General features: G+C 32.6%; 1 protein-coding gene across 1 annotated transcript; it reads right to left on the bottom strand.

Moving 5' to 3' along the window:
- Positions 1-4,997: 4,997 nt before the first annotated feature.
- Positions 4,998-50,574, bottom strand: LOC147063804 (epoxide hydrolase 1-like). Its single transcript, XM_085958912.1, has 6 exons — positions 50,330-50,574; positions 47,512-47,636; positions 40,352-40,464; positions 35,699-35,870; positions 21,523-21,680; positions 4,998-5,809 (listed from the first exon to the last, which is right to left on the bottom strand). The coding sequence occupies exons 1-6, from the start codon at positions 50,519-50,521 to the stop codon at positions 5,553-5,555; spliced, it is 1,017 nt and encodes a 338-aa protein (XP_085815038.1). The 5' UTR covers positions 50,522-50,574; the 3' UTR covers positions 4,998-5,552.
- Positions 50,575-58,412: the final 7,838 nt, after the last annotated feature.

Here is a 58,412-nt window from a genome sequence, read left to right as displayed (position 1 = left end):
TCAGTAGGTCCAGATGGCATTCCTCCATGGCTATTAAAAGGATGCAAAAAACTTTTAAGCGATCCTTTGTTGTATATTTTCAATCTATGTTTAAGTAAATCTACCTTCCCTGAATGTTGGAGCTTAACTCGTATACGACCGGTGTATAAAAATGGCTCGGTATCTGACATAACTAACTTCCGACCAGTGGCTGTTCTCTCTGCACCGGTCAAACTATTTGAGTCCATTTTACATAAATATATATATACACATGTGGATGGTCAGCTGACTGACGCTCAACATGGTTTTCGATCTACTCGATCAACAGTTACCAACCTCATGGAGTACACTGAATACATATCTCGTTCATTAGACAATCATTGTCAAGTTGATGCAATTTATACGGATATGTCAAAGGCTTTCGATCGAGTTGATCATGATATTCTTTTAACTAAACTGAGTGCAGTAGGCGGATCTATTAATTTTGTAAATTTTTTCAAATCTTATTTTTCGCATCGTTGTCAATATGTCGAGTACGCTGGGTGTGCATCTGAAGTCTTTCAAACTCTTTCAGGTGTTCCCCAAGGATCAAATCTTGGACCAATTATGTTCCTCATATTTGTCAATGATATAGTTAAAGCCATGGATGGAGTAGAATTTTTACCTTTTGCGGATGATTTGAAATTATATGCACCAATTCGCAATGAGTTGGACTGTTGCATGTTACAGAGAAATCTCTGTTCAATTGAAAGTTGGTCAAAAAAGAATAAACTAGAATTTAATACTGACAAATGCTTTTGTATTACTTTTTCTAGGTCAAGAACTCCGATTAAATACAATTATATTATGTCAAAAAATTCTTTAAAACGTCAATCTGAGGCGAAAGATCTTGGGATAATTTTTGATTCTTCATTATCCTTTCACTCGCATATAACTTCCACGGCTCTACGTGCGAGTAAGCTTCTAGGATTCATCATGCGACAATCCAAATCATTCAAGAATCCTAATGTATTACGTACACTCTACGTCTCATTAGTGCGTAGCATTCTTGAATATGGGTCGATTATCTGGTGTCCTTATGAGGTTTCCTATAAGCTTATTTTAGAACGCGTCCAGAAGAAATTTCTTCGATGTCTTTATTTTAAAACATTTAACTATTTTCCTTTCGATAATTCGTCAGATGATTATTTTCCGACTGCCTTTCTACAAGGCATGCTTACTTTTCACTCTCTTGAATCTCGTCGGTCTCTTCTGCTGTTGAAACACTTTTGCCTGTTATCGCGAGGGATGGTTTCCAATCCTGGTGTCCTAATGAATTTGAATTTCCATGCGCCTGTCAATTACCTACGTGGTCGCAGTCATGATTTATTCTGGATTGGAGCCGTTTCCTCGCGTCAAGCCTATCAGGCACCATTAGCGACGGGTGCAAGACTAGTAAATGCGCTCCCTAAAGACATAGACATTTTCAATGATATACTTTGCATTTTATTTTTGAAACTGTATTTTTCTGTATAAAATTGTATATTTTCCGTTCTCAAAAATTATATTTTTCTGTATTAAATTATACTTAAGTATGTTTTGATTATTTATTTTTTTTGTTATTATTATTGTTATTATATATATATTTCTTTTTCTATATTCTCTTCTCTCTTTTGATGGTAATGTTTGACTTATAATGTAAATCTCATGTTGTGTACGTCTTGAATTTAGATTTGTTATGTCCACAATGTTTTGTATTCTTAAATAAATAAATAATTTGTCATAAAAATTTAACATGCGTCCATTTAATGTTATGTTTAAAAATAATAATAATAATAATACGTTCATTGACATGTTTTCTTTTTCAAGTAAATGCGTAACGTTTTTTAGTCATCTTTACACGATTCAAGAATATATTCCTCCGATGCCATCACAAAACCAATTGACGTGCTTACAGCTACACTATTGCTCTCCGATTGGCAACGAGTGCGAAATTACGTCCCACCTATTGTTGAAAATTATTTGCTGTTCAACTGATGTATGCTCTTAACGATAATTTATAATATATCTATATAGACTAGTAGACTACAATAATACCATCACGATTCCTGCGTTAACGGCAACGTAGTCCAGCATTATGCACTGGAATATCCTCCGGGGGCTCCGGGCTCAATTTCTGTCGAGGTCACAATAATATATTTATGTGATTTTCTCAAAACCTGGGTATTTTATGCGAATGCTTCACTTCGAATACGAATAGATTTTCAACAAATGGGAAGTATACAATGTGATGTAATTTTTACATGGGGTAAGGGTAAATGATTTTGTGATGATGAGAGGGAGGGGAGGCGGTCATAAATAAAGAAAATCTTGTAACTTCATTTATGGACGATTGTTAAATATGGTACCGTTGATAACCGCCGATAGCCGCCTTGTGTATAGATTAGACTCACTGGTAGCTTTTGTTGAAATACGTAAATCAAGTTTTTTTAGTAAGATCTTATACATTTAACAAATTAAATTCCTGAAACTAAAAAAAATAGTTTAGACATAATTCCCATATTCCCGTTTGGACTCAGTATTGTAACTACTCCAAAATGCAATCATATTCTAAACAACACTATTCCTCATGGTTATCTGCTTCGAAGCTCTTACTTTGGTTCGTTTTCCTTGAAAGCTAACCAAAACTATCAGTCTCGCCAGATTATCCGGTCTCATGACAAGTCACATGTTCAAAAAAATGCAGAATACATACTAAACATATCATATTTCGAGTCTCTATTAGGTTTGTTCTCTTATCTTTTTAACAAATTTGAAGCATTACATTTAAAATATTTAAAAATGTTTCCAAATGCCTTAATTTCTATTGGCTTTAGGGGGGTCCAATCTCCAAATCACTTACGGTACTTATTTAACTTTATTGAAAGATCGTTATCGTGTTAATATCGCTGGGCAACAAACCACGGTTAAATTTAACTCTTATAAAATAATAACACGGACTATTTTGCGGAATTGTGTTCAAAATTGAAATCAGTTCCAAATGCGTCAATCTAACAATCCATTATTATTGATGTGATTTTTATGACTGGCAATTTTATTAAACCCATAACCGCTATGCTAGGTGGACAGACTGAATGCAAAGCTGTGTTTATTTTTCCAGTTGCATGTCTGAAATGTACATACGTCATCAGTGGCGCACCCAGGGGGTGGGCCAGGGGGCCCTGGCACCCCCCAAAATAAAAATTATCAGAATGTAATTCACCAGCACATTTATAGAAAAATTTCTTAGATTTAATTTCTAACACAAAAATTTCGAAAATGTCGGGGTTTTTTTAGAAACCCAATCCCTAATGGAACTGTCAAAAAATTCTCCGTGTCCACCCGAATTCCGGAGTGGTGTAGGTCATAGCTTGGGAGGGCTGACAGGGCTCTAGCCTGGGGGCCCGGGTTATGGGGGGCCCGGCGTATCGGGTTGACCAGATAAGTGAGATAAACACACATCATAAATTAACTTTAATAGTAAAAAAAGTCACCTGCTATTATTCTTCATGGCCATGACCATTTTCAATTACTTATATAATTGTGCAATATTTTTTTTGATTGTTATGTGTCGATACTCGACAGCTCCATTATTAAAGTAGATGTATTAAAAATCGCCAATAATTCACCGTATAAGTACCCTTAATTTGAACTAAAACACAATTTGGAAAACGTCAATTTACTGTTTCACACTGCCTTTAATCTTAGCGGTAGGTAGGGGGGCCGCCAAATATCCTAGCCTGAGGGCCCGTTTCAGGATGTTAGGACCATGGTGTAGGTACACCGAGTGCAATAGACAAAAGACCGATAAACGAGAAATTAGGCTGTGAAGAAGAAAAGAGCCTATGGGACTAATTTACATTCTCCTCCTTGGCCCCCCCCAATATTATATCCTGGGTGCGCCACTGTATGTCATACAGATTGGCACGTGTTACCTATTTAAATTTACTAGTAATAATTTTCTCAAAAGATTTATTTCATAATTTATGTTCAATACGATGTAAAAAAGTATGTATTTATTTCTATATACGGTGTTTGTGAAAATGACGAAACTAATCAAGCAATTTTAAATATATTGTGTATCTACTTGAATTAGGAATTGGGAATATTTACTTGTTGCGATGTCGTGTCTAGTTGATGGTATATCTCTAAAACCACCTATTAATACCACGACTCGCTTATGGTATAACAAAAACTATTGGGATTGTGTAACAATCATAAAAGGGCAAATAAGCGCACTAATACATATAAAGAATCAACAATTTAATTCTATTAGGAAATATCCATTTGATTACAATAAGTCACCGTTTATTATATTTTTTTAATATCTGGCAAATACTGCGTCAATCGTAATAGATTTTTGGGTTTCCACCGTGTGTACTTCTTCCTTCTTTTTTCGACGTGTGAATGAACACGAGAGGGCATATCGACTTAACCCAAAAAATCTATTACAATAAAAAAACAACCGAGAAAGTATTAAACATTATATAACTGCGTCAATCGTTGTTCACCTCATTCAAGCCGTAGCAAAGGTTATTGGTCCGCAATACGCAAACAGTGGAGACGTTAGCCACCGCCTTGACTGACTGATACTGCGATAGTGTGACACGGAGGCAATGCGCTGTTCTCATCGTAATAAGGCCCTTCTCGTTTCATTTCTCTTCGATTTCTCGATGTCACTGATTATCTGACGATAACGAGCTACCCGGATTCCGGGAAGGCAGATCATAAGTGGCATGCAGAGCGTGATATTACAGGAGGCACCGGGAATGGTGAAAACTCGCCAGTCAGACATCACCGCTACCGGAGTCACTCACTGGATTTAGATTGAAGATTGTATTTACGCTGTAATGTACTAATATTCAATAAAAACCGTTCTCCGCCAGACGTTGACGTGTGGTATGCCGCATAATATGTATAATAAACAGTAATACGTCTCAGTGCCATATCCCACAAACGTACCACTAGTTAAAAATAAGTTAATAATGAAAACTTATATCAGTATTCAATTGATATTTAATAATACAGTTTATTTTATGACATATTTTCATAAGTACATTTTAAGCTAAGTAATCGTAGATAATACAAAATTTATAGTATTAACATTAAATACAATAATTAGTGTGTAAAAATTAATTATTACGATGATAAGTAAGTTATGAGAATTGATAATTATTATCATTCTGGTAAAAAAATAATAAATAATCCACTAATATACCAACCGATGAGCTAATACACAGATGATGTACGTATATCCAGTTTTGAATGTTTTGAGACAATGAATTTTAAAAGCTTATAATGAATTTAAAGTCAAAGATTAAATTAATAATATTATTTATGCTTTTGAATTAAACAATACACACCTTCCCAATGTTCCCATATACCCTATTTGAACAATAGCATTTTGACAGAATAAACGAACCTACACTGCAAACGAGCATTATTTATGTATAAATATTGAAACATAGATAAAAACTAGACAATCAATATCTGTACACTGACCCATAAATATGCAGGTACTTACTTTTAATCTTAAGTTAAGTTGATATTGAGGTTCATTGAAGCAAGAAATCACTCATTATTTTATTGACTTGTATGGGATTATGTTGTTGAATGAAATGGCCCGCATTCTTGAGGACATGTGTTTGCAGGCCATCATATTTTTTCTTCACCAGACCTGTGGTCGACTGAGAGATATATGCATCATTTTCACCCAACACAAATAGACCAGGAGGACATTTAGAGAGTTTTCTCTCAGTTCCAGGCATGAAGTAGTTTGCTCTGTAGTAATTGGCGGCAAATGTAAATGCACCTGGAAATAAAATTAAAAAGAGAATAATAATTATAAATGCAAATGTGATCAGAAATATTAGGAAATGTAGAGATAAGACTTAAGTATAATAAATAATATTGTAGGTAGGTATTATTAGCACATTTTTTTTAAATTTTGAAAATGACTTAAGTGTATTCAGAGATGCTGTGTGAAACAAGTATTTTTTCAAGTGGAATAACTATTATACAAATTGTCAAATGTGACTGTTCAGTATATTGTATATTGAAACCCAGTTTTATGTTTTCTCTAATATTATTCAATATTCTTTTTTTTATTTTTCCTAAGTAATTTCTTTCTATTTTATGTTCTTCTTACTGTATTATATTATGTTGATAGGCTCTTACATTATATTATAATGTATATTATATAGAAACTTTAGGGCTCGAAATGACCGGAGCGCCGTTCCGGTTCGTGAAATCGGTAAAATTATCGCTCCGTCTCGCGGAAAAAAATATTTTTACCATCTGGGCTAGATAAGCTATATAAAAGAAACCCTAACACGCTTATTTTTATAAAATACAGATGAAATATGATAACTATGTAAATATTTTCAGAAAATTGTAGAGCGCTCCGGTTCGTTAACTTTTTCATTTCGAGCGCTGACTGAAACTATGCTGATTGCAAAATCTCTCTATAGTCTATTTTTATATAAATATTTATAATCAATGTTACTGCTTGTTTTCCTTAATAAATATTTTTAAAATCCTGCTGTGTTTTTTTTATTAAACTATACAGATGACACAAAAGCATCACGAATTTTAATGATTGCATTCTAGAATATGGGAATTTGCTTGAAAACCATTACATAATATTATATTCTGTATTTATTTTATAAACAAAAATCCACGTTCAACGAATCTATGACGTAGTCATTAAAATTCTCGATGCTGTTTGCTTCTTTGATATAATAAAAGCATATCCGTTCGATATAAAATTTCGCCATATATCGATTACAGATGTTTTAAATATCAGTGTTGGTAAATAAAATAGAATTTCATTATTATTCATAAATTTCCTTTAAATTTTCTGATAGGGTTCTCACCCTCTACTACGACAAGATCCAAAAATACGCGACCTTGAATCAGTGAGTTTTACATCATAAAGCGTGTCGTCAAGTGATCATTTTTGATACCTACCTACCAAATTAATCCAAAATAATTGTAGTTTCGTATCTTTATTTTAATGCTGTGGTGAATGTTGATTGAATTGATTACTTTTTCGATTGCAAGAATACAGCTGTGATTTTTTCGTACCATTGCTGTTATGTGAATCTGGGTGAAGAAAGGTTGAATGTAGACTTGATGGGGTGATACTGATCGAACAAGAATTTTACCACAACCATCAGACATGGAAGGTGTTATTAGACAAAATTTCGACGATTGAGAGTAGTGTAGAAATAAAAAAATTCAACAACATTTCCAAATAAAATAGTAGATACCAATTAGGTATTGCAATTACTTGTAGAATGTTTAACTCTGGGATTGCAGGAATAATATTTTGAATCCCGGGATCGGCATTGGGGAAAACGTAAATTTTATTCAAAATTTAATATTTTATTTTGATTTCAATATTAGTTAATAAAAAGCTTTTTCGATTCATAATTCTGGAAAACTCACACATTTTTCAAGATTTACTATCTATTTAGTATACTTTTTGAAAGTTATCATCTTTAGTATTATGACGACATGTAATTATAACGTCTACGATATTTCAAATGAAGAAAATTCAATGAAATTTTCTTATAAATAATAAGAGAATATATGGAACGGAAGGAATTAGTTTATTGAAAAATTAATCAATGTTTAAGTGATTATGTCCTTTTCCCCAGATTTAGTTGCGGTATCAAGTACCGATTATGGAAAACCTTCAATATACTAAGAACTGTAGCAGGTAAAACTCGAGAAAATTTGGTGAAATGGAAGTTCTCTGATAACCAAACATGCAAGTATGGCAAAATGAAAAGCATGAATTACCTGCTTTCGTGCAACTTATGCTTATTAAAAAGCAATTTCATGTAGATCCAACAAGCCAAGGAAAATAGTACTGTAGATTTAACATTCAATTACTTGAACTTTGGATACTTGACACAATGAAGAAAAAATCCAGGATTTATTTTCGGGATTCAGAATTCCGTAATTGCAAACCCTATTATTTATTCTTATTAGACATTCATAAATCAATTTTAGAGTATTCACATCAAAGTATAAATGGATTCTGATTATTTTCGTTTAAAATCTAAGCAAAGCAACGGGTGCTTTTATGAAACGAAGATATCCTTTATCGACAGCGAATCTGGGAATAATCTTAGAATGGATACCAGATAAAAAGGCCGCAAAGTGGATTTATTCTCAAGGCTTTAGGTAGAACAGGGTACGTATTATATTAAAGCATACAGTGACACGTGCAATCGATACTGCTGGAGACGTTCTAGATTCAAATTTAAATTTACAATAATGGATTTGCTGTCAACAAACGTTAGGCGTTTTGATTTTATCAGACAGCTAAGAACTCATGTAGAATTTGCTATCATTGTGATATATTACACTTTGTAGATTTTATTTGGATAAAATTGGAAAATATTGCTTATTCATCGGATTTTTTTCATCTATCACGTGTGATACTTTTGTTACTTATAGTAATATCAAAGTACCGATTTAATTTATCTAACATTTTATTTCGTATAATATGTACATAATAATATATATATTATATTGTATAAAACTTTTATAACTTGATTGATAACCTAGCGACGTTATCCAAAATACAAAAAAAAAATCTGGAAAAATATTGATTAATGTTATAACCGCCATTGCGCTGATTTTTTGAAAGATATTCAAGTAAAAGATAAAACTTTAAAACTTAGAATACATACACCAATTATTATTACTGAAAACTTTATAAGCCGTCTTGCAGGTTTCCTATTGGAAAGGTTGCCCGGCAATAAAAACGAAGGCAAGGGCAAATCTAATCCAAACTCTTCACCGCTACTCTTGAATATAATATGGTCAATCATCAATGGTATTGAAATTGAACTGGTTAATAATTACGTCTATCTCGGACAACGCATGTGTATCAAGAAGGTACGTATGATAAGATTCCTCGCAGAACCGGAATGGAATAGAGCACATTTTGGCAAATTGTATCTCTAAAAGTAGAGTATACGTTTTATAATTTTGCACCTTTTTGCACTCTTTGATATACTGACAGGCCTCATTGCCTGATTACCTCGTATAAAATTGGATCAAATGATATTCACTGGTATTAATATATTATGTAGTAATTAATAACTAGATAGATGATATATATAAAAAAAATTTTTTTAGAATAAATTACATTATATTCATCCTAGAGCCGGAGTGCAAAGTATTGAAGCATATACTCTAACATGCCATTAATTATGTCTATAGCGTAAAGTGTTCAACTAATCTATGCTACCTGGCCATCCTACTTTTTGTCGACATTGACAACAAGTTGCTGGCAACCTCATTAAATTTCGATTAAAATAATTTTTGGTCAAACAGATTTTGATAATTATCGTGAAATTTAATGAGGTTGCCAGCAACTTGTTGCAGTGTGGACACGGCATAATATTATAGCAATGTTCTGTTATTAATTATTGCATTTTTTCTTTTATATTTTATCGTTGCAAGTGTTACCTTGTATGTAAATTCTTATTTAAGTATGTATTTATTGTAATTTGGTAATATGGGTAAGTATATACATATTAATTTCTTTTATTGTGTTAACTGTCAATTCATGGTGGAGTTGCATTGTAGTTTTGATTAATTTAATAAAACTTAAGTTTTTTAGTAGTTAACTCAGTTGAAAATGTCTCTCTGAGGCGGACGAAACCAGTGCAGATTTATTTATTAAAAGTGGAATAACTACTAAAAAATTTTGCGTTCTATTAAATTAATAATAATATATATATTATTATATTAATCATATTAGGTTTGTAAAATACATCGGCAGTTCTGTTTACTTTCTCATATTTATCAATGTGATATTATAATTATTATGAGGTAAGTAATTTTATTCTCTATAAGCTCCACGTTTTTGATAAAATCATATCAATGCACACCCAGTGTTTGCGCCAAGCATCTGTTATTGAAGCACAATATGCGATTTGTTATCAAATCACGTAAAAAGAATACATTCTGGATAACTCAGTTCCGACTGTGTATATTTTAAGCGATAATAAATTATTGGCTAATTAGTGTTCTGCTTCGATGTTCAGTGAAAGTTGCATCGCCCGAATGCAGTGAATCATGCAGCTGTACGCTGGCAGAGTTATGCAACAGTGGCCCTCTCCCATCCGCAATTATTGCAGTGAAATCGATGCACTGAGCTGCAGTGAATAGTATTCCATCCACTGCAACTGAGTACATTTTATTATACAATCACGTCGTCAAATACATCGGGTCGTCACAATAATTATGCATATTCATTGAGTTTATCGAGGCTGAAAATATTCCATGTCGCTGGACGTGATGAAATAATGGCAATGCACGAGGACCATACAGTAATTTATGTACATCTACATGAAAACAATAACGGATAAAACGATTCACCTTTTATATAGTTTCCTGAAAGTTTAATATACTTTTTACTTATTCTGCAATAACATTAACACATGTAAAAAAATATTTCTGTTGCTTTGCAAACTAGAATGTTACCGCTCGCTTCCTTGACTTCTTCATCGCTCGAAAAGAACTTTTTTAAAGATTTTTTATTAAAACTGACTAGATGTCCTTTTTTTCAACTATTCGAAAAAATTTCAATCGCATATTTGTGAATAAAACCTAACCTTCAACATTCTCGGACATTCCTTCTAATTTTGCTTCCAGTCGCCCAGTGTAAGGGTCGTTTTCGGTGTAAATATGGGGGGACATGCTCGTCGAAGGTCAAAATTGAGTTTTTATTGTATTTTCAAACCATGATACTGGACACTTCTTAAACGTTGCAGATAATTTATTTATATAATTTTGAAGCCTTATTATCCTTTACTTATAGTTATTTTAAACATGTGATGACTGCATAAAGTATTTTTGTTACATAAAATAGTATTCTATTAAACCTCTCGCTCTAATGTTTTAGAATATAGTCATATTTCGGTACATAACTGTGCAGTGGTGTTAAGATTTTTTACATTTATTAATTTTTAAACGCATTTATAAAACCATTAGTATAATTTATTACGAGATAATTTTTGTAAAATATTCACGATAAAAAATTATATTGATAATCTCTGTGATCCCAAATTTGACAAGAATTAGGCATTTTATTATTAAAAAATCGGCAAGATTTCAAGCACGCGCGTCAATATCATTTTACTCCCTACTTCAATTATAGTTTGTCAATTTATGACTACGACCGTATGTTGTAGCTTAACCACTGGGGAATGACAAAAGAAATGGCGTATTTCAAAAAAACACTACCTTATTCTTAGGTCAATAATTATTATAAAGCAATCATTATTCATAAGATGTTTATCACACTTGAATGGTCAAAAACATAGCTTATAATAAGTATCTTTAGAATCATCTTCAAATGTGTTAATCTTGCCGATTTTTTGAATAATAAAATGCCTAATTCTTGTCAAATTTGGGATCACAGAGATTATCAATATAATTTTTTATCGTGAATATTTTACAAAAATTATCTCGTAATAAATTATACTAATGGTTTTATAAATGCGTTTAAAAATTAATAAATGTAAAAAATCATAACACCACTGCACAGTTATGTACCGAAATATGACTATATTCTAAAACATTAGAGCGAGAGGTTTAAAAGAATACTATTTTATGTAATAAAAATACTTTATGCAGTCATCAAATGCTTAAAATAACTATAAAGGATAATAAGGCTTCAAAATTATATAAATAGATTATCTACAACGTTTAAGGAGTGTCCAGGATCATGGTTTGAAAATACGATAAAAACTCAATTTTGACCTACGACGAGCACGTGGGCCGTTAAGGAAAACATCTTCATAAACTATCAGTAGAAATTTCACTACCTTATCGAGGATTTTTTTGATGGATTCACAAGAAAACCGCTTTCCACGTTGCCGATTTGTCATATGTCATAATTCTACCGAGTTGATTATTTTATTATTACACAATATACATATTGTGTAATAATTAATAATATTTATTTTTGCGCATAATATTTTTAATATTACTACTTAGTAATATAATAATCATACAATATTGCAATCGGCCGGAAAGGGTACATTACCAAAAATATTATGTGTATTACATTTTATTTTATAAGTGAGTTAACTATAGTCTGTAACTCTATACAATCTAAGCCAGCGCTTCTCAATTTATGGGTTGCGAAAATAATAAGCCGGATCGTATCGAAAATAATTATATTTTGGAATATATTTATTTTGTGATTGAAATGTTGCAATTGTTTGATTAATTTGAGTATTTACAAAAGGCGATTTAGAAACAGTGCGAATCGAAACAAACAACAGCTCGACAAGGCTAAGGGCTAAGACATACGGCGCCGTAAGTTTCCGCGTGCATATCACATTGACGTGGATACTGGGTCAATTTGGTTTTGTCCAAACATTCCTAAACGGGAAAACTTGCAGCACCACGTGTCTTCAATATTGAATATATCTACATAACGTTTAAGAATATTACATTCTAATAAAGAGAAAAATACATTACGCACAAGTACAAGAACGCCGATATTCTAATTTGACTAGCATCAGATATTTGTTACGAGTATGTTAGTAATGCCATTTACCCTAATTGATCATAAAGCAGATTGCCTCCTGATTGGTGGAATTTTAAGTACCTTGAGTTAAAATGTAAATATTAGAAATAATTTGCATGAATCATAGACGGATCGATTATTTAGAGGTGAAAACATTCACCCGGAAAGAGAAAGACGTGAACATACATAATTTTGGAAACACTTCTGAGAAAATGTATTATAACCAATAGAAAAAATCATTTTGAAAAAAGTGAGACACCCCGCAGGAATCGAACCTGCATCTCATGGGTTTCGCTACCGTGCACATTGATCACAATTCTAAAGGCGCCGTACTTAATTGCGACAAATTGTAACTATGACTCTTATAATACTCTCTGAAGCGATTTTCAAAATTGAGCTAAAATTATTTTTAGCTACCTTTCAAAATTATGTATGTTCAATACTTAGAATATTACATTATTAAATCTTGTGAATTATTCGTTTGATAAAAAAATTATTTATTAGAAAGACGTGAGTTTGAGTCTTTTTTCTAGATTTTTTTTTCTGATTTGTATGTTTTTGAGATTTATCAAAATTGTGTTTTATCTTAAATAAATTTGTCAAAACCAACATAATAGAGTTTTACCACATAAACGCCAGTTCAATTAATTAATGAAATATACTGTGTTACGGCTGACAAGTTTGGGAAATTCTGATCTAAACAGTACTTTGAGTGAATCGCCACTACTTAAGATTATTAAATTGTCTCTTTTCATTGTATTTACAATGTATATTTTATTTCCTTGCACGAGTTCGGAATTTTGCATCGTAAAAATAGTTTTTAATCCGCATCTTTCGGAATTCGTATTTGAGATCCCGATCGGAATCCCGGGATTGGCAAGGTATCGTTTTTTAATGAATTAAATTTTCTAATGGAAAGTGATACGATCTTTAATATTTTTAATTAAAGAAAGTATATGACATATCTAGCTCAGACAGTCAAATTGATATTTCCACAAGACGGGGCGATAATTTTGGGGATTTTATGAACCGGAACGGCGCTCCGTTGCGTTCCGGTCCATTTCGAGCCCTGCTGACAACCAAAACATGAAAAACCAGATGATTCAATGCAAAGTGAGCTGAAGGGTTTATGGACAGCTACGTTTGTCAGAGAAGACAGTTTTGGGCGAATTAGTAACGGAACGCAGTTATCGAGCCCTGTTTCCCCCCACCCATCTTACTGACCTCGAATGTCCGACCAGGTGCAATGGCCGTGGGTTCAAGGCCCATATATTACAATCATTTTTCTAAATGTATTTAGGTATATATCTGGTGTGTCGAGTGGGAATCGGGATTCCGAGTTAAAAGCCCTTAGCATACTCGGCACGAGGTGCCTTCGCGTATTTACTAATCCATTTGACACGAAACTACGTAGGCTACTTAAAAGATTACAATTCGAAATGCATCTAAAAAGTGCAGATGCACTCCGTTGCATGTTGGTAAAGCGGGGAGAAACGTGTGCAATAAAATCCGGTGCAATGCACTTGGCAACAGCCCAAGGTAAACGCGTCTAGCAGAGTTAATTGTCGTCATCCAACATGTACTGAAGAGGTAGGGGCGTCTAGTTGGGTGAGACAATGACGGCGACTTTAAGAATTACAATAACAATCGATAAACACTGCGGCAACCATTATTCTGCGTGGAAATACGGGGCCAAGGATCATTTTGAATTCAATAGAGAAAGAATAGTTTTAATAATTCAAACTTCCATTCTTTACAAGAGATAAAACACGAATAGTGAAATATTTGCGTTTGTATTGTATTTAATAAGTAAAACACTTGTAATAAAGTAGGGTTGCTTTATCTAAGTTTTATTTTATAAAACCGAGAGACGTAGTCAGTTCTAATTTACACCAATCAATCAAATCAAATCAATATAATATACTTAAGATAATTTTAATTAAGAAAATATGAAAATTATATTTGAATATAAATTATATCTTACATTGGGATACGTCAAAAAATGTAAAGTACATATTATGAGGGGTATAAAAGTAAAGGCAGCAATCGCCCACTTTTATGTTTTTGAGAAAACACCCAAAAACTTATAAATATTAAAGGAGATTTCGTCGGAATCTAAAAAAAATACATGATTTTAGTATTTTGATATCAGGGAACAAATTCATTTTCAGTTCTTCTTTAATATATGTCTATAAAAAGATAATTAGTATTTAAATCGGGAGATTGCTGGTTTTGCTACCACGCGGTGGAGATTGCTGCTTTTGGATCTTACAAAATTGGAGATTGCTGTGTTTGCCATAAAACTTTATAAACTGCCGATATGTTTGCTGTGTGTTAACTAGGAAAGGGATATTAAAAATATTTAAAATTAGTACCAACAAAAATAACCGCCAACTGTCTGTTTAGTATGGAGCGGCCATCCTGTGGCGTAACATTCCCTTGCATATGATTGGTTTAAATGGAGATTGCTGTGTATGCTTTTGAAAGGATAGTGAGATTACTGCATTTGCTTTTCATAGCGATTTAACAAAGGAGCGTTTTGATGAGAGAAAGCTGGGTTTACCACTAAATATTGAATTTATTTGGTTCACAATTATAATCTCTTTGAATCTATTGAACACATTTAAATGAAAAAATAATTGCATAGTATTAATTTCAAACAGCAATAAACAAATTGTTATGCAGATACAGATATAGATAATCACCTTTGCTGGAAATAAATTGTTTGAGCATTAATTTACATATTATATGGAAATAATTCATGTTTTGAAGTGGAATACTCAATTCCATAAAATTGAGCCGCATGAATGGATAATTTCATTGATTGGTTATTCATGAATATTGTCGAAAATGGGAAAATATTCGCTGATTTTTTTTAAAAAATAATGTCGTTTCAAATAATTGCTTTAAAGTTTTTTTTTATAAACGATGAGGTTTTTTTAAACTCTATATTTATTATCTGTGGTCAAAAAAAAAAAAAAAAAATTACTTCACAACGCGCCTTGCTATATAAAACTCGCATAAAAAACTTTTACTGCGTTAATTTAGACATTTTTTGTTCCGAGAAAATTCACATGTTGATTACAAAATATCTTTTATTCAATGTAGCATAGTATGCATACATTCACATACTCGTACGATTCAAATTAGCTATCCCTTTGTAATCAAAATTATGAAAATATTTTGTTAAAAGTGTTCAATCATAATTTTTTTCATTATCTCTCATCATTATCATTATCTATCTTAATAATTAGATAACTTTGAATGTTGTCTGGCATTAAATTATAATACTTAATCATTAAATTTAATTCACCGCTACTCTTGAGGACTTATTTAAGAAACGTGATTGAGAGGAAAAAGGTGTTTCAATGAATGGGGAGCACCTAAGTCACCTGCGCTTCTGCAGATGATATTGGTATACTCTCACAAGACCCGAAAGACCTCCAAGGTAGAATGCAAGAACTCACGGATGTCAGTCAAACGGTCGGCCTAAAGATAAACGTCTCAAAGACAAAAGTGATGAGGAACTGTTTTTCGGACCCTGCGATTATATGTATTAATGGCACCTAACTCGAGCAAGTCAGCAGCTACGTCTATCTCGGACAGCAGGTATCCATAGACGGAAGTATGCACGATGAAATTGCTCGAAGAACAAAGCTGGGATGGAGTGCTTTCGGACGTCTGAAGAGTATCTTCAAGAGTGACCTACCATTATGTCTTAAGCGTAGGGTGTTCAACCAATGTGTGCTACCCGTGCTCACGTATGGCTGCGAGACGTGGATCCTCAACACTAGAAATGTCCAAAGGCTAAGAGTCGCACAGCGAGGCATGGAGAGGTGTATGTTGGGCATCACGCGAAAGGACCGTAAGAGAAACGAATGGGTTAAGAAGCAGACAGGAGTACGCGATGTATTAGACGTTGCCAAACAGCTGAAATGGAGATGGGCGGGGCAGATTGCTCGCCGAAAGGACGGCCGCTGGACAAATGCCGTCATCCAGTGGTACCCAAGGGGCACGAAACGGCCACAGGATCGCCCTAAAAGTCGCTGGATTGACGAACTGGTAATGTTCGGCAGAAATACGTGGCAGCGAACGACACAGGACCGAGAGAGTTGGAAGAAGCTTGGGGAGGCCTTAATCCAGCAGTGGATTGACCCCGGTTGGTGATGATTAAATTTAATGGCATTGATTTACTATCGAACGCCGAGTCTGACTGAATGTTGTTAACAATTAATTCCACCTACATTAAAATGAACACATATGGAATATCACCATTCACAATATGTATATGACATTGTTGCCATATTTTACTAACACGTCTTCAGATGTAAATATTGCCAAATAAATATTATTGAGCTCGCTAAAAACCTCAAATGGAAAAGGGCTGGACACATCTAGTCATCCAGTTGTACCCAAGAGGTACAAAACGTCCGCAAGGTAGACCGAAAGGCCGCTGGATCGATGAAATGGTTAAGTTCCGCGGAAGTACGTGGCAACGTATCGCAGGGGACCGAGAGAAATGGAATCAGCTTGGAGAGGCCTTCATCCAGCAGTGGATAGATTCACGCTGATGGTGATGGAATGTTGTTGAAAAACAAAATTTACGTAGGTAGGTACATCGTTATAAGTTTTCATACAAGAAATTCACGTTTTTACTTTAATATTGGAATTTTAATTATGGGAGTGTTCTGTCCAATTCGCTGCGTCCAACGCAGCTGGTGCGTTGTCCATCAGGTGGCCATTAGATATAATTAGGATGTTATTTAAATATGGTAATTAAATATTTGTAACCCACGATGGCCGAGTGGCTTAAATGCCGGCCTATAGAGTCGAGGGTCCCAGGTTCGAATCCTGGGTCTGGCTAGTACACATATTGTTTTTCAATTTGTGTATGAGTCAGAGTATGGACCTAATAGGTTGAGCAAGTGGCTGACATCCATTTCTCGTAAAAACAAAAATCTGTCAATACAAACCTCCACTCTGTGGAGGCCCATATGATCCTATTAGGATCGGACATGGTCTAAAGAATAAAGAAGAATTAAATATTAACAAAATTACTTTTAAATTTCCAGTATTCTTCTCATAACCAGACATTAGTTTTCTATTCTATCAAAGCAAATCTCAATAATATGTATGTAATAAAAGTATTATCTTTCACAAATATGACGAATGAAAATTTTAAGCAAAAGCAAGGGTATCCATTTATGATTTTACACGTACCTACACGTTTTAAAAGTACACGCAAAAGAAGCACTACCTACTGACCAATTTATGAGTTTCTAGATTTATATTGAGGTTATGAACAGGAATCACACGATCCAAAAATATATTTTATTGAAATATATAATATGTAGTAATAATGACTATTTTTTTTAGTTTGATAGAATCGTTCTCTGTTTCTCAAAAAAATCTACACAGGCAGTGTGCAATTAATGGTTAAATGGTATCCGTATCGTAATGGACAGTATGCATGCTTCGTAACTGAAGGTTGTTGTTTCGAAACCAACGTAGGTGTTATTTTATTTTACAACGTTTTTCTTAGCTCGTATTCTTATTTGTCCGGTACAAATCTTGCAATCGATGTTTAACTAACTTCCCGACTAGCTAGACATTTGAAACTTTTAGAATATATCAGAACACGATGCCAACGCATTCTTTTAATACTTTTAGCCACCTTTAAGTAGAATTGAATTCATTTTCAGTTAATTCTGTTTTGTATGAAAAGTTATTTCGGAAGAAATCCGTAAAAAGTAAAACTATTATTAGTTACTCAGTGGGTCTTAGCAACTAAATTATTAATATTAATATATACGTGCGTTACTATGGAAATCAATATGACATTTTTTTGATCGTTTAAGCTAGTCGAGTTAAGTTTATGTGATTCAACAGCAAATTTAAAAACGTTGTATACCTATAAAAAGTTCTTTTTATCTTGTAATTATTTTATTTTTAAATCATCAAATCGGCTATGTCAATTTTTCATTATAAATCAGCCAGATTCATTGACTTATTGCTTGATTGTCAAGATGTCGAAGTGTCACCCTACTAGATGCATTCTATGCTAATCGCATTTAGATATTATTATTGCATAGTATGGCGGACAGTGCATTAGTCTTATCAGCTGATTGAATTATGGACTGTAAATGTTTACATGAGCATTAAAAATATCGCCTCAAAGGAATTTCAGAATGCGATGCGGTATATGTGAATGGCATAACTAAATAAGATAAATAGTCAATAATAATATTATTATCATCTCTGCAAAATCAATGACGTAAGATACGCTATCTACATTGTAACTTAAATTTTAAATTCGTCGTGTATTAATAATTCTTTTGATCATTTTATTTATTTATCATAATTATTAAACCTGTTTGTCTAATTGTCTAGCATATTACATAATTGTATAATAAAATAAAGTCATATCTACATTTTGGTCACTTTCCAAAACCAAGCCAGAGCCGGCGTTTGGCGGCTAAATAGACGATATTATTTGAAAATTCCTAGAATTAACTTTAAGACTCTTACCGATTACCTTCTTATAACGTAGCTGCTCAATTTATTTCAACCAGGTAAGCCGCACCTGCTTTACAGTATCAGCTATCATAACACAAAATCATAGTAGACTAAATGCAATCAAACCGTTATTCGGATACAAATTGTTACATAACATAGGACCCTTGCACTATTGATTAACAAAAAATCATAAAACGTGATCACTGGACGATACCTGATAAAAATTAGTCAAAATCTGGAGGTCTGCAATATATTTGAAGTTAAGTAATTTTTAAAAAGTTTTGCCATTCATTAATACCATTCAAATAACTCATTCGGCGGTGTGCATAATATTCTTCGCCTACAATTTTTCACGATGACAATTTTATTCATACCCCACAATTCTTCGTCTCAAATATTGACAAAATATTTTTGATAAATGTGTTTTTTACATCTATCGGCTAACCAAATGTGTACAATTATTAAATGAGAACTCTGCCATTGTGGGCAGTGTTGACCTGTGTGTCCCTGATAACCATCTTAGATATAGAGACCATCAGTTGTTTATTCTCCCAAGGTGCAGAACCAACCTGCCACTGGTAATGCCAATTGGGAGGGCGATAACTATGTTCAACAAAATTGCTTCGGGTGTTGATATATTCCACCTTCGTGCGAATGAGTTTAGGTGGACGTCGTTTTATAAATTCTTAAAATAGGGTCTGCTTAACACATCCGGTGTACTTCCTCGTACTCATCTAATTTATCTACTGATCTATCTCTTTTTTATGTAATACTGTTTTATATTTCTTTGTTTCTAAATGTCATGTTGTGAACGTCTTAAACTTATAATTTGTAATGTCCACAATATGTTAAAAATAAATAAATTGAATTAAATTATTATTCTTCTTTGTTACTTATGTTTAAAATTTGTTTAATGTAAGTACGTTTCGTATTTTTAAGGAATTAAGTGCTTCGAAAAGTCATACCCTTAATCTTTCAGCAGGTTTTAGGCACTGGTCTATTAATTACACCAATAAGAAGCACAGAATATTACTAACTTATGTATCATCTACATTTAAAACTTTAATTTAATTTAATTATAGCAATTTTGTTTTATTAATATATAATTTATATCACAAACCATACTGTAGTATAACTTTATTGTAAATTTTATGTAGATTCATTGAGTAATAATTATGCACATATTTATCAGAAATATCAGATTCAGTAAATGCTTGACTAAATGTGTGTTAATAACAATAATGAAAATGTGGTAGGAAATAATGTTTCCATGCCCATCCCATATTCCCAGAATCGGAAAAATATGAATAGTGGTGTGTAATACGGACTCTTGGAGAGAACATACTGGCAATATCGTGGGCATTCTGACAATATGTCCTATCTGCAAAATTCTTAACTATTCAGGAGAACGAAAAAACTATTTTTTTTTATATGGAGCTATTAGTTTTTTTAATCCATATTATTTACCTACTTAGTATTTTATTATGGTTTAAAAAATGCACACGACAAGGCAGCTATCAAAAAAATGATGATAGATAGGTCATGTTGCCGCCAATTTTATTTAATGTTGTGATAGGACAAATTGTTTTTCTTTATAACTTTGGAAATATTTTTTTAACACATTGGATAAATGAGGGGCTTAGTATCATAACTCAGAATCTCCATCAATGTGTGTTTTTGGCAAACCAAAAAAAAAAACTGTTTTCATGCTACAGTTACGAATAAACAGTTTGATTATAGTTTTATTAGATGAAGAATCGCAAAAGAAATTGCCTGTAGTAAATACAGATGTTATTTTTCGTCAAACATTCAAGATATCTTGGAGATTCTTAGTTTTAATGTGATACTATGGAGATTATTAGTTTAGAAAATATGCCATAAGGATATTATGAGTTATATTTTATTAATTATATTATAATAATATAAGTAAATATAATTAATTATATTTTATTAATTAAGTAAAACTCGAATAAAACTGGGGAACAGATGCTTACACTGTGATAGATAAACAAATACTGTCGACCATGACAGTTCAATGCTGCCTTCTCATTGGCTGGAATGGAGATTCTTAGTTTAGAAAATCATAGGGCATTGGAGAATATTGAAATTGAAAAGTTTTGAAAATAAACACAGATTTCTCATTCATTTTGTATGGGAGATTGTCAGCTTAGAAAAATAATTTATACTTTGAATGGCAGGTATGAGCACGGAGAACAATGCTGCATTCATTAGTAATTTTTGGTATATGCTGGAGATTATGAGTTTTGATACCAATGCCTTCAAATCGCAAAAGATCCGCAAGATCATTTGACATTGAATGGATATAAAGCATGTATTTCAATAAAAATGACAGATAGGCCATATTGTCGGATGCTCACGATATGTTTCACGCATTTCAATGAAAGAGGAGAAAATTAATATAAATGTAACATAATTACTCTTACCTTTTTGTCCGAATGTATATTTGTAGGCTTCGATGTCTTCATTAGTAATTGGGCAGTTCGGGTCTTCTGGATTAAGCATGTAAGTAACGAACAACTGCATGTCGTTAGCGCTATAAAAGCATTCTGGTATGCAAGGGTTCTGCATAAAAAATACATACCTGGAAAATAAGAAAAACACAATTTTCATTTTTTTTTTCTTCTCTTCAGCGTGTCAGTAACCGAACGCCAGATGTTTATAGTGTAAATTAATGTCATATTTTATGTACGTAATATTTTATGTATAAAAAATGGGTGATTCTTATAGTTTTTTGTCAGATATTGTATGGAACGTTGTATTTATTGTACTTATATCAATACTTGTGGTAGAGTGGATATGTTTCCAGGAGTTGGGTTGTATTACCGATAATAGTAGATAATGGTTTCTCGTAAAAACAAAAATCTGTTAATACAAACATCTACGCCGTGTAGGCCGATATGATCTTATTATAATCGGACATGGTAAAAAAAAATGTTTTATAATTCCATACGATAATTGTATTTAAGTAAGTAGGTATCTTTTTAAATTTAATACCACGTAGTGATAGATAAATTGTATACATACTTATAAGTGTTTTTGATCAACACAGAGAAAACGCATAATCTCTTGAAAAAATATGATTGTTATATATCTACTACAATTATTAACCTACATTCTTTCTCAGTTTCTTATATTGTGTTTACTGTCAATTCATGGTGAAACTGCATTGTATTATTGATTAAGTTAATAAAACGCAAAAAAAAATGGTATTTATTTCACTTTTAATAAAAAAAACTGGACCGGTTTCGTTCGCCTCAGAAGGACGACCTTTCAACTGATATTTTGAGTGATATTTATAAAACAGGTACTTACGAAAACAAATTCAAAAGGCGACACAGATAATCTACAAATCCATTGCATTATCGGTCCAATAATACTTTGTTAATAACAATTAAATTAAAATTAATGAAATTGGATATTAATATTTCATACTACGTCATTAAGGATACCAAACAAAATATCTAAAATTATTAACATAAAACCAAATTTGAATCAATAACCACTTACGATAACATTATCACCAAACAAATATTTATGATTAGTCAATATTTAATTAAAATTTAATTTGATTAAATTAATCAATACTACATTTTTTGGGTTTTAGAATTAATGATTAAAATATAAGACAGAGATTACCAATGGTAATTCAAGTAAATTTGGCATATTTGTGTATTGATCCGTCTAAACTCTAAGACAAAGCAAACATGCGAAATTAGGGACATAGCCAGAGGCCAAAGTAATTATTACTGGCTTCACAAATAACACGTGGATCTGATTGGTTGATTTATTTGGCACACAATCGTATGATAAATGCACCGAACCGCCAATTCTGGCCTCAAATTAATTATACCATAGCTATTAGGTAGGTACTTACTAATATTATATTCTACTCAGTATGACTAATTATTTTCATATGGTATCATGCTTCAAAGCTTGCGATTAAGACAAATAATATGGTTCCTAGTTAGATTTCATTAGTGCGTAGCATTCTTGAATATGGGTCGATTATCTGGTGTCCTCATGAGGTTTTCTATAAGCTTATTTTAGAACGCGCTCAGAAGAAATTTCTTCGATGTCTTTATTTTAAGACATACCTATAACTATTTTCCTCTCGATAATTCATCAAATGATTATTTTCCAACCGCCTTTCTACGAGGCATGCTTAATTTTCACTCTCTCGAATCTCGTAGGTCTCTTCTGATCTTGAAACACTTTTGCCTGTTATCGCGAGGGATGGTTTCCAATCCTGGTATCCTAATGAATTTGAATTTACATGCGTCTATCAATTACCTACGTGGTCGCAGCCATGATTTATTTGGGATCGGAATCGTTTCCTCGTGTCAAGCATATCAGGCACCATTAGCGAGGGTTGCTAGACTAGTCAATGCGCTCTCCAAAGACGTCGACATTTTCAGTGATGTGCTATGTATTTTGTATTCGAAATTTTATTTTTTTGTATAAAATTGTAGTTGAGTATGTTTTCATTTTTTATTATTATTATTTTATATATTCTCTTCTTCTCTCTTGTGAGGGTAATATTTGTTATAATGTAAATGTCATGTAGTGCACTCTTGAATTTAGATTTGTTATGTCCACAACGTTTTGTTTTCATAAATAAATTAATTAATATGTACAATACTATCTACAACTAAAATGCATTCCATTTAGAATGATCAATATAGAACTCCCAGACTTTGTATGTGATAAACTGTCACATATGTTTGAAATAGTATATCGGTCAAACCTCGCGGACTCTCGCGGATGTGTGTGTACGTATGGAAACAAGAAGGGTGACATCGGTTAAACCATTGCACAATATCGGTGTTTACTCCTTGCCATGACATGCCACAAATTTGACTACAAGGCCAAGATACTGAGCTGCAGGGAGTAATTTACGCGGTTGATAAATGAGGTCATCTAAATACATCATAATACTGACATTATTAATAAGGACGATGGGTTACATTAAAAAAAACACTACGGCTTCCGATTCTTTCGGCAAAATACGATATCCGATCTGGCATCACCGCTTCTAATCATAGTAAACTATCACTTTTTTACTCTGAGAGACGTTCGCTGTCAACTATAATGAACCCCCTTCGATACACTTAGAGTGGCGTTTGAATTCATATACATTAAATTATAATTGAGCTATATTATGTCTTGAGAATGGAGTCTGCAACGTAACTGAAATCTTGAAAAATGCTAATACTTCGATACAAAACTACCCTAGATAGCTGCAGTAGCGGCCGAAAGCAGTCTTATGTATAGAATAGATGCGCAGGAGTCTTTTGTTTGAAGAAAATATTGTTATTACTTAAATTTCATATGTTACATTTAATTTGTTGTTTCTACATTATAAGTTAATTATTGGTATTAATATGTACTATTTTATTTTTTTGTGAGTAATTTCAAGCTGTTTTAAGTCATAATTCTATACATACACCATATTATACGTATGTTGGAAGCTAAATGTTAAGAAAAAAGTTAAGTTGACAATGCCGCTCGGTGTATGTTCTCGTGCTGTATTTTGTCAATATCTTATCTATCACACGATTTTTATACAGCATATTATTATAATTATCTATACATACATTTTATAATTAATTATACATGTGATTTAACGCAACATCGATGCACTAATTACGGAATCGTGTACCTGCCGAACCGTAAAATTTGGCGCCCCGAGGGCCCAGTGGTTTAAGGATAATGTAAAATATTTACTCCTCGCACTGGAAAATTCTAATTGAATAATTGGATAATCGTGTAACGCGTTATTATTTATTTACACGAGAAATTCGGGAGATTATCTCAACGAGCACAGAATATTTATTTCAGTAACGGTTGAAGCGTCTTCCAATATTAAGGCACTTTTTCAAGACTACAAAATTATTCAGTGCCTATCTACAACAATTCTATTATTTATAGAATTTTATTTTATACCAAACCTAAAAAAATAGAAAATTTCGTTAAAATAAATCTTTATTCTTTGAATCACTAAGGTTATGGCTCGTTTTATATATAAACTAGCGATTGTCACAAAATAAGTAAAATTCTCACCTACAGTGGTATAGTAAAAACTCATATTTTACGTGAAGTGTAGATTCAATTTCACATCTGGAAAAGTGCATTTTTGTCTTTGATCCATTACATCAAATAGGTTAGGTTGTTAGATGAATATTATCTATTAGCAACGATTCTTCGTACAATATTCTATTGATATAATTTTTACATTTGGAGCTATATAATATTATTATGTTTGACTTAGGAGTGAAATTAGTCTTCTCTTTTTTTTTTTTTTTTTAAATAATGACGATGATTTAAATAATGATTTTTATTTCGATCAGCGTTTTTTATCTTGTTGTTTATCGGTATGTTACTTTGTTCCGTTATAAGTAACTTAAAAACTACTGGATGAATATTGATCAAACTTTCATGGGTTTTAGAATAATGACCGACGACTATAATTTTAGGTGCGGTGGTCGAATAACTATTGCTAATATCTTGAAATACATGGGCTCCCATATTCACACCATGACACTATTAACATGTCAAGTTATATATGTCGGTTATAGTCTATAGATTGTTGTACCAATTTAGTATACTTTCATCTTGCTATCAAAAGTTCACAAGGTTAAGATAAAACAATGCACTTGCAACAATTCATCAAGAGTGGTCAGTTAAGGGTAGAAGAGTGGTAGGGCGAGGTGCAGGTAGAGAGGCGTGCGTCTACATCCAACCGTTGTCGATCGGACGGGTTAAGTAATATGGTCAGATATCAGCAGTGGAGTGATGACGTGATGTGTGTTGATAGAAACGCGGGCCTAGGTCCGATCGTTGTCTATCTCATTGATCTGAGATAGAAAAAAACCAAAGTATTGGTATACACCCAACCCTATGCTACAGGGTCGAGCACTATTGTGTGCACCCACGAACACATTTATTTTGTCTACTATTTTATCATTATATTTTACCCACCGTGGCCGAGCGGCTTAAGCGTCGCATTATAACGTCGTGGGTTCCAGGTTCGAATCCTGGGTCTGGCAAATACACATATGTTTTAATTTGTGTATGAGTCAGAGTATGGGCCTAATTGGTTGGGGAAGTGGCTAATATCCATTTCTTGTAAAAACAAATCTGTTAATACCTTCACTCTGTGGAGGCCCATCTAATTAGGATCGGACATGGTTAAAAGAAAAAGAAAAGAAAAATTTTACAATGAGCATAATAAAATCGAAATACAGATCACGGTTCGCTGATGCTACTCTAAGGGACTGTTTTAGAATAGGAATATTCACATATATTCCTAAAAATGAGAAATTTATTAATGAAATCAAATACCAAAGATCCCACTAATTAAAGTGCCATTATTTTTTCTGACATAGTTGTTACATACGACGTTCATAATATAATATTATATTCTGTATAATAAAAAAACATAATTACACATTTATTTTCTTATTATCTGTTTCATTATATTATTTAATAATATTTTTACAAAATATTTAATACTTCATTCATACAGTGTTATTGTATTGTTGTTTGATTTAATAAAACGCATTTTTCTTTGTAGTACTTATTCCACTTTAATAAATAAATGTGGACCATTTGGACATTTTTAAATTTGCGTTTTATTAAATCGAACAATACAATGCAGTTCCACCATGAATTTGACAGTTAACAAAATAAAAGAAAAACATAGTTATTGACTAGAAATTGTCAAAAAAATATATAATTTTTATTTGTGAACTATATTTTTTGTTTGAGTTATTCAAGTTTCAATGGGGGAAAAAAAAGTACCCGCCATTCCATTTTGGCTATAAATTTTAATGTACTCCTGGTGAAAATAAGGTTAGGGACACTGTACACATACGACTCCGCAATATCACTGTATATAGGTGCATTGCGACAACTTTACTATTCAATTATATGTCACGTACTGGTGTGATACAAAAATGAAATATTTATTTGTATTCACGTAGGCTCTAAATAATCGCTTAGCAAGGGGTCTACTCCAATAGAATATTTTGTAGAAATTGTAAAAGTTGGTCCTCTACTATAATATTATTATCATGCTTCTCCTCATTTTGAAAACATTGCTTTAAATAAAATACCATAGGTGTAACACGACCTTGTAGAAACAAAAGAAGCTGGCCTGAGCGGATAGGCTACTTTCTATAGGTACGCTATCTAGGCGGAAATACTGCCAAACTTTGACTCAAACATATCGTCTCCAATAAAAGCTTAAATACGTAAAGCAATCGGTATAATTATTAGTACACTTAAACTATTGGCGTATTCGCATTGCATCCATCAAAGTAGATTTTTTTAAATAACGACTATTCTCTCAATTGATTGAGGTTTCACAATACGTCATTCAAAGGAAATAAACAAATATATATATCAAGATTTAGGCGTTATTTTAAATAGGTAATTGAAATGTTGTTTGGTTCTGACAGTCGCGTAGGAGGGGCCAAGTGAGTGGGGAAGCTGCTCCGGATGTAGCTAGGTTGGCACCCAAAAGTGAAGTTTCTTTGAATGCTCAAAAATAAATTGACGATTTTCACTTCACATTGTTGAGAATTGGTCAAAATTGAATGCCTCCATAAATATTCATCAGCTAACTAGACGCAGTGACGTCCAGTGGGGGTAGGCAGATTGAGCGTCGTTTGAGGGCGGCAGTTGCCCGAAGAGCGGCAAATCGAGGAGAATCATTATTTATATAGCAATAGCTACCTAAACTTAATAAAAGTAATAACGGATATATCCTTCCATTAAAAAGTCCTTTGTGAACAGCAATAACATGTGTAGATTTGCAAATAATATTTGAATTATAGGTAAGTACATACTTACATAATTTAAAATGTATCCAAATTTAATATGTTTGCTAGTTACTCGCTAGTTTTGGAAGTTGTCGGGCGTTATTCTTAAATGTACCTATCTGAAATCGTAGACATTGTCTATTGAAGCAGATATGGTATTTAAAATAGATTTAGTGGTATATATTATCATGTTAGTAATGTATCCACACTGCAACACATTTCTTAGATATTGGAGTCATGAAAGGACGATAAAAAGTACTGTACCTAACTATAAAAATAATGTGGCAGCATTTTGGCACTGCCTAGGGGCGGCATTTTGTCTAGGGACGTCACTGACTAGACGTTTTGTATACAACTATTGGTAAATAAATGTGTGTACAGTTTAATGAAAATATCAACAAAAAGGCAACCATAATAATTGTTGCATTGCATTATTTCATGGATTAAGCAAATACGTGTCGAACAGAAATGTGTCGACTACTACGGGATCGCAAAGAGTTTTCGGGTTTAGTTAATGTTGTGCTGTTTTTATCACATGCGACGAGAATTTTCCGTTGATGGTTTATTGGCTTCGTATTTTTGTTGGGTTATTGTACTTTATGTTGGAAATTTACCGCTATTTTATATACTAGCATATACATCAAGAATTCTATGATTTTTATTGTAGGTAACAGAAAAACCGGGAAACCATGTTGTTTCTACTTTTAGGGGGTCGTACATTTTAAAAATTAGTAATTTAATCCGAATTATATAAATCTGTTATTGATGATCGTATTATTTTTAGTTAGTTAGATAAAGTGTACCTACATAGGAGCAAGTTTTAATATTACGTAACGGGCAAATTCTTTATTACTGCCCGGGTGCTAAAACACCTTGCTGTGTCCCTGGGTTTTGATATTGTTTTGAAAAATATTATTATCAGAATGCCAGGGAGAAGACACATAATAAAAGCATTTATTAGATAAATCAATAAAAAAATAATTTTTAATAAACTATTTATTGATAAAAAACCCACATAATTCAATATAGACATGTTTACATAGTTATGACATCAATTATTGGAGAAAAAGATAGTAACGAATTTTTATTAAATGCTCATTACTTGGGTTCGCAACTATAATAATTTAAACAGTGTGATTTATGAATTAAGCTATCGATGCAAACTTCAACCATGCTAAAATTTCTGCGATGTTCAATACGAACTACAACTTTCTTAAATTAATATTGTGTGTTGTTCATTGACTAAAAAAATATTCGGATAATAAATATTTTTTGTAATATTTCGAATTGTTGTGGATAATTGTATGATTTGTATTCTGAGTTAGAGAGAGAAAAAAGAGAGTGAAGAGTAAAGTAAATAATATAAATAAATAGGGTAAGCGCCAACCTCACGCACTGAGCAGAATAAAAAGTATTACTGTCAACCCTTCTCAAGTGAATACAAATGAAAAATTCTAAATCTATGATTAGAAAAAGGCATTACTTATATAAGACTAACGTCTATTGAATCTTGGCTGAAAAATAAACCTCCTTAAGTATATCAATCAATCAGCAACGAGAAACAGATCTTTATACTGTGACATATACACATGCCTATACTTCTGTAATAACGTGTGTTTTATGTGGTGGATAGAATTTACGAACGGGTTAACTTACTGTCCAACCAAACTGTGATACTGCACTCACTTTTTGACATTTATGATCAGTATAGTCTGGCAATAAATAGAGTCACGCTTAACTATGTTTCCAAATTTACTTTGAAAATCGGTAGTCTATTCGCGGAACTTATAGATGTTATATAATATTTGAGACTTTCACGGTTGTTTTTTTATCGTAGTAGATTTTTGGGTTTCCACCGTGTGTCCTTCTTTATTCGACGTTTCGGGCGCGTTGCAGAGGCCATTATCAAGAGATGATATGTTGATATGTTTTTATGATGAAAATGTAGTGTATGTATGTGAATGTAAGCGTTGCTCTAAGAATGATAAAAGGAATACGATTAGCTAAGAGCAAACGTTGCTCAGAGTAATCTGTCAATCGTTGCGACCAGGGATACCGGCTCGAATATTGGATTTTGCTGATAGTGCCGGAAGCCATGACGTTTTTAAGATGTGGTTTTACCGCAAAATTGCGTACAGTAAAAAAGCTAGTTTACGGATGTATTATTAAGAAAAATGTTGCATTGTGAAAAGTAACCATGTAGATTCTATTGAATCCACAACAATGTGCCTTTTGGTGCGGTTTACATGCTGGTGGCATCATCGAATCGTATTTATACAAAAGTGAGGCTAGAGCATGCGTTACGGTCAATGGAGATCGTTACCGGACCATCATCATTTTTCTTTTTTTTTTTTAATATGGTTGACCTTGATCCGGACTAGGTATAGTTTCAACAGGATGGCGCTACGCGCATTACGGCGACCGCAACTATCGACTTGATTTCGCGGTAAGTTGATTGCGAAAAATATACCTATCAATTGGCCTCCAAGGTCCTGCAATTTGACACCTCTAGATTACATACATGTAGGGCAACGTGAAGTTACTGATGTATACTAATAAAGCTCACTAATAACTCAGCAATAATTGACGCCTTGGAAGCCCACATTGTTTTTGTTTAAAAAAAAGTGGCCCAAAATTGGACTTGCAGAATGCGTTTCGTCAAGAATGACTGCGGCGGCTATGTTTCCGTAAACATTTTCAAATGTTATTGTCATGCATCTATTGGTATTTCGAATACAAATAAATGACTAAAAGTAAATTTTTTGTGCTATTTTAAAGGCCAATTACATTGCATTTAAGAATAATTACAAGATAAAAAGAACTTTTTAAATACTTACAACGTCTTTAAATTTTCTGTTGAATTATTATGCTCAATATGCTCAAACTTGTACTTGATATAAAGTAAATAAAAAAACAACACACAAACAAATATAGACTTCTGAAATGTCATTTTGACATTTAATTTAGATTTACATAGTAACGCACGTATATATTAATAATTTAGTTGCTAGGACCATCCCCTTAGCAACCAATAATAGTCTTTCAGTTTTTACGGATTTTTCTAAAATAACTTTCTATACAAAACAGAATTAACTGAAAATGAATTCAATTCTGATTAAAGATCGCTAAAAGTATTAAAATAATGCATTGGCATCGTCTTCTGATATATTCTAAAAGTTTTAAATGTCTAGCTAGTCGGGAAGTTAGTTAAAAATCGATTGCAAGATTTGTACTGGACAAAAAACCACCGAAAAAACAAGAGTACGAGCTAATAAAAACGTTGTAATAATAATAAAATTGCGGCGTCTTATTGCGGACGTGAAGATCTTTCCACATGGTTTTGTTTATCAGTATTGTTTTAGTTTTATTTTTTGTATCACATAGCACTTTTTATGAAATTACGTCTTTCAGTAAACTCAGTCAAAGCTCACTTGAGAGCGTGGCGATCTCAGTCATAGGTACCTGCTCCTGAGACATTCCCAGGCGTGAAAAAAACTGCTGATGATTCTTCACATCCAAACGCAAGGCCTAGTGATACGCTCGATTAAGACCGAGTGTGGTGTGGGCGGGTTGGTTTGGAGGGGTCTATGTTTGTGTTGTGCTATTCTTAACAAGTTCAATTTGTATTGGTCTTAAAAAAAGAGTTTTATATACATCCTCATACTAATAAATAATATTGTATTGCATAAAAAACTATGGTTTTTTAATTGTTAAAAACTTCTGCTCCAACATTGATGAAACTTATGAAACTTATAGACTACATTCTTAATACTGATTATAGTAGATATAGCAATCATATTATCTTGATATCCCAAAAGGTTTCAATTCATATGTACATAATATCTAAAAAAAAATCCGACCATGTCCGATCCTTATAATATCATATTATGGTCCTCAACAGAGTGGAGGTTTGTATTAACAGATTTTCTTTTTACGAGAAATGGATGTCAGCCACTTGCTCAACCTATTAGGTCAATCTCTGGCTCATACACAAATTGAAAAACAATAAGTGTACTTGCCAGACCCAGGACTCGAACTTGGGACCAACGACACTATGGGCCGATACTTAATCCGCGCGGCCATCGTGGGTGTTAAATATCTATAATAACGCACATGCAATGATTCATCACAAAGTAGAAAATTACGTAACCGATAAGTCAGAAAAAATAAATGATGGCCTCCAAATAGTTCAAAATAGCCATACAGATATTGAATTATAACAAAATCTACAGGTATTTTTTACAAATTGGATTGTATATAATGTTTGTTACCCAATGAATTCATGAAAACTATTTACCAAATACTAATGTATGTGTGTATTGTGATTTGTAAAAAAGAGTTTACTTCACTTACGTGAATAAATTTACTTAAATTTGTACACAATAAAAAAAATCGGTGGAATACATGGATTTATTTCGAAAATTTTATGTTTAATTTTAGTTAATTTTTTTATCGTATGGGGCTCAAATTCAAAACTAGTTAAAGAGTTGGACCTATACGTAACTAAAGGCGACACAGAGATCAGATGAAAGTGTATTTATATCCAACTGTCGTTTATCTCATTGATTTGAAAACAATCAAATCGAATTAGTCGATTTTTTTGTATATTTCACGAGGACTACGTATAGTTTGTAAATTTAAAGTACCTACTTAAGTACTAAATTAAATGCCAATCGTAAATGGCAAAAAGTAAAGCAATTTCATCTGCCTACGCAATAATACATGTATAAAAGAAAAATGTCTAAAACTTTTACTTCGTGATTTTTTTTAGATTTGAATCGACCACTTTAATCTTAAAATTGTCTTTTTATACACCTCTTTGAAAATGTAACCCCACTCTCTAACGCTAATGTTAACACTATATGTCTTGTCTTGACCCTCTGGACCAAAGGGATCAAATAGAGTGAAAAAGAAAAAGGGTTTTTTTTGTATATCTGTTGATTTTTGGGGCATTTGTGTGTATTAAGGGTTGTTTATTCAAACGTTTTCCTAACCTTTACGTGCTCCTTTTCAATGATGAAAAACGTGAAATTGGTAGGAAAATAGCTTTTCTAGGAATGCCACGCAAACTGTTTAGATTTATATTATATTTTTGGTAAGTACATATTTATCCATACTAAATAAAAAATATTACAGGTGTATTTGTACCACGTATGAATTTTAAACTGGTTCGAATCAGTTTAATTTTTTTTTATCAAAATGCCTGATTTCAAATCAGGCATTTTCAGGTATTTTATAAATAATTTATATTTTTTATAATATACGATATAGAAGACAAAGCCCGTTGATTTGACAATATTAAGTTTAAGTACTTTTATATACTTATAACATTTGTCCAGCCAATCCTCTAGCAGTACCCAAAATCCAATATCCACGTATAATTTTATTGTAGAATCTGGCCATGTCCGATCCTAATAGGATCATATGGGCCTCCACAAAGTAGAGGTTTGTATTAACAGATTTTTTGTTTTTTACGAGAAATGGATGTCAGCCACTTGCTCAAACTATTAGGTCCATACCTTGACTCACACACAAATTGAAAAACAATATGTGTACTTGCCAGACCCAGGATTCGAACCTGTGACCCACGGCATGATAGTCCAACGCTTAAGCCACTCGGCCACCGTGGGTGTCAAATTCATTGTAGAGCCAATGATAAAAATAAAACACCGAATAACGAAACGAAGGAAGTGGTATACCTAACCTTGTGGTCGACCAGTACCCAAATTCTACATAATTATTATGTTAAATAACTACCTAAGTAAGTAAAATGTATTTTACGAAATACCCTCCCCTTTTGAAATGATATTAATACAGATTATGACTAAACGGTATCTGTATGAATTTTAACATAATTTAGGTATAATAATTGAATCATTGTGATAATAGCTTTTAGCCCCAAATTAGTATTAAGTATTTAACATACACTATGCATATAATATACCTTCAAAAGTCTACCCATACATATTTTTAGATAAACCAGCCCGTACATAATTTATTTTCCCAATACAGTCCGTTTGAACCGAGTAAATAAATCTAGATGAAAAATAAATTAAACATTTCTTTTCATGCGTGTTCGTAATACGTTATCCGTTATTTATAAAATGTTCGTTAAAAAACACTCTCGTCGGTACCCTCGTCACACCTATTTGCATTTCGATTATTCTAGAAAATATATCTAAACAGGAAGAATATCCCAAAAAAGTATGTCGAAGCGAAACACACAATTCCGGTTTGACAAGGGATAACCACCTGTTAATATTTAAACATTGTCCAAATTGATGTGAATATAGTTTTAGGCTGCTCCCACACAACAACCACTTGTGGGTGTAATAGATCGCACACAAATGTTCATTTCACAATTGTCTGGATCTGAAAAATGGATGTGAGGAAATGCGGGGATTCGACTGTGAACACAACGGGGCGTGGTAAAATAATCGTCGGAAGAAACGCACGGCATAAAGAACGTACATAGGAAATGGCCTAAAATCATTTCTCGACCATGTCCGATCCTAATAGGATCATATGGGCCTCCACAAAGTGGAGGTTTGTATTAAAAGATTTTGTTTTTACGAGAAATGGATGTCAACCACTTGCTCAACGTATATAAGTTTTAATCTAACGTAAAACGGACTTGGTCGTTGTCAACACTGGGTTTTTCGATCCCAATAATGTGCACCTACCTTGAGAAGATGGATTTGTGCACCATCTTTACTTATGATCCTTCGAAACTTGTTCAACAGGAGCCTCCACAAAAACGGAAAAGATATAAATTATTTAGGTAAATGGCATGTTAGTTGACCCGGATGGTTTGACTGTCAAGCAGCCTTCTCAAAGGGGTTGCCCCACTCCTATCGGTATTCTACGATACACAAGACATGCGGCCACTTGAAGACCTGTAACACTTATAAATCTGTTAAACTATCTGGGGCATCTAATGTTTGCTTTAATATTGCGATGCGACATGTCTAAAAAATAGACAACGCGGATGACATAAATGCATAAAAGATTTATTTATGACATAAACGCATTCGACAGCCACTTGTGGATGAGACAGCTCACAATGGCTATAGATTAACATCCATTACACCGGCAGGCCATGCTAGACTCAAAGTATAGGGTGTCCGAGTATGGAGAATGTACCTACCTGGAAAATTATGGTATTCCGCGATTAAAGCGACGAGAAACTATATGTGTAAATACATACAAATGTGTATGTCAGTGGCGCCTGTTAAATTTTATTAAACCCGCCCCTCCCCCGCTTTAAAACAATAAATAAATATTATGGATAATTTTTCAAAATGGACAGCCCCAAACCATTTTTCTGTGTGCTTCTGATTACGTTAATATCTTTTGCGTATTTTTTCACTGTTTTTAACCAAATATTTATTATACTCAAACAGTATCAATCGGTGATGTTCGATGACGTTTCCGGGTAATACCTACCAGAGGAAGTGATCGGTTTAATTAGAGTAATTAATAATAATTTTTATTAACGCCTACGGTGGCCGCGCGTCTTAAGTGTCGGACTATGACGCCGTGGGTCCCAGGTTCGAATCCTGGGTCTGGCAAGTGCACATATTGTTTTTCAATTTGTGTCTGTCTGGGTATGGAACTAATAGGTTGAGCAAGTGGCTGACATCCATTTCTTGTAAAAAACAAAAAATCTGTTAATACAAACCTCTACTCTGTGGAGGCCCATATGATCCTATTAGGATTGGACATGGTCGAAAAAAAAATATTAATATTATGAAAAATTACCGGAATATCATCTTACCAAGAGTTTCTAAACTGCCACCATTCGGAGAGGACGAGCTTTTCCCAGACCTCACTGCTCGGACCACTCAAAGCGACGAATTTCTCCAACATTTCCTCGCCATATTTATCGACGAACTTCCAAGTAATCAGTGCACCCCAGTCGTGACCTACCAATGTGAAGCGTTTGCGTCCTGTAAAGGAATAATTAAAAATCAATTATTTATTACTTCTACAGTTTCTTAAATATTAACATCTGTGTAGTGAACATGCAGCACTCATAACACATCAGGTACGTTGTATTTTTCAGCTTTCCTATATTTTTTCAAAATATCAAAGTTTTTCAAGGTTTATTAAACAAAACTACAAGAAAATATTTGGATTTGGTATTTTTTTAAATAACATATTTAGAACATTCAATAGCTAAAATAATATTGTAAAATATTATGGAGCCATATGGAGTAAAGTATTCTTCTTGATGATATATTATAGAATAATTGGATGTAAAATTTTAACCATTCAACAGTATGATTAAAATACACATATATCGCAGTGGCGAATGGTGGAGGTAGGCTGTTAAGATCAGACATAAAAGTCCACAATAAACTTTGTGAGTCATATGTATTTGTTATCATTGTCACAAGTCTACAATTTACAGATGGTGTTAGTTAGTTTTTTTTTTAATTCAACTAAAAATTGCGAAACCAAGCCATAATAGATTATAGTCAAAAAATAATCGTCTGTCTATAAAATATCTAAAATTTTTCCATTAAACCATACATAATTTTGGATATTTTTAGATAGAATAATATTGTTTATCTACAATGGTTTGGTTTCGGCAGGGCTTAATGAATTTAAAAAAACTAAAAATATGTATTCTTAATTCAACAAAAACAAATAAGTATGAATGAAAAGTGCACATTATTTTGTCGAATCGTCCATAACATACTAAAACTATTATTTAGACTATTAAACTATTATGATTTGGTTTAGGCATGGCTTAATTGATTTTTTAGAACTGACCAATAGCATATGTAAATAATTGTGGTATTAATTAAATAAAAACAAATACGAATGGCTGACAAAGTTTATTGTACAATATTTGTGTCGAATCTTAACAGCCTACCTCCACCCTTCGCCACATTTGCTTGTCAGTAGAATGATCTAGCTATTTTTCTATTAATGGATACAATATTTTCAATTTAAATCAAGTTAGATAATAACGTTGCATTGCTTTTGGTAATTAATGTAGGTATGATGGTCGGTAACCATTTGTGCTATATGTCAGTGCAATTACCTTCGGTTTGGTATATTTGTATATATGAAAACCTTAATTCTGTCCTTTAATTTACAAACCATACTTTATTTCCGTTATTCCGGCAAGATAATTCACGAGTCACGACTGCGAATTAAGAATGTCAACCGTCCTGGGTTGGCCGGAATCGTCTCAGAAAACGACACCTTATCCCAAGCAAAACCTAAATAAACCTGTCATTTATTTTGCATTCTTGTCCCGGGAAAAATGGTAAACATAAGTCAACTGATTATATTACCTTATTACGTTGTGATTAATGAAAAATTGTTTTTTTTAAGCCGTCCTCTATCTCATCAAGGAAATATTCTTTCTTTTTCTTTTGACCATGTCCGATCCTAATAGGATCATATTATGAGCCTCCACAGAGTGGAAGTTTGTATTAACAGATTTTTATTTTTATGAGAAATGGATGTCAGCCACTTGCTCAACCTATTGGGTCCATACTCTGACTCATACACAAATTTAAAAACAATATGCGTACTTGCCAGACCCAGGATTCGAACCTGGGACCCTCGACACGAGAGGCCAGCGCTTAGGCCACGCGGCCATCGTGGGTGTAAATATAGTCACCATAAATTTACAAAAGATTTAAAAATGCAGTATTTATCATTGCAACCATTACAAACAGTGACGACCATTACAATTTCTTGACTAAAATGGGATTTATATGGATATACCACACTTTTGGGTACCACACTGTCGAATAAAATAAATAGACGTTCGTTACGATTTTATACAGAAAGTACGAGGAATTCTAATCAGTTTCTGTCTACTGCTTAGTAGTTTTAATTAATTTTGCTCTTAGCATAATGTTTTTTATTGCGGATTGAGAATTATCATGTTTGAGGCTTTACATAAAACTAAAATAACTCTCTTCTCGTTGGAACTTAGCACAATTAAATAATTATTTACGTGTGCATATTTTAATTCTCACCAGGTATTAAATGATAATATAACAATTTTAATATAAATAATAATATTACATATATATTTTAAAAGTAGGTAGGTACCTATTTTTCACGAATGTCTATTTATTTTCGAATTTCATTCGATTGCGTGGCGCCCAGTTGTCCCGGCGCAGAATCATCCTAGACCCGAATAAACCTAGACCAACCAGTCCTGAAAGTTGTTGATACAAAGTCATCTAGGCGGAGGAGTATTGGGAGACCCGAATTGCAGTGCTTAGATGCGGTGGAGGATAGACCGGACTGAAGAAAACCAGAGTCCAGCCCGCTACGAATAATGATGATGAGTATTTTTTATTCTTTATTGAAAATGCATGACTGCTTGTGCTATATTTTTTTTTCTTTATGAAAACTTTTCAATTAAGTAGATTAAAAATGTGTCGATGGCATGCATCCACGCGGAAGACTATCAATTTCGAAGTGTCAATATTGATTGGATCAGGAACAATATAAATCAACGAGAAAGCAATTTAGCGTTACTCTCCGGAAGAAATAACAAGATTCGCGCTCGACCGGAAAAGACTACGTGTCAGTCAGTAATAATTGCCACGAAAGTTCTTTAAACACTTGAATTATTTTCCTGTTCCCATCAACGACAGGATTCATAAATTTACAATAACAATTACGAATAATATTAAAATCACTAAGGCAAGTTTTCTTTATTGAATTTTGTTATCTATTATTAGGGATTGCAATACCGGTATTCAATTATTTATCAATACCGACATACCGGTTTCAAAAATTCAAAATACCGGTATTTTTGGTATCAAGAAAGCATACACGTATGTGTTTTTCAAAAATGAATTTAATGTTATTATTTCATTGCTTACTACTATATTGTAAAAGTTTTATGCTGCAAAATGGTAAGTACATTGAAAAAATTGAAAAACAATAAGTTTTTTTGCCAAACCCAGGATTCGAACCTGGGACCCACGACGCCAAAGGCCAATGCTTAAGCCGCGCGGCCATCGTGGCATCCATGCATTTATTTTGCCTGCATACCTAGAGTAAATATAAAAAATATATGAAATTAACATCGGGTAGGTACTATTGTTGGGTAGCGAGCTCTGTAGAACTTTGAATCATCATAGTGATCGACTAAAACTATTTTGTTCGCTTGCCTCTTTCAAAATAAGTTTTTAATTGTATTTATAACGCGATATCTTTCAATGAGATTTCTTTAAAAAAAAATGCATAACGTTATATCCGATAATTATACTTCAGAAGAATTTTGAAGCCTTATTATCCTTTATATTTATTTTAAATATTTGATGACTGCATAAAGTATTTTTATTACATAAAATAGTATTCTTTTAAACCTCTCGCTCTACTTTTTTAGAATACCGAACCGTTTTTTAGAACCGTTTAAAAAAAGATTTTTTTTTCGGTTAGGTACATGTTCAAACATGCGCGTTAACATGATCTTACTCCTTACTTCAGTTTTAATTTGTCAATTTATGGCTACGGCCGTATGTTGTAGCTTAACCACTGAGGAATGCCAAAAGAAATGGCGTATTTAAAAAAATAAACTACCTTATTCTTAGGTCAATAATTATTATAAAGCAATCATTATTCGTAGGATGTTTATCACACTTGAATGGTCAAAGACATAGCTTATAATTAGTATCTTTTTAATTATCTTCAAATGTGTGAATCTTGCCCATTTTTTGAATAATAATTCTTATATATAAATATTCTTGTCAAATTTGGGATCACAGAGATTATCAATATAATTTTTTATCGTAAATATTTCACTATAATAATGTCGACATAAATTATATCTACTGATGGTTTTATAAATGCGTTTAAAAATTAATAAATGTAAAAAATCTTAACACCACTGCACATTTATGTACTGAAATATGACTATATTCTAAAACATTAGAGCGAAAGGTTTAAAAGAGTACTATTTTATATAATAAAATACTTTATGCAGTCATCAAATGTTTAAAATAAATATAAAGGATAATAAGGCTTCAAAATTATATAAATAGATTATCTACAAAGTTTAAGGAATGTCCAGGATCATCCTTTGAAAATAAAATAAAAGCTCCATTTTGACCTACGCTGAGCATGTCCCCCCTTAACGTAGTCATATGAAATATTATCATAGTATATTCTGATCGTAGTAATAATGAATTTTTGATCTTACAATAGTTTTATTAGTTTTTTCGCGAGAGTTTATAGACGATTCTGCAGAATATCAGTTTATAAAATATATGTTGTCAACTTGTGTGTGTACACGAGCAAGTAGACACGACGTAATCGACGTCATTCTATTCACTTGGTAATTTTGAATACCGATGAACTAATATGCAATGTCATGATACAGTGGTACACAAGAGAAATTGATCACACCTTCTTAGAATAGGTACGCGAGAGAGAAATGTTTTACCCAAATATAATGCTAATTCCTTGATATCTTCTACCATGTTGCCTATAGCGTAGTCCTTTAAATTTGAAGGTTTAGAAGATTCCCCATATCCTCTATTGTCCATGGCCACACACCTAAAATTAAAATAAAGCTTTATTATCATAGATGAACATAATATTGAATTAGGTACGAGAGTTTGATATAATATATGGTAATATATTAGATGCTCATTATATTAAGTAAAAAACATTAAGCTGTGATTATAATAGTATGATGCACATTGCGTACTGTCACGCTGTGACGGCTAAAAATTTAGTTTATGGTTTCGTCATTTTGCAGAATATTTTGAACGATCACCACCTCTGTGAATTCTATGATGCAGAGTGCCAACTCAAATGTATTAGTATTTTGTATTGCTTTTCATTATTCATGCTAATTTCAATTAATTTTAATAGTTTCTATGTGTGCGTACGTTAAAATTACTTGCGATATTGAATTCATAGATAATATATAAATAACAGAACCCAACCTGCCGACCATAGATAATAGACAACATTCTTATAGAAAATACATTGTGCCAAAAGCTAAAAACAAAAAACACGCGATTTTGACATGAGTCGAAAATGTGTAGGCATGTAGAAAATGATAAAAAAAAAATTTATTTCGGTACAATGTGAGGTAAATTCATTGTTGTTCTGGTGATTTTGGTAGATTTTGCTAACTGACAATGTTCGTCTAAAGGTTCAAAATGTGCCATGGGATGGGAGCATTAGTCTAGTAACATTTAAACGACATTATACACTTTTTTTTCCATAGCGGCACATTACTGTGACGTCACGTTATAGTACGCGACATGCAGCGTAATATAATCACAACTTTATTATCAAACGTTCGGTAGGTAGTTTAAAGATTTTTTGCGGCTCAAATATTGTTTATTTATTTTTTGTATTTGGCTAACTACTAAATAGGTAGTTATTTAAAATGCCTCATAAAATAATACTATTTGATAATAATTAATGTAATTATTCCACCTCATTAAAAACAGAGAGCATTTTTAACAATTAATAATTGAATAGCATGTACATACGAGTACCTGCATCAACTCAGTATATTTATTTATATTAAGAACATGACCTTGAGTCTCATTAAACATACGGAACGTTTATAATAAATTACTTAATTAAAAAGGTTATAATTTAACCAAAAAATATATATTGGATAACACTTATTATTGGATTGTCTGACATATGTAGGTACCTAAGTATTAGTTCAGCACATTTACGTGAAAACATGGCTACTGTTGGTACTCGAAAATGTGGCCGAAGTACCAGGAATATCGATTCCAAAAAGATCGCAGCAACTTTGCCCATCATACGACTACATCCGTATAATATCCAGCTTATACAAGAACTCGGGCCACACGACTACGGGCAACATCGCAGATTTGCCGATTGGGGCTTGGAAGAGTAGGCAACCGATGATGATTTTTCAAAGAAAATCATCTTCTGTGATGAGGCACATTTTCACATCAATGGATATTAATTATGTTGACACAGCCACTGCTGACCAGTTAATTACCACAACTTGGTCAGTGTTCAAGACATGCTTGGCATGTAGCAATTAGCATGATAATTAAATGTGGTAATTAACTTGTCAGCAGTGAATGTATGTGTATCTAAGGGCTACACGCCAGGCGTGCTCTGAACACTGACTGTGTTAATAAGCAAAACTGCCGTGTTTGGGGAGAAAAAATCCTACAAGTAACTCAGGAGAGGCCATGATATTCTGCAAAAGTTACTGTTTGGTGCGGTTTTTGAACTGGAGACGTCATCGGGCTATACTTGTTCGAAAATGAGTGTGCGACCGTCACGGTCAATGGCGTCCTCTATAGCAATGGTTTCCAAACTTAACGTTACTACGCCTTCTTTTTTAAAAAAATCTAATCTTGGCGCCACCCCCCCCCATTATTTCATTAAATACATTTTACACAAAGAGTGCTTTTTTTACTAAACGGGCTCGATATATGGATTTCATTGCATCTAATGCAGAAAATTCCGTTTCGCATAAATATGATGTTACTAATGGTAACAGTGCCTACTTGCATTGCTTGTATCACACAGACAGACGCATATATTATGAAAGGTTAGTAGGCTCTAAACGAAACAGCGCCGCAGGCGACTTTTATTTACTGATAGAACGGAATTGTGGTGTGTGTTTATCTCACTTAACTAGTCGATCCGCAGCGCCGGGCCCCCAGGCTGGAGCCCTGTCAGTCCCCATCTTGTGGAGGCCACGGACAATAGTATAGAAATGAGGTGCTTATAATAAAATTAGTCTCCATATCTTCATACAGCTTTGCAAACAACCTAACTTTTATAGAACTGTTTTTATGTAGTTTATAATTAGCTGCCGTGTTATTAACTATGCACTTGCACACTGCAAACTCGTGGCTACACTATTTTGTTAAACTTTTCACGCCTCCCTTTGGCGCGCCCCCCAGTTTGTAAATCGCTGCTCTATAGGCAAATGATAACTGACTTTTTGTGGCCAGAATCGTAAGATTTCTATTTGTTAAATAATGCGGTTCTAAGAAAATGGGGCCGAATGCTATACAACTCGTAAAACACTGACTTTATTTTGTGTAAAAAATAAATTTGTACCAGAACTTGGATAACTATTTATTTAACCGGTATATTCTACTTTTGGAAATAATTGGTGTATGAGGCCTATTGTCTAATTGTTAACATATGCCACCTTTAACGTTAGATAAAATTATTGTAAAACATTAATTTCTCTCTAAAGGGTCTATTTGCGTGGCGTACATTTTATTACGTACGTTTGTTTCACGAATATAGACGACCACCAGCGTACAGCCAGGTGTACGCGTACCACAGCATGGGAAACATTTGTCTATTTAATTAGGTCGGTGCCTATTCTCGTAATATTAATCTGGTACCTAATCCAATTCAGCAATTAATTGGCTTTTCTCAAATTATTATTAAGCATTTATAATGTTATTTAAAATATAGGAACAGTTAGATATTATACAATTGATCACCCCTTTTCTACCTTATTGATAGGGAAAATATTTTTTTTATGATTATATACACTTACTTATCACAATTCGTGTATAGTTTTGATTTGATTTATCGATGTGCTTAAGACTTTTTTACTCGGGGTTCCCTTTGGTTATATTATACCTCTTGTTATAAAATTATACTAACACAAAACTTATAATTCGTACTAACAACAAATTACAATTATTGATGTAATGCTTTATAATTATTATGTATTTACATAACCGTGACGTTGTACAAAATAATTCGGGCATCTATTTCCAAAACCTGATTTTTTTAGAAACCGATGAAATAAATGATATAAATAAATGCTAAAAATCGCCACATTCTTCTAATTTGAAAATAGTATACTAAAAAGAAACTAATGTTAAAACTAAACATTCATATTAATAATGAAATACATAACGACATTTTTATTACAAAAATTTAAAATAAGCTGCTCAAATAATTATAACCCTGATAATATAATATGTTATATATAATATTATTTATGTACCCGAGAGCTAGTGTATCTTAAATCCGAAATGAATATTATTGTTAAAACGTAATTACAGTATTGTCTTTTTCTCGATGTTAATTTACTTACTTACAGATTTATGATTTTATAATTTTTGGTTTTACAAAAGGTGAGTCGGGTTTAAAATATGATAATTTAGACCTAAGCTTGGTAAATATGGACTTGAGACACACTGGCTCTGATTTTATTCAAATTTATTCAAAGTAGAATAGCATTATAACAATATAGCTTCTATAAATATTTTCCGGTATACCAAAAGAAAATGTTGAGGTAGATGTGTAGGCACTATAATATTATTTGACTTCGTCTATGAAAAATCGCCTTACAAAAGAAATACGCCGAGACTAAAACGGGATAAACAGGGAGTCTTAAAAATGAAAGTGACAATCTGTATACAGAAAATATTTAATCTACATTCCTTTATCTCAACAATACAACTTTCTTCCCGTTATTTATGTCGTAAAACAATGCTGACATGAAATTTAATATTAAATAAAATGGCTTTCTGGTGCGCGTTACTACGTTAATTTATTTACACAAACATTTTTTCTAATATGCCTATTGTCTCGCGGGTAAAAACAAGGTAATTTTATAGATAAAATAATGTAGGTATTCAAGATTCATGATTTTTAAAAATCTTGAAAATATGAGAGTGCGACAAAAACTCGCATTATTCACTTTCCAGGTGATAGATTTTATTAATTTAGCAACTAATCCAAATGTAATATCTGATTATAAATAAATAATAACCACGCTAATGAATATTTTCAATTTTTTTCAATAAATGGCTACGATCTTTGTAAATGATACATTTATAGTTGGTATCAGGAGTAACCCATTTTTTAGATAGTTATAACGTTATTTTACTTACTTATAATTCAACTGAGTGACTAAGAGCAAAATTTGAGTACGTGCAGTTTTTTAAAATTCCATCTCAAATCTATTATCTATAAACATTTGCGTTTATTGTATTAATAATTTATCAAACGTTAGTGCATACGGATTCAACAAGTTATCTACTCAAAATTGTGCCATCAAAAGTCTAAATATATTTTGGAAATAAATTTCTTTAAACATGTCAATAAAAAGATAGCCAAGCACTTTATAAAATATGAAAATAATTATTCAATCAAAATTGCCAGCTGTGAAGTTTATTTTTAAAAGCATTTTATTTATAATTATAATGATATATTGACATACATAACCATTTCAATATCAAGTCACTGTATAAGAAGTATAAATTTTATTATTTAATGAAGTATATAAATTTGTTGAATTATTATGTATTATAAATAAAATTATAATTGATTAATTTAATCCACAAAGTAACCCTGACCCGTACAGCGTACTAATTGTCAGTGACATGATAAACTTACTATCGACGGTTCCTCTCAAATCGGAATTATAATGAATAGGTTAACCTTGACCGTGCGGTAATGATAGATTCTTGACCGAAACTTAATGATGATTCTATACAGCGATAATCCTTGACAAAAATAATAATTGATTCAGCAATAAATTATTGTTGCATATTCTAATATATTGGGTCACAAAAGCAACAATTTCGTATAGAAAGCACATGTGACCATTAACGGGGACTTTTCCTGGATAGGATTCAAACGCTTGCTTTAAAAGCAGCAAATTAGTTTTTAAATATAAATGTCTCCAAGACAAAAATAGGTATAAACTACTTAGCTTATTTAAAAGAAAGTCTAATCAAATTAGGGATTGAAATACCGGTATTACAAAACCAGTATCTCAGAATTTTTTGATATCGAAATACCGGTTTTAAAAATCAGACAATACCGATATATTCGGTATTGAAAGTGGAAACAAAATGTAATAACTAACATAAAAGGTTTAACAGAACTGATTTTTTTTTGTGGGGTTACGCGATGTCTGGTTTACTTCCATTGCCATTCGACGTGTAAGTGTAAAAAGTGCAATAAACTAATAAAACATTACGTGGAATTATCAGTGGGGCACATACGCATCTAAGATCACTTCAATAAATTTATTGAAAGATCATTCGAAGAAGTGCAAATCATTCAACTACCAAGTATTTGTAAACATCATTATGTCTACCATATCTTACCTCACCTATTTTTAAAGGTTTACATATTATAATATGTAGGTGTACATATTTAGATATTTTTTCTATGCAATATTGATGTTTTAAAGAGATTTTTATATTTATATTAATTAGTAGATACTTCTATTTTTTCATATATTTCACAAATACCGGTATTCAATAGGAAATACCAAAATACCGGTATTCGTATTGTCATTCGGTATTGCAATCTCTAAATCAAATGCACCCAAGGCGAACGTATTTAGGTGTCAGAATAATTATTCAAAAGCATTTGTTTTACAAAGTGTTTAACCAATGCGACTGTGAAACGTGGTCTCTCTCTTAATGTAAGATAAATTAAAAAATGTAGGGTAGCACAATATGGCATGGGCAGGTGCATGTTGGGCTTAATGCTGATAGCCCACAAATCAAAACGAACAAATGATTAGGCAATTGAAAACTTATAAAATAGTAAGATGGCAATCAAAAAACCACATTTCTTTTCCCTGGTTTGAATCATTAATTTGTATCCAATTTTAAGTATGTATAATGTATATTACAAGGTATTATAACTTTTAGAATTTTTCTATTTGAAGTATAATATTATGTAAAGCTCAAATTCCACTGACAGACTCTCACACCGATCGTTCACCCCGATCGCCCGCGGTCGAACGATTCAATTCTCAATCGGTGAGTCGTGTGATCTGATTAGATCTGCGAGCTTAGCTTTTCAGTGTATAGTCGAACTTGGTTATCACGAGGAAGATGGGACCGACTGAATTTACTTGTTATAAGCATTGCTCGTTATATCGTAATATAACATTTTTCGCGCCACGTTCTATTTAAGCATAGAACATAAAAAATCTGAAAACCATCGTAAAATCCCCGAAACACGCAGAGCATTCATAAACTACAAAACAAGTTGTTTATTGTAATGAAGTGCTGAGCCGCCGGCACTAGTAGGTACCTTCTGACTTCACAAAGTTTGGATTTTTTACATGCAATTTCAACCATATGCGTGGATACATTTTCAAAGTTGTCGGCGAAAACACCAATTAGGTACTTAGACACTTAACTAGTGCCATAAACATAATCCGATCCCGGCGGCATCGGTCTAGTTAACTGCCCTGTCGGATTTTATTGCTTAGGGTCGAAAATTTTGTTTTTGAACGATCGACACATTAACAGTTTTGCTCGGTATACTCGAGAAGTAGCTCGTTATAAAAGTGAATAAATGTATGGAGAAAATCAAAAAATAAAATGTCAACGAATGTTTCCTCATTACATCCGAAATCTCGCTACTGGCGTGATCGTAATAACCAAATTCGACTGTATTTGTCTTTTAACATAATATATATTATTTATTTAATATTTTGTTTTTAGGTAAAATCCGCAAAATTGGTAGGTATAAAATCGGTCACAATAACAAACAAGTTGGCCGCCTCTGCATATTGTATCGCAGTAATTAGTGCCTTATAATAATACTATTATAATAATTACACTTGAATTTTTTTACCAATAATTTTTAGAAAATTCGTCCAGCTGGAATCGCCATGAATACCAAAATTCTGGAAAACCATGCACAAATATTAGCAATGGTTTTTTCTGGTCACCTTTTTCAACATAATGCACTTGAATGCCCTGAAAATAAAAATAAAACATATTTATTATACTTACAGCGAAAAATAAAAATAATATATAATTATATATACTTACTAGTAACATTTGCACTAATGTATGTAGGTACGTCAGCGTGCACACTTCTAAAAATTTAGTTTGAGATAGGCAGCAGATTTTTGGGTTGCCAAAATAGATTAGCGAATAAATAATTTGACGAGTTCATTTATCTACGAGAAAACGTATTTCCATTATACGAGGGTGGGTCAATAACTCCTTAGAAAAAAGCATTAAAACAGTTTTTATTTTTGTATTTTTTTTTTATTTCTCAACATAATCTCCTTGGAGCTCAATACACTTGGTTAGACGTTTCTCAATTTTTTTAAACCGTCAGAAAAATAAGTTTTCGGAAGGTCCTCAAAATAAGCATTTGTCCGATCGATGACTTCTTCATTTCAAAAAAAACGATGTCCACTTAGCCATTTTTTTAAGTTTGGGAAAAGGAAAAAGTCACTGGGGGCTAAATCTGGCGAATACGGTGGGTGGTCGACCAATTCGAACTTCAATTCTTCAATTTTAGCCATTGATCGTAAACATGTGTGAACACGGGCATTGTCCTGATGAAAGAGGATTTTTTTCCTGTTTAAATGAGGCCGTTTTTCTTCAATTTCGTTTTTTAGCTGGTCCAATAAAAATGCATAATAATCCCCTGTTATTGTTTTTCCTTTTTCCAAATAGTCAACGAAAATAATTCCACGTGCATCCCAAAATACAGTAGCCATAACCTTACCAGCTGATTTTACGGTTTTCGCCTTCTTTGGACATGGTTCGCCTTTCGCAATCCACTGCTTTGACTGTTCTTTCGTCTCGGGAGTATAGTGGTGTATCCATGTTTCATCTACAGTCACAAAGCGACGAAAAAATTCATCCGGATTGCGTTGCATGAGCGACAACAGGGCTTTAGAGGCCACCACCCTATTGCGTTTATTGTCGACTGTGAGCAAACGCGGCACCCATCTTGCAGAAACTTTTTTCATGCCCAATTTGTCATGTAAAATAGAAATGACGCTACCTTTTGAGATCCCTGTAACCTCAATTATCTCACTCAACTTTAATCTTCGGTCACTTAACACCATATCGTGGATTTTATTGATCATTTCTGGTGTAGTCACCTCTACAGGACGTCCTGAGCGTGGTTCATCCTTTGTTGATGTACGACCACGTTTAAATTCATTTAACCAGTTATAAATAGTTGCAAGTGAAGGAGCAGATATGCCGTGAACTAAATCCAACTCATTTTTTATTTCCTTTGCTGTTAACCCTTTTATATTAAAATGTTTAATAACAGCTCTAAACTCAATTTTCTCCATTTTTGTAAACAAGCAATTTTTTTTTTTTAAATGTACGAAAATAAAAAACAACAACCCGACCAATCTGATTGAAACTTCGCAGCATACTGAATCGGTAGTGCCGCTGCATGAAAACAAACCGCTTACAGTACTAGTCGCGCCACCTGTCGGCTTTTCTAAGGACTTATTGACCCACCCTCGTACCTAAGCACAGAGTATAGTTTTTTTTTAATTATTGCCTGTCCGTATGCTTATTTTATTATAACCCAAAAATATTGGACTAATATTAATTAAACGTTCACGGGTTATTGATTATATTATTGGTACAAGTTCTGTTTCATGGTTTTGATAATGTTGATGTTTGGATTAATTCACATGAGCATGGTTAATAGTACTCACCCAGACAGTGAAAGTTGTAAATTCAAATCGCACTCGATCTATTTTTTTCCAATGATTCTTTCTAATATCTACAGTTTCCGAGTTTTCAAAACTATGTATTTTCATTAGGAAGAATGTAACATTTTTCAGTGAACAGATTTTCACATTTAGAATACTCGCCAAATGCTTATAAATGCCGGACGCCTCAACTGAAATATTTATGTAGTTACTCTATTTGAAATTATCAATTGAATAACGTTGTAAGACTAAACCGACCTCGGTTTCTTATAAAGGCGGAAAAGTACTTGAATTAGACATAAAAATAATAATAATTGTGTTGTTGTTTCTATTAAAAATATAATTTCCATTAGTCGTGCCTTCAAAACCAAAAAATCGTTCAACTGTAAAATATAAGTATGATTTTTTGGACTGATTTATATTATTTACTAGTGTTTTTTTTTTAATAATAATGACGTTCGATGATTTTTAATACACGATACAGATGAATTTTAATGTAGGTATGCAGCTCTCGTGGTGCAGTGGGTAAGGTGCTCGCCTTCCACCCGAGAGTTCCTGGGTTCGATTCCCGGTCATGACAAAAACATTTATGTGTTTTTCTCAAAGCCTGGGTGTTTGTGATTGTTCAAAATTACTAACAACCACCTTGTACGAAAAAGCAACGACATGGTTATTAATAATTCTAAAAAAAAAAAAAAATGTAGGTATGTTTACTGTGAATAGCAATCGTGCTGTTATTTCTTTTAACAATATAATTTAAATTATTCACGCTTTCAAAAACGAAAAATTTGGTAAGTATGATTTATTAGGACTTAACTTTCAATGATTTTTACAGTATCTGACATATTACTATATTATTGTTTTATTTATTATAGTGTATACAATATTTTGTCAATGTATAATTTCAATGTTGGTATTTTCACCGTAAAAACTAAATAAAAAATCGAAATATTAGATATTGAAAATACTTACGTTTATTGAAGCAAACTTGTGGTCTCCATGTTGGTTTCCCTGCAGGCATTTCGGTGGAACCGGTCTCTCTTCAGTCCATCTAGTAAACGGATGCGTCACATAGTAGAGAAGTAGGGGTACTCCTATTTTCACAAAATAATAAACCGTCAAAATCTTACAGCCCAGTTTATACAGAATTTTCGGTACAGCCATTTTGAAATAAGCCAGCCGTGAGTCCGGTAGAAACTAACTGCTTGTGACTGAACACAGAGCAGTCTTGAAATGAATGTTCTATCACTCCCTACTTACTTCAATGAAATTAAAAAATGATAACGCGAAGTTTTGCCTATCTTCGTTTTAGCGAAAGAAAAGTATTGTAAAACTTCTGCAAAACTCATTCATGCTGATTGATATCTGTTACATATATTATATTATATTGTATTATTTACTACCTAGCATGTTTCACAATCAGCTCACTTCCTTTAGATAAGAATTATATTTTTCTACGGTAAAAACTATTTAAATAAATTATTATAACTGTAGATATTTCACGAATTCTCTAATATTTTTCTTTTAATAATTTAATAATCGAAATATTAAAAATATTTCTCCATAATTAAATAAAAATTAATATTCGTAAAATTTACCGGTGTCTTGCGTAGGTGCAAAATGCAGATACTATCAAGTAGAAAGTTCAAATCATTATCATATTCTTTGTCGACTTAAGCGGTTAAGTTTTTCATAATTTTGTGTAGGTAACTGTCGTACGGCCCACGGTGGCCGCGCGGCTTAACCGTTGGACTATAACGCCGTGGGTCCCAGGTTGGAATCCCGGGTCTGGCAAGTACACATATTGTTTTTCAATTTGTGTGTATCAGGGTACGGACCTAATAGGTTGAGCAAGTGGCTGACATCCATTTCTCGTAAAAAACAAAAATCTGTCAATACAAACCTCTACTCTGTGGAGGCCCATATAATCCTATTAAGATCGGACATGGTCGAAAAGAAAAGAAGAACTGTTTGTAATATATTATAATATTCGTGTGAAAAAATAAATTATGTGTTACATGTCACACGCCAAAAATACATTCTGATCTGATTTCCCAAACGCGCCAAAATAAGTATAACTTCAAAAATATTTTTATAAATGTGATCAAAGATTATAATTATTATATTATAGTTATTTATTGTCTAATTTATTTTTTCTTTAATTTATTTATCGTAACAATTTTAAATTTAAAATGTCCAATTAATGTTAAATCTGTTAGAAATTTAGATCGTACAGCATCTAAAAATGGAATGTGATTAAAATACAAAATGCAATCGAGATGGACCAAAAATTGTTTTGCGATTGACGCATTCGCCATCTCCATTTTAAAATATTCAGAGAAATATGACAAACATTTTAAAAAGCATTTTGGTAAAATATGCCGTAAGTGAATAGCGAGCCGGATCGCGAACGGCTCGCTTGTCAAGATGCTATTCCCCTGATTTTGGCCAGGTTAATTTGCTTTTTGCGGCGAACGTTAAAATAACTTTATTTAAGGAATTTAAGCAGGTATTATAGTATTATTAATGTTAATGGATATCCCAACTTTATTTCTTCCACATATCTTCATACATATTATGTGATAAATAAAAATCCATAAAACGATATACATACCTATACCAATGGAACAAAAATCAAAATTTCAAATAGATGGATCTTTTTGACGTTTCGTATCGTTTCGTGATAAATTAATAAACACATTAGTACGTAGAGTATATACTCATATATAATATAATATATAATAATAATATATAATATAAGTATATACTCTATAAATGTGGATATCCACATTTCCGCTATTTTATGAAATCTTTTTAAAATACCAATACAATCTAAGAACACAATTTGAATGCATATTGCACATGCACATATATTTGCATTTTCATATTGTAAATCTGTTCCGCTTCACTTTCGCTGCAATTTCTTCTTTTATCACTTTCTGCAGCCAAACAGGTTATCACCGTTCACACAAACACACACACACACAACCACATATTAAATGCATGCACGCACACACAGTATTTTAATATTATTATTAAATTAATATATTTTAAGTTAAATGAATATTATAATTATTATTTTTTATTCAATATTGAATATAAATAAGGTTTTTTGTATTAAGTATTGAAAATCACAGAAACATACACGTTAAAAAACATTTAGGAAAAAAGGTTGAATCGAGTGGGACTCAAACTCACATCTTTCACTTTTCGTGTAAGTGTTTTCGACTCTAATCTATCGGTCCGATTCATGATTCACGAGAATTATTTCTAATAATTACGTTATAATCGTAATACTTCAAATTCCACTAATCAGGAGGCAATCTCCTTGTGTACGATTTAGATAAATGACATTAATAAATTAACAGACGTCCGGGGCTAACATTTATTGACGTTCTTGTTCTTATGAATAATGTTTTTTTTATTCAATATTCAATATTCAGATTCTTTATAATAGAAAAAAAACATAATTTAAAAAAATCTATTACACACACATATTCAGCAAATTGCTTCGGGTGTTGATATATTCCACTTGCGTGAGGGTCAGTTTAGGTGAACGCTGTTTTATAAATTCTTAAAATAGAGTCTCATTAGCAAACTCTGCGTACTTTTTTGAACTTCTGTAGATGTATAATTGTATTTTCACAGCTTTTGTATGTTTATATTATGTTCCCTTTTTATATTTTCATTTTTATCGTTTTTATTACTTTTCTTCTTTATAATAATGTTTCATGTCATGTTGTGAACGTCTTATTAAACTAATAATTTGTAACGTCCACAATATGTTAAAAGAATAAATTGAAATTGAAAAAATCTAGAAAACAAAATGGACCGAGTGGGACTCGAACTCACGTCTTTTCGAATGAGTGTCGTTTGTCTCGGTCCCTAATTCTTTGCTGGTACTTACTCACATCCGCCGACCTTGGTGATTTCGTTGATGCAGCTGGTTTTAGGTCAGCCCTGTGGTTGTTTGATACTCCTTCCATTTTATCAGTTTCATTTCTGAACACACCGCTGATCTATTGGTTTTTTAATCTTTCCGCCCAACACGGTCATTTCCATGTTACGATGCGCTACTGGCGGTTTTTGTATTACTCTTACCGGTAGCATACATTAGTCGAATACTTCACAAGATTTTATTCAGTACTTTCTCGGAAATAAACAATGAAAATGTTAATTTAGTTTAAACAAAAAGTGAAGTAACGTTTCTTTCAGCTCTTATATTGTTTTGTAGGCACATAATTTATGGAATGCAATAATTCGTATTTAGTTTTGGGTAGCACTTAATTCAAATTATTTCATTTTCCCTTGTCCTCTTGTAAATTTATTACTGAAACGTTGTTTTCTCCTTCCTGAGAGTACCGGAACTGCGGTACGCCGTAATATGTTATACTTACGCGCAAGCAAGTAATCCACATTCTTTTGTATGGAGAATCTACACATATATAATCAAGACCGACGTTCATTTACTTTGTGTGGGGAAAACTTTGCTTTTTTCAATTTAATATATAATTTAAATAAAAATACTCTTTTCCCAGACACAGTGACAAACTCAACAAAAGAGATTAACCAAAAGAAAGTTTGGCTCATTTCAAGATAACTTACGTTCCAATTTTACATTTTTTTCCAAACTAACATTATTTTTAAAAGTAAAGCGGAAACTAGTGAATCCCGAAAAAATCGCAGAGATTCAAGACACGTTTTTACATACCTACCGTGAATAAAACAAAATGTTTTAAGGTATGACGTATAATAGTACCTATCAATAACAACTAAATATTTTTTTTTGTTTTTATATGTTTTATATAAATGTTTTTAAAAAAATATAACGTTAAAGAGATTTAAGGGACTATAACTATAGCGTATGAAAACTTACTTAAGACCCATTCACTGCGTCCAACGCAACTGGTGCGTTGCCCTTCAGGTGGCCATTTGATATAATTAGCATGTTATTTAAATGTGGTAATTAAATATTAATTAAAAGGTCCGCGGTGCATGGGTTAAACAAGTATAACTTTTGTAATGTATGCTCGCCACATTCAATAAACATAATATATTTTTAAATAATGTACTTTTTTGAAGTTTTATTACCATTTTTTTATTAACCCTTGCTACCTGGAATTGTATTCTACTGTATGTACACCGCTTATAACTATGTTAAATCTTTAAACTCAATTAACTAAAATCAATACATCGCAATTACAATAAGATAGAACTGAGTGAGAAATAGGAATGTCAGTTGATATCAGAATAGATCATAGTTTCACTACAGACAGCACCGACAGAACAGTTTTCTATATGCATTTTCCAGAGGACTTTCTTCCATACACCAGATTAAGGCGTAAGTCAAGAATTTATCGAAGTTCAACCGCTACCTCATTACCTTTTAACTTTACTTATGTGAGACATTTCCTTTTACTTAAAGTGGTCCTCTCTTCGTATATTGTTTACATTTTCCTGTAGATGAGGAAATAAATAAGATTATTTTTTATTGAAGGCTGAATAATAAACATGATTAAATTTTTTACATTCATTAAACCTACAACCTCTTAAGCGTCGACGACATTAAGCTACTTTACAAGCTGCTTGTCAGCGAGTTTAAAAGCCGACGAGTCACCTAGTGCGGTTGTGATGATGACACACAAAACTTTCCACTCGCTCAGAAGCCAACAAGCTAGCGAGTTGAAACCGTTATTTTTGGTACTATTTGACAGGACGTATTGAGTGGTTCGTTTTTTTATCGGCATGTTCGTCACTATCGCTCTACTGCGCAGACGCAGATCGCCCACACGCCAGCGAGTAGCGAGTAAAGTAGCGCGGCTTTCAACTTTTCTCGGTAGATTGTTTACATTCTGCTTGTTAGCTAGTTCGATGATGATACTGGGCGAGTTTACAAGCAGATTATACATTAACTGGCTTGTAGCTCAATGTCATCGAGCCAAAAAATGCTTTTTAGAAAAATCATAGAAATAAATTTAGAGCAAATAGGACTTTCAAATTGTTTGCTGGATGTTTATCATAATATATTGAAACTACATAATTTTGAAAACACTTAATACAATTACACTTTAACAATAACCAATAGAAAACATCTTTTAGGAATCGAGCCTGCATATATCGGGTATCGCGCCCACGCACATAGTCCACTATGCTAAAGGTACCATACTTAATTACGACAAATTTTAACCATTGGCCTTTTTAATACTCACTGAAGCGCTTCCCAAATTGAGCTACTATTTGGCGATCGGCTTTTGTATTTTAAATCAAAGTAGGTATTACTTTAATTACTAACCGACGTCACGGATCACTCCAAGATTTTTTTTGTAACTTATTTGAACATGCTAATAATTTTTAATTAATATTTTTTTATTTATTCAACGAATAATTATTTACAAGATTTAAGAATGTAACATTCTAATTATACATCATATAATATGTTTCTATGGCTTATGCAGATATAATAAATAAAGTATTTCTTTACGAAACTTGTAGGAAATGCGTACTTCATTTTAATTTTAAATGCTTTATCGATTATATCATATTCGACGCCATTACTAATAATATAATTATAGTCATTCCCAAACTGGTTGATTATAATTATTAGCGATGAATAGTATAATTTAACTTGTAGATTTACCTTACTCTTTTGACAATTAGTTGGCTTTCGATAGCTGTAATAATAGTATTATTAATACCATCATTGTGTTAATGATGAATTCCAAAAGTGTTTCCGGAATTTCGCATAAATGACAAGCAATTGAAAACGCAATCACCATCGTAATTGAATCTTCCTCAAACGCTTTTCAATTAGACCCTCCTCAAGGACATTATATGGGTAGGAGTGTAGTTTAATTGGTTATAGTTGGTTAGTTAGTTTATCTCTTCTGCCGTGCTTCGCTGCCCCGCGTGTTCAATCAAAAGACAAAGCTTGCCAATTTCAATCACCTACTACGATTCAATAGAATGCATTATGTGTGCCGCAAGTGCCAGAATGTTGATAGTATGGCAATGGAGATAGCTTTACCGTTTAATCTAGGTGATGAAAAACGTAATTTAAAATCGTCTATCCACGTAAACAGAATAGTAAATGATTTTATATTAAAAAACAACCCCCAGTATGCCCTATTTTCTTCCATCACAATGTGTTCATAGTTTTTCTATTTATTTATTAAACAAACATGTTTATTAAGTACATAACAAATTAGTAATTCAAGACGTTTACCATTTAGAATAAAAACAACAGGTAAATAAAGGTATAATAGAAAAACAAACCAAAGAATAATCTTATAGAAAGAAATTAAATAAAAATTTCTAAATAACAATAAAGGGTCCTAAAATAGATTTTTAAAAACAAAATACATAGCGCATCAATAAAAATGTCTACGTCTCTAGGAAGCGGATTGACCAATCTCACAGGCCTCGCTATTGGTAGAGGGTAAATGCTTCATAACTTTGCACTCCAGCTCTAGGATGAAAATGATGTACCTAATATAATATTCTAAAAATATTTTTTTACATGTATTATTATCTATTTATTTTCTTATTACTAGGTAAATACGTATATATATATTTATTTAAGTTTTGTACTATTCCATTTGAGTCGTTTTTTGGAACCCGGGCTTTGCCTTTCGGCATCTTCAGGCACTATGCATACTTACCAATACACTGACAACGAATACAGTTAATTCTAACTTATATAATAAATTAATACAATAAAGTCACCTACATATTAAATCAAGGATCACAATAAAAATATAACAAACAAAGTATAAATAGTTGAAATAGTAAAAACCCCCACCTTATCACAAATAATACAAGTAATTGGCGTATAAATCGTCAATTTAACCGAACCTGTGCGACGTGACTTGACATCACAGAACAGGCAAGGATAACATTATCTGGGTTATTACTTTTAGAAACTAAGCATATAGGTAGGTGGTATCTACGTATAACTTAGAATCCGTCATATGACATGGTTTATCAATCATATTATATAACTTAGTCATAGTCAATAAGAAAAGAACTTTTCAGCATTCCTCTATTCCTTTTCATCCAGTTTGTAAAAGAACATCGGTAGGTCACTATCTAAAATGAAATGATCGGTGAGGAGAAAGAATGCGATCGAAGCTCCGGACTTGATTGATGTGTGAATGAATGATTGAGGAAAATGCCTGCCGGGAAAATACAGCCCGGTCGTGGAGAAAAATCGAAAACGTGGCGCGAATAGGTTATTCGACAGCGCTAACGAAATATATTGTTACTCTGGGATGCTTGCCGGGCGCGAATGTTTCCGGCATTTCCGTCATGATTTTTTAACTCATTTTAAAAACTTTTTATTTATTCAAAAAATAAAGCTTTTATTCGTTCAAATCGATTTAAGTACATTCACAGCTGAATGAGCTTATCATATTACCATATTTTTTATTCAAGACTGAATCTTTACAACAAAGCAACAATTTTTCATTATTTATACCTACATTGAAGTTAATGGGCCCAAAAAAATACACCGCCCCACACCACGCCCGTTTTGAATCATGCGAATAACCTGACCCTAAGTTTTATGTGACTCATCATTTTTTTATGACTAGGAATATCTCAGAAGTTATCCAAGTTACTTGGGTCGCCATGCACTCATGTGAGCTTTGACTGAATTTACATGACTTTAAGTTAAGAGTGCCCATGGGAGAGAGGACTACTTAGAGGCAAGATTAAAAAAAAAAAAATAAGTAACAAATATTGCCAACGTGAAAATATCTTCACGTTGGCTGTATGATACCACAAATGTTCTAAATGCAACAAAATTGGCCTATGAGGCGACCAGGTCGGAAGTTCCGATGGGCTCACATTACAACAATACATATATGTGAGAGGAAGCCATATATTAATATTTTGATAGATGATTAAAACATACAATATAATATTATTATATACCAAGAAAATATGATTTCTGTAAAACCATGCACCCCAAATAGCAATCAATTTAAAAACAATTTTTATTTTTCTGAACTTCTCTTTAGATAAGGATAAATAATATTATAAAATACGAAAGGTATAT

This window comes from Rhyacophila brunnea, unplaced genomic scaffold (genome assembly GCF_057557595.1).
Source record: "Rhyacophila brunnea isolate RB1 unplaced genomic scaffold, BYU_Rbru_1.0 scaffold_8, whole genome shotgun sequence".
NCBI lineage: Eukaryota > Metazoa > Arthropoda > Insecta > Trichoptera > Rhyacophilidae > Rhyacophila > Rhyacophila brunnea.
The sequence above is the reverse complement of the archived record's forward strand: the minus strand, read 5'-3'. Positions and strand labels throughout refer to the sequence as shown.

Bases quoted from the DNA above. Each gene is read 5' to 3' on its own strand.
- LOC147063804 (XM_085958912.1), bottom strand. From the start codon at position 50,521: ATGGCTGTACCGAAAATTCTGTATAAACTGGGCTGTAAGATTTTGACG. The intron at 40,465-47,511 runs GTAAAAAAATTC...TTTTAATTTTAG, and splicing joins GAATTTTCTAAAAATTATTG to GTGTGTGGCCATGGACAATA. The intron at 35,871-40,351 runs GTAAAACATTTC...ATTCCTTTACAG, and splicing joins GGAATTAGCATTATATTTGG to GACGCAAACGCTTCACATTG.